The sequence below is a fragment of the Opisthorchis viverrini genome (assembly GCF_000715545.1).
Source record: "Opisthorchis viverrini unplaced genomic scaffold opera_v5_505, whole genome shotgun sequence".
Classification (NCBI taxonomy): Eukaryota; Metazoa; Platyhelminthes; class Trematoda; order Opisthorchiida; family Opisthorchiidae; genus Opisthorchis; species Opisthorchis viverrini.
The window spans coordinates 5,792-75,524 of NW_008752156.1; the positions used below are offsets into that span (position 1 = coordinate 5,792).

General features: G+C 46.1%; 1 protein-coding gene across 1 annotated transcript; it reads left to right on the forward strand.

Annotated features, from left to right (window-relative positions):
• Positions 1-22,741: 22,741 nt before the first annotated feature.
• T265_11420 (hypothetical protein) lies at positions 22,742-44,943 on the forward strand (the record flags this gene model as incomplete). The annotated part of the gene is made up of 3 exons (XM_009178071.1): positions 22,742-23,745; positions 41,734-42,386; positions 43,071-44,943. 3 exons carry the CDS (start codon positions 22,889-22,891, stop codon positions 43,460-43,462), a joined length of 1,902 nt encoding a protein of 633 aa, XP_009176335.1.
• Positions 44,944-69,733: the final 24,790 nt, after the last annotated feature.

Consider the following 69,733-nt stretch of genomic DNA (forward strand, 5'->3'; position numbering starts at 1 on the left):
TTGCTTCTCGTGCTTCACCTTCACATGCATCGATCAAGAAGGCTAGGCGATTTGCGGGATCCGTAACCTATTGGGCGACCTCACTGGTGAAACCCCTCGGAAATTTCCAGTAATTCAGAGGGTTACCGTCGAACTTTGGTACCTTTCTCTGAGGCATACCCATACAGAGGTTAAGCAGTTCCGGAAAATGTGGATACGATGTGGTCGTCGGCTGTGGATTCTTTGAAGGCGTCATCTGATAGTTGGGGGTGATGCCCCCCTCCTGGTCAACTGGATAAGATGGAGGTCTAACAAAGTCTTGGAGTCTTCTGTCTGTAGTGGTAACAGAACACTGAAGGCTAGCCATTTCGTGACGGATTTGGCCATCTCCATTTCCAGCCATGCAGCTCTGCCTTTCAGATCGATAGGGGGTTCTCGCTCGGGTGACGGGGGGAGGTATTCGAGTGGAGGAAGTTCGGTGGAATGTTCGTCAGACATGGCAAAAAGTCGGTTGAATTGCGTTACTGATCAACTGCGCAAGTGTTGGTTAACTCTGCGACTGTTGATTAACTTTGGTAATTGTTGATTAACTGCGGTAATGTTGATTAACTGCGGTATTGTTGATTAACTTTGTAAGACCCGGACGGTTATGGATCTCACAGGACGATCGCGACTATTTGATTATACGCAGTTTGTAGCCAGTAGTCATTAGGAGCAGACAGACGTGGAGCAGCAGATGATATATTGAGGACTGACAGGAACTGGTTCTACAGACAAACGGATTAGTTAGCAAACGTACAATCAACAAGGACGCAATCAGTAGGAGCGGGAAGTATTCACTGTCACAGCACGGATTTCTATAGGGTCAACGACAAGTAAGTAGCAAACTATGTACAGACATACATATAGGAGCAGTCTGAGAGTGTGAGTTGGCCGTGACGGTGCAGGAGTCAGTACGTTCGGAATGTGAGGGACTGTCTTTCGGTCGGCGTCGACGCAGCCGCTCGTGTCGCGCGACAGGTCAGATTCCGCGGTTTCGTCCGTTTAAAACAAAGCTCAGTGAAGGCTATCCGGCAGGCGTGATACATGGGTAATACAAAATTATCAGCCGCTCCGGGGGTCATGTCGGTGTAGTTAATAGCGCGTTCGCTTGCCGTCCGGAGGGTCCGGGTTCGACACCCGGTCGGCCCGGTTTTCCATTGGAGTGGACGCTCGAAAATAGGTGCAATCGAGACGAATTTGCAGGCAATGACGGACGGGCAACAAAATATTGACATCAGTTGCTGAGATATAAGCAGACCTTAAGTAGGAACGAAACGGAGATAAACGAGCAGCAAGAAAACGAAACGGTGTCATAATAAACGGGTGCAAGTCATGCTACTCATGAGTAGTCGGAAAACAAGGAAAGTTACCCTTGTTCACCGTTGATGCACAGGGGGAATCAACAGGTGCTTTCATCATATTTGAGGTTGCACCCCACTAATGCCAACTTCCGGAATTTGAAAACCACAGCGAGAAACATACATGCATATGCGGCGAGATTTCTAGCCCTCTTCTACCAGCCTATCTCATAAAAGCCGTGCATCACCAGTTAATTGAAGCTGATAGTAGTGTTCCGGGGACTAGTAACCATTTATCTTACGTTTACTTTCTCCCCTATGTTACCGTACTGCCCAACGTACGTAATATATTCTACATAAATTAGTCCATCGTCCCGAAAGTACAATCCCGTCCGTCCCTCTACGCCTGGTTTCCCTAAATACATCATCCCTCTGCGTGCTCCTACCGGTTTGCTCTAGATCTCTTGTACTTTATTATCATACATTAGCAAACGCTGCCCTGCATGACCCCTAGTCTACCAAGTACAAATCCATCGGCATCCTGTCTCACTTATTGTCACCACAGTAAGTGCGGTAAACTTTAAGTATTTGTTTCTCTATCCACGCACATGATGTTATCTGATGTCTCCAAACTCACCAGATTTAATTGATCTCATAACATTCTCTCATCGTCCCCAGCTTGGCCTTCGACAATACCTGGTTTGGATGCCCTGTTTGGCTGTTATCCACTCCACATGGCTTGCGATCTGCATTTCTGGAGATCTCCAGTTGGTCAGAAAATACCTGCAGTCTTAATAATAATAATATTGTTTATTCCAAACTTGTGGGTGGTGTACCATCTGGCATGATCAGAGGTTTACAGTCAGAACGAAGCAAGACTGAGGGGTTCGTGGGGGTGTCGATTGCGCGAAAAGAGGACAATGTCATGAACATTGGGGAATATCCCATGAAATAATAATATTAGGTTTCTTTCCCGACTTGTAGAGAACGATGCACATTAGGTCCGACTAGTCCAAGGACTCAGCCGGCTGATATGAACATGAAAACCATTGCTGGCCATGAGTGACCTTGGGCAGTTAGGCAAATGGCCGGGGTCACAACGAGAAAAAGTGGAGATGGAGATGGAATAATTAAAATTGGGAGCATATGGCGGATTTTTTCTCAGAAATGCGGTTTAATCTGAAATTAAGCAGACTTACTGGTTGCATTGTCGTGGTTAATTCAGGTGCAGGGGATAAGTTGGATGGAAGCAAGGTGCTGATACATTGGGAGACCCGAATACCGTATACGGATTTGAACTTGTGGAAAAGACAAGCCGAAATTGTATAAAAAACAGGCTATCCAACTTTGAACGAAAGCTCATCGGGTACGAAAGAACGCGTCCCAGAGACGGTTGGGGCTGGATGAAAAATTTCAGACTTGGGTGGGTGAGGAGTTGCGGTCGAGCTTCCGAAGAAAATAGTTGCGAGAGTGTCATCACACAGGGTATGGCAGCGCCATTCCATCACTGGACTGACGTGCTTCGGTTTATGGACAGTCCCGTAACGGTCGTCAAGGGCGCTGCGATCGGAGGAAGGATATACTGTTCCGTGGCACGTGTTTCTAGATGAGACGAAGATTGACACAGAGTCAGGCGGATGCAGGCTCATGGATGATTTCCCTTTCGGTGGAGGACCGTAAGAGTGTAGACCGGGCACAAGCCAGTTTGAATTAATAACTGTTCTAAGGGGTGTTTGGGCAACTGCAGTCGAGGTTTGAAGCTTGGGAATAGGGGCAACGGAAAATAAATAGAATGAAAGCGGTAGCGTGTAGCGAGTGTTGTGAGGCATAAGATACAACGTTTTCAGTTGAAAAACTCTAAAAGGGTATGGAATCAAGCTGAATGGACCCAAGAAAGGTGAATATGTTTGCTGATCTTGAAGTCAGGTACTAGCTGGGTCAGAGTAGCTGTCTAGTTTTAGGGAACTGAGAACTTTGTCGCCAAGGTAACTAGCAGGGAGGCTAGTTGTTGGACTAGTTGAGAACATGTGGTAGTTTTTGGCTCACCAAAGCATCATGACATAAGGTACTTGTTGTTCGGAAAGAGGGGTAAACGTAAGCAGTTACAGTAGACAAGTAAAAATCGGACAAGCAACAGCTTCCCAGATAATTAATAAGAATCGTAGCTTAACTGAGGTCTACTACGCCAACCTAACAGGAGAGTAAGATTGAGGATCACCAGTCGCCGAATCACTGCTGTCAACTCCGGAAAACGAATAATACAGGAAAAACCAGCCAGTAAGTCCAAGCTGTGACTGCTTGTAATCAGGAAATGATAATTTATTGGCATTGTGTGCATATGATCGCTTTAGATGACAAGAGGGGAGAATGTGTGTGCTATGTTTGGACGATGAAGTGGATATAGGGTAGTGTGACCCAACTAAGACGAAAAAGGGCAACTACTTGCACGTCGACGTTAGCCGTGAGCCTCACTCGTTACCCTCAGGCTACCCCATGCATAAGCGTTCTTATTTTTAGGAACAAACGGAAGGACAACTGTCATTCGCTTGAATTTTTTGGTGTCATGGGACAGGTGACAACCGGAAAAAGGCCCATCCAGCTACAGACGAACAGCAACGGTGCTCTTTTTTGGTTTTCCTGAATTATAGGCCAGTCTTAGAGCCACCGGCTATGAGCGATGCACCCATGCGGCGAGTATACGAACGCAACATGGTGCAACATAGCAGGACGACCATCCCTGCAGGGCGTACCCGTCCACTACAAGAGGTTTTCATCCATACTACCAGGTCTGCAGGGTGACAAGCCACTGAGCAGTCATAAGTGCGGTTTGGGCATTAATAAATAACTCTAGCTGCCGGATATTTTATCCAGTCGAGGGGTTAACGAGGCCAGGAAAACAGCCCAGCCATTTCAAACAAGCAAACAACAAACAGCCACTTGAAGACAAAGCATCGGTGTGAACCATTCTGTCAAGTACAGGCGCACCGGTGTTGCGTTTGTATGAATGAGTGGACTGTGGGGCCAAATAAGTATTTCATTCATGGCGCATCTTCAGACTCACCATTTGATATGCGTGCGCTACGCGTGTTCAGGGGATGCAGAATGGTTCAGAACAGCGAGAAAATTAGGCTTCAGCTTGGCTGAGGCACCAAACATTAAATAGAGTTGACAGAGTTACTTAGGATGGGGGCAGGCTTGAAGAACTAAGAATGATTTGGATGGGTACAAAAGCTTAAGGCCGGAGTGAAAAATGCAACCAGGTCTGTGGAGGCGGGCTTGGCGACAATTACGATGGCAGGCGCTAGACACTCTCTGCAATTCAACTACGCTTCGGAGAGTGGAAGATGCAATCGAAGGAAGTGAACGTCCGCTTAAGAGGTGGATAAAGTGGTAAGTAAGTAAGAACATTTAGGAGGGTGTTTGTCTCACTTGCGGACTAATGCTAAGGGTTTCAGGCTGGTAAGTGTAAGTTCTAGGACCTAATAACAGGACAGTCAGGCTGTGTGCGCAAATTAGAAGGGCTTAGGGCCTATTTCAAAACAAGTGTCTAGTGTAAGCAGAGGCGCAAAAAGCCGCTCAGCTCCCTCAATAGAAAGGTAAGAATCGATGGCCTTTCGAAAGCCTACATGAGATGAGATAATACGGATATGGGTGGGGAGCAAAAGAAAAAAGTTTTGTCAAAAGACAGTTCAACATGTCGACAGTGGGAGTAAACATCCAGAGTTACTGATATCATGGGGGTACAGGAGGAAAATTCAGGACAGCAGTCAGCTATGGAAGCCCACCGGTATATCAAGCGATGCAAAAGGCCTAGATTCAACCTCACGCGCCTTAGCCATAATGGATCCAGCCCAAGTGACGGCAGTGTGGATGACACTGTAAACGGGGACTTAGTAAACGAGCACTGCACATTCTCCACAGCAGTTAAGCATGCCTGTGAATACTTCGAGGCAACTTCAAGGCTGAATTCAAGAATGGGTCCTACGAATTGTTTGATAATGGCGAGTAAACATGATTTATTATGGGAGATCTGCGAATGTAAGCGCAGAGCTTGCGAGCTTTAGCAACTCTGTACTTTGCATGCTGGTTGAAGCTAAATACATAGGAATTCCTGAGGCCTGGGTCTCTCACTTCGGGAAGAGTAGGAATCGAGAGTCCATTAGGAGTAAGCGTCCTAGGAGGAATTAGGAATCGGTGTGACAGGGCTTGGCATTTCGGACCAGCGAAAGAAAGAGAGGAGTTGGAGGACCAGATTGATAAAGAATTCAGGTCAGACTGAATGTTAGCAGGAGTAGAAACGTAGCCACTGGCCTTAAACGTGTAGTGTCACCAGCGAACAGAAAAGGGAATCAACGGGTGATCGAAGTGGTGACGTTGTTAACGTATATTAAGAACAGTAGAGGGCCAAGCATGCTACCTCGAATAACTCCGCTGGTAATAGGAAGGGTTGAGGAGGAGAGATCCCCGATTTTGGTGGCCTTGGTCCTCCCAGTGAGGTAAGAAGTGAACCATTGCATTGGTGGGCTACCGATACCCGTAGATCGTAATTTGTTGAGGAGTGCACCGTGGGGAATTCGGCTGAATGACTTACGGATATCAAGATAAATATGAATAAGGCAGAGTCCTGTACCGTAAGCGGACGAAATATGATTGAGGAAATCAACCTGGCATGTGTGAGCTGACCGCCGTGCCATAAACTCATACTGCCGATTGTCAAGGGTTTTGGTGTTGAGCGGGTAGTCCATGACAGGGACTTTGATAAGGCACTCTAGGGTAAGGAGGAGTAGCCGATTGTCGTTTTGGGGGTGAAGCGGTAGTCCATGACAGGGACTTTGATAAGGCACTCTAGGGTAAGGAGGAGTAAGCAGGTATGGTGGATGCCACAATAGCTGGCTAGAGCAGTTTGTGGACCTGAATTATAGTGTGGGACAATCGTAGAGCGCTTCCACTGACCAGGGACTGTGCCAGTGATAGGGGAGATATTGAAGGGATTAAGGACGAGGGTGAGGACGTCCGGGCAACCAGCTTTTAAGATAAGCGAAGGGATGCGGTCAGTGCCTGAGAGACTGGAGTCCCTAAGGCAGGCGAGAGACGAAGTTACGTCGGAAAAAGTAACAGAGAGTGTCCAGAGGTTGAGGCTTGTTTCGCTAGCAGATGTGGTCACTTCATAACCAGGTGGGGACCAATAAGCAGATAGAGTCGATGGGGGACAGATCAGCTAGCGAAGTAAGCGTTTAGGCATTCCACAATGTCGGCGGGGTCAGAGAGGGGCTTTCCGTCAGCGGCCACAATATTTGAAACTGCAGATGAATTTGAGAAGCGACGCCGGCGAAAGAGGCGCCCCAGCATCTTAGGTTGTAGAAAATGGACTATGATGGTTGATTCCTCGCGCCTTTCAAGGGCTAGTTTGGCCGTGGTACTATCAGTCATAAGTTTGTTGATTACAATAAGGAGGGAGAGATCATGGAATTCAAGGAAGAGCCTACGATACTTCCTAAGTTTAGGGCGTATAGTTGGTAATCGTGTGGCCGGATGGCAATCAGAAGCATAGGAAGCTTGTTTGGGAGCAACTAGATATAATGATGATAGTAGGTTGCCGCAAAAGATGTAAGCCACGCTTTGCGTGTCACCAGAGAAAGAACTCGTCCCAGGCCTAATGGCGCAATGAGATTGTAAAGGCTTCAAGAATGCCCCGGGAATGGATGAAAGAGGTTAAGGGAGGAAGAGTAGCAGAAGATAGAGTACTCGTCCAGCTGCAAGTAGCTGTCAGTCGGGCCAACTGCAGCGGTGAGACACAGATAACCGTTGACAAGGGCAATGTCCAGGGTGTGGGCACCGCGTGTTGGTTAACTTACAAGCCGGGACCAGCCTTCGACATTAAGTTGGGCGAGCACAGGCGAAAGGCGCAAAGAAGAGTTTTGTTGGGACCAGGTAACCTCAAAGAGGTTGAGATTCTCGACAATTGGTTTGTTTGGGTGAGGTAGAGCCTGAGCGTGAGAAAGAAGCGTGGATAGGCGATTAATCGAACTAACGGAGTGTGGGGGCGTGTACAAACTCCCGAGGATGAACGGCGGATTAGCTCGACAGGCAGAAAGCCAGAGTCTGGAGTGTCCGCCAGTAGTGGATCGTCAATGGTGGAGACTTCCGCATCAGTTCTGACGTGTAAAATGCAGCCACCTACACAGTGGGAGGAATGTTTGGAACGGAAGATAGTGTATCCCGGAAGGGAGATAAGGGCATCAGGCGTGCTAGGAAAGCCACGTCTCAGTGATGCAAATGGAGGTTTGACGAGCTATAGCTGAGATAGCTTGGATGTAGTGCAAATTAGGTAAGAGAGCGGGTGTCGCTTAGAACGACAGAAGTATTGCCAGCGGGACCAGGGGAGGTGGGTAGCTAGCGATAAGTTGACAAGCCCAGGGAAGTCAGTATGGAATGCAGTACAGACAGGGGGATCGGGAGTTTTTGAATTCGTTGGCGAGGTAAGGTCAGGTAAAGATACGTGATGATAAGATGCTGGGATGTACCGCGATGGGTACGGAGGTAGCGTTTGGGTGGCAGCGCAGGCAGTGAAACTCCACGGACGAAGAGTAACAGTCTTGGTCGGGCAATCGTTTGTAATAATTTAATCTACACAATCAGGATATGGTACCGTGTGTGGTATCCCAACAGAAACAGCGGGATTTAGGTCACGCGGGATGGAAGGCCAGGTGAAATGTTTAAGAAACAGTGAGTTAGAGGGTATGGCAGGGGAACTGAGGGGGTGGGTGGATCTGTTTTGTAGAACCTTGGGCATCGAACCGTAAGGGTGGAGGGAACGCGTAGCCAAACTGGGTTGATTGGAGGAGATGGAATAAGAGATTTATGGTTAGAGATGCGAGACAAGTGGGAGGACCGGGTGCAGTGAGGAAGTTAGTGATACAGTGAAACTCTCTGAGAGGAGTGGGCTCGATCGGGGGTGAGCAGGAATACTCCCCGTTTGTTCTAGTTGAAGGGGTTTGGAACAGGAAGTCGGGATACAGTTGAAGGTCGTAGAGGTGGAGCTGCACGTGGCTTCGGAGGGGACGGAGGCTGCGGTGGGGTAGGCGGTCGCTGAAGAGGGATCCAAAGCATATAGTGCGCGGGTTTTCATGGAAACGGAACTTGATAGGGGCTAGGATTAAGTAACGGTAGTTGTGGTTTGGAGATCCTGTCCGGGAACAGGGTTGCCCATCCAGAAAGGCTACAGATGCACAGATATGAGGAATTACGGGTTTAATCACGTTTGTAGAAGAAAGGCAAAGAGCAGGAGCTCGGAGGGTTGGTAGAGGAGAAGAGGTTACGGTGCGAGGCTTGGACTGCAGGTGCTTGAGTCCAAGGAAGCGCCTTGGTGGGGTGACACGAAGCGTCTAGAAAGAGAACCCACTCTATCATCCTCGACTACAGCCTGATGTGTAGGCTTAGTTACTGTATCCCTCAAATAAGCAGTCGATCTTGTTGGCGTGGTGGAGGCCAGAGATAACATTTGTGGGTGCTCATTGGTAGACGTGGAGGGCTCATTGTCATGAGCGTGATGTACAGGGCCGGGATCCAACAAGCAGCTTCATGTGGCATTGTGGTACTCGTCAGCGCAAGTACCGGTGTTTGACGGGGCAGCAGGTTCAGGTAACTTTTTGGTACGCCGTCTTTGCATTGTAGTACGGGTAGCTTTAATTTTAAAAGTGTGGAATTTTCGATAGAAGAGAGAAGAGCCTGAGCTGTTAGCAGACGCGCGGCATTCTTTTTATCCCAGAATCGCATTATCATCTGGCAGCACATAGACGCTTTTGACTTCCGGGGCCGCCGAGCTGTGCATATGGTGTCCCGCATGTCACATGCAGTCAGGATGGTAGTTTTGGCATGCTCAAGTGTGATTCGATCAGGTGCATTGAATATTAGGACTTGATGCCGGCATTCGATGCGTTGACAATTCACGGAAGTAATTGTGTGAATAAGAAGTGACGCTTTTTTTAGATTGGTTGGATCGCATGTTACTTCAGGATCCATAAAGCATGCAATCGGTTATATGGTCCGGAGGGAGGACATTTCGTTCTCCATCTGGCGCGCACGTGTTTTGAGATTTTCCAGGTTTTTCAGGACCTCGGAACCTGCCGGTTGCGGTGGAAGAGTGTTGCCGGGTTGAGGAGGTAAAGGTATGTCAGTTAGAACAACTGGACAATCTGAGGTTGATCGGAATAATCTCTTTGGCGGCCTCGAAAGGTGGGCGGTTGGGAGCTGGATCTTCTGGATCTAGGCCGCTTCTTTGAACATACTGGGAGAATAACTGATGAGGATTCGGTGTCTTGCGACCGCTCTGAGGAGGAAGACGGAAGCGGCGTCATAGTAAGATACTCCGGCGCGAATTGAGGAATGACTGATTTGGTTGAATACCGTCGAGAGAGTTCTAAGGTAGTCGCAGAACTATGGATCGTGTAGAGGGTCACAGTCAGCCTTAGATACCTATGTGGGCTAGTAGTTCAGATAGGACTGTGGAAGCGTGGAACAATGGCGGCACGTTGAAAGGAACGGTTATGTAGATCGGGACTAAACACGCTGTACGAACTGGGGCTAGCAATGATTAGGTCTACTGGAGAAAGGAAGCCTCGTTGGCCTTTGTGATCGCAGATAACTGGATGATCAACGTGAAAAATAGCCACCCAATATGAAAAAACTGGCTGATGACCTATGGATGGGCTAGAAGCCAAAAACATCCTACAACACCTGAATTTAAAATTTTGGTTTCGCGGTTTCGGCTTCGTTCTACATCCGCGGGTTTCCTTGGCCAACCTGAAAAGTGCTGTTTAAAGGATGGCACATCCAAGCACAATGACTCTCAATATGGCGTCTTAGACGGGGTTGTCAAAAAACCGAAGTATGCAAACCCAGTTACGGCACGGCAGTGTCATACCCAGTTTGATGGCACACACGCAACTATTCCCTCCCTACTCTTGACCGTACCATCTCGTCCACCCCTTATATTAACTGCAGATGCGAACAAACTCTTCACCTGGACCCAACTGTCTACATGGCGTGTTCACGCTTGTCTGTTTAATCTTTCGTTCTGATCTAACCATTTTGGTGGACTTCCAGACTTTGTTTCCTACAAAGTCAACCATGTGCTGTACAGTTCGCGTTCCGGCTTATGTGTTGTCACCAGCTCACTCTTCCAAAGTGCTTTTAAGCCCGGCTCCACAAGAACAGCTACACCAGAGAGCCTCTAAAATTTTACTGTACACCGCGATTCTGGGATCCCAGCTACCATTTATCCGCATAGCTAACCTCTCCACTTCCTCATACGCACTTGCGCTTTTTGTGATCCTGGCCATAAGCCCAGCAGACCAGGGCCACGTCGATTCAGCGATGCTTTTATGCTCCAGTTCAAATCGACCGTCTGTATTACGCTAACTTTACTGATTCATCAAAGAGATTGATTTGATTCCTCATTTTTCGAAATTTGCAATGTTATTGTCATGTGTCAGGCGGGATGCTTTTTAGTTTATTCTTCCTCGTTTTGTTTTTGCCTGTTTCCTTCAAATTCTACTTATCTGATCTTACTTCATCTTGATAACTTCCCCAAAGAGAAAAGACATTAGTAACTGTGATTCCCTACCCGTGCATGTTTAGAGGCAGCCTTCTACATCTGATGATGCTCACTGTTTTTTCCGCGCGATCCCCTGCGCCCACAAATCCTGCTAATCCTGCTTCTTTTCCCACTAAAACGTCAGCATCATACCTGACGGTATGCTGCTCACCAGCTGGGGATACACGTTATTATTATTAGGTATGGGGGCCGTGAACTCCAATTTCGGCTTGTGCGTAGCCATGTACATCATCTTCTTGGTTGACATGTTTATGATAATAAATGCACTCAAGAACATGACGGTCAGTCAGGCATTTGTAATGGAACGGGGTCATTATGGTGCGATAATATTTTAGAGTTCATCAAAGACAGGACGTGACATGTCAAGGCAACTAAACCTTAAGTGGGGATCTAGCAGACAAAGGGACAGTAAAAAAAATTCACAGAAAGAGCCAAGGTAAAGGGGCAGTCCGCGACCCAAGGTAGTGGCTAGAGGTGGTTACTATTTCTGACCAGTGCGGCTGAGGTGTAACCAGGTTTTTGAAAATAGTATTGATTATCCGGGGTGAGACAATGAGGAATGACAATAAACTAACGGAGTGAGCGAGTGTGAGCATACCCGAACATGAAGAACATGCATCGGTCAGGATGTGTAGCGCTTGGATTCTGCCTAATAATGTCATCGTTCATGAGGCTGAGTGCGGAGAAAGGACAAGTAAATTTAATTAAACAGGCAGAACCTAGTGTTTCCAATGCAAGCACCTCTGCAGCTAGCTAGGGAAAACTGGTGATTAGTCTGCAGGCGACTGAAGTGGTTGGTTGTTTGCGTATCGGGGCGTGCAAGCACCAGATGTTTGGTAAATCAAGTACCTTCGGAACAGGTGCTGGGGGAGGAAAAGCGGTCCTCGAAGAGCTGCAGGAGCCTCATAGTGCTTTTCGGTGCTATGGATGTGTGGGGCAGCTGTGATTGGGAAGCGTATACAGGGAAGAAATTCAGCCAAAATTCTTGGCCCGGACCAATGACAAACTTCCATCAAAGGAAATATTCATCCATTGGGTGCTTACTTGACACAGGAGGTAGACACTTACGGCAGTGAAAATATATAACAAAGAGTTAGAGATCTCGGGTATCCCGGATACAGGTGCTACTCTCCAGATAGTGGCTTTCCTTATTCCAGCGAAATGCTACAGATGCTCAACCGCTTGTCGGTTTCGGGTCGGCTTCTATCAGTCAGGAATGTTGAAATAGTTGAGTGTAATCAAGATCACCAAAACAGGGTCGGTGTCCGCACTGGAAAAACCTGCAGCTTGTCGCTACAGAGTTTGTGCATTTTGTAGTACTGATAACAACAATGTTTATTCCCAACTGGTGGGTGGCATACCATCGGGTATGATCATACGGTAAGGTCAAAAGAGAGAACGGCTGGGGGGTTTGCGGGGATTGCGCAATAAGGGGGCAATTTCGTGAACAGTGGGCAATAGTCAATGTAGGCATGACCGCGCATAAACCGATATGGGGTAGGGACATAGCTAGCGGGGGGTTATCCTACCTTGAAGGGATATCAAGCTGAGCCAAGATCAGATCGTCAATGTTTGAAGTTGGCGGGCAAAAACAGAACAAGAGCTGGCGAAAAAGAGGCAACCTGTTTGGTGCATGAATAGAAAAAAATCCAGCTGCAAACAATGGTAAACCAGAACAGCGAAACTAGTATAGCAGCTGGATTATCACGATATGACCGGTCAATGTGAAATAAACTCTAAAACCACCGACGAGACCTATTCGGCCTTGAACTGCTGGGCTTATGGCCGGGGTCATAAAAAGCGGAAGTGAGGATGCTGAAGTAGAAGGATCCCGACGAGACTCGGCCTTGAACTGCTGGGCTTATGGCCGGGGTCATAAAAAGCGGAAGTGAGGATGCTGAAGTAGAAGGATCAGTGATACGGACAAATGGTGTCGGGAATTGCGTTTTACATTGAAGCTGTGGAGACTCACCAGTGTCACTGCTGTAGTGATGTCTGGAGTACAAGTCTCTTGAGGGATTTTGTCCCCAACGCACAAAAGGAACGCGAACTGCACAGAAAGTGGTTGACTTTGTGAAGAGCATAAAATGAAAGTCAACGAGATGTTTACATCCGAAACGGCAGGTTCAGTGGCTTAAAATGAATGGGTCCCATAAGCGGCTGGGGCCGGCTGAAGAGCTTGTTCGCAGTTGGAGGTGAGGAAACGAGTGGGCGGGGGTATCGTCTAAAGTATGAAGTGAATAGTTGCAGGTATACTATCAAACTGGGTGTGGCAGTGCCCTGCCGTCATTTAACTGACATATTCCAGTTTCTGGGCAATTCTACGCCGCACCTCATTTTTGAGGTCTTTGAGCTAGAATGTGTAATTCTGTGGGCAGCGAAATTTTTTGGGGCGGTTGTCCCAGGGAATCTGCTGATGTAAAACAATGCCATTGTGAGGTCACAAGTATTTTCACGTCTGGATGAGCGATGTAAAGCACAGATCAGAGGGAGTAAATAACAGCCAAAAAGGACGCCCGAATCAGGTTTGGCCGAAAGTCGAATCTTGGGTGGCCTGATGAGTCCCAAAATAGAGAAAAAACTGAACTTTTACCACAATTAGTGTTGTGGCAGTAAGTGATTAAAGGGGACAGGATGGAGGTAGACATGTACTTGATAGCCTGACATTAGCCCGCCGATATCAGCTGCTATAATACCAAAGACGGAAAACCACTATAAGTACGCACAAACGTGATGTGGTAAGAGGGAACGAGCACAAGAATTGACGGGAGTAAATCTTCAGGAACGATTGACTAGATTTTGTTGGGGATATTTCATACGGTGGACAATACCATAATCTGGGAGGAAAAGTGAATGTAAGAGTAATGACCATCTATTCCTGAGGCACTGCTATTAGCTCCGACTAATGAGTGGAACCTGGAAAAAAAGGCTTTTGGTCCTAGTCTTGTATTCTGGGTTTCCAATGCGTAAGTATCATTCTTTTTTGTATATATCTATTCCTGGGAGCTGTAAGTAGGAATGTGTTTTGTTCGGTTGACGACGTGGGACTTGTTGCGATGCCACCCCAATTATAACGAAGGCAGCTAGAGCTTTGCATGTCAATGTAAGCAATGGGCATCCCAGAGTATCTTGAGGCCACCTTAAGTTTTTGAGCTTTTTTGACAGGTGAAAGGGCCGTTTTTTGCCACCTATTTTTTTGTGAAATGCCAGATAAGTAACATCCGAGACGAGCCCATTACCAGAAGCGACAAACAGAAAACAACAGTACAGTTTTATGGAGTTCATGAATCAAAAGCTAGTCTTACCTGATTTCTCGTCCACTGTTTGATTGTAGGGGCAACCCGCCGCATTGGCAGTACCGCCATTTTTAAAGGTTCACGGAGTTGTTCTTGTCACCTAGGCACGCAACTCTGGTAACTTCAAGCAACCTACCGCTATTTTGAAGGCCGCGACCGATGAAAACCATGCAGCAATCGATTTTTTTGAAAAAAGCCGCTAGATTTGGGCCGCTAGCCCTTAGATCCTGACGGAGCGGAAGCTAACGTGAATTTAATTTGAAACAACAATAAGTCAAGTATGTTTTCACGCCAGTGGAAAACCTTTTCCTGAGGGATTCACTATAATCTAGATTAGGGGGGATGGACAAGTAGTACGGCACATGCGGAGGCTTGGAAAATAGGTCATGGGAGAACGCGGTCAGCTCCACGCTAAAAGGCTATATGGAAGATGGATATGCTGTTTGGAGAGGGACTAAAATGTCGGTCATGGTCCCAGGCAACATAACTTTTTGTTTGCATATGAGGCATTTTCGAATCCTTCGATATTGCACCGGTGACAGCTGTGGCCGCAAGAGTGGTTGGATTGGGAACTTTCAAAGCACTGGTCAAAGCGGTACACTTTTGAGTGGCTAAACGCAATATTTCAGCCACGGCAGCCATAAAACGCTGCGGCATTCTATCAAGTGTTGGACAGTGACGGAATTCAGTGCACTGCATTTGAGCTGGACAAGGTTGAAAAGGGGTCCAGGAGGCCTGAGGACCAACGCACTGACACCCATGAATTAGTGGAGAAGCAGGGGTAAGATCGGAGACAGTCCTTTTGCTAAATGAGGGTGGTAGGCGTGGGCGTGTTTTCCACTGTCAGAGTGAGAGGAGGGCTGTCTCCAATGCACCAATGGCGTTTACGTGTGTTTACGGGAGAAATCCAGTTTTGGTTTAAACATTACAGACATCGATGGTCCACTGTAAGGGGCCAGAATTGGCACGCCATACCCCTAGATCGCCAGTGTCAATGACCATCTTACAGTCAGGGAGAAATCGGGGAAACCGAGCCCCACTGAGCGAGTGAGAATATTCATATATGAGTACCTAAGCGTGGATGTGTTTGCGACTTCTTCATTACTTTACCGTCAATTCACGTGATTCTTGTGAGACGATAGAAGTTAAGTCACAGATGGTCGCATTTTTTGCGAGAAAAATGGATGACTACACAACACTGGAAGGAGAGTACACCAAAAAGACAGTGAAAACGGAACATGATGTTAAGTATTGATATGTAAACATATTCTTTAAGAATTTCTGAGCAGAAGGTGTCCTGACCAGGTGAATCACCTGGAGCTCAGTGGGAGGGCTTTGTTCGTTTAAAGGTTTGAGTGTTTCATTGCCATCCAGTGCGTGAGAGATGCTGTCTAAGACAGCTAGTTGGTGATAACAGTAGGGTTCAGTACAGCTGCATGGGTATTGGCAAGAAATTCAGACGTGACGTTCTATGGTGCTTATGAGGGAGGTGCACGAGGTCTGTGTGGACAGTGAATTCGGCTTTGTTTCCCTTTTGGATTGGAAATGGCGGAGAAGCCGATTTGGAGAAACTTGTGCATGAGATAGCGGTCGAGCTTTGCTTAGTCTTCTGTTGTTTTTTACCGTGAATTTATTTTCGGCAGAGGATTGGTTGGACTTCAACTCTCACGTTGTTCTGAACTAATGCGCCTAATCAGTTTTTGTCACACTGAGTTCTGAACTCTCTACTTTAGGGGGAAGTTCAGGGTTAAGCCTCAACATCTCCCCGAAACAATGTGATATTTACTTCTCCAGGTCTCTCTTGGACAGACAATTCAAAGCGGACATGCTTACCGATTCCTGGCGATCCTATATAATGGTCTAATCGCCACCGCGGCATGCAAAGAACGGGCTGTAGCAAGTTGGAGCGCCGCTCATCCTGGAAGCTATTTCATGTAGGGCGTGTTTTTGCCATTCTCTCGGAATCGGGTTTGGGGGCTATGAACGTGCTCCGGTTAAATTTTGGAAAGTTGGAGTCCCATAGTGTCAGGGGCCAGGAGGAGTTCCAGGTCGGACGCCGATCACCGTCCCGCGGCCATGGGGAGCGCTAGACAGTGTCAGTGGGACAGCTCACCCTTTTCCTGAGATGTAGGCCAAAAACGTGCGAAAATGTCTTCAGTTATCTTGAAAGCCATAGAAAGATGCAGGACGCCAGCGGAAACGAAGCAAATGCAGCTGCTTTTCCTGCGAAAGACGCCCAATAGATGAATTGTTTATCCTGACAGGTCATCTTCATTCTGGACTTCAGAAGCGCGCCAATTAGCTTTCAAGAACATGAGGTGCTTTGGGTGTTTTTTAGATTCTAGCGCACTTGGTGTAGGTAGGCCTAAGACGTTTTTCACGGGTGGATTCAGTGGAATTCCAGGGTAGCTTAGGTTAAAAAATGCAGCTCAAACGGATGCCTAGTAAATTGTATAGGTTTTTTGGATTTGGCAGGTTACGCACGGGAGTGAAAACCTTGAAACTGAATACAGGAATTCAAGAGAGGGCATGGGATGCAAGCTAACGGGCTTCAGGTGGTCGGCTTTTAGGTAGATGTATCTGCAGCAATAAGCGGTAGGTCAGGGAATGGATATTGTGAGGAATTAGAATGTCCGGTGACTGACACTATTAGGGGTTGGTTTGAGGCACCAACAATGGCTTCTGGTGAATTCGTTCCAGGCCAATCAGATTGCATCTCCATTGTAGTTCTAAATCACGAGACCTTCACCGGGGACCAGAAAGCTATCGGGCATTTCTCAAAATCGCGGTGCTAATCGGTTGTGTTTGGGAAGGTAGGGAACCACGGAACCACCGCTTGAGCTATATTACAAGCAATGGCGACTGAATCACGCACAGCGACCAAAATTGCAGCGGAAAACCAGGCACATTGAATCCAACCGCGAGGTTTGGTGGGTTGGAACAAACTTTCTCCAGAAGCCGTTGGAGCCGAGTGGGAATTTTTTTCGTAGTTGAAGGTTTCATTGGGAGACAGATGACTGTCGAGGGTAGGAAGAAAATAATAGCGGAGTGGCGTCAAACTGGCTATGGAAGTGCCGTGCAATCATTGCACTGACGTACTTCAGTTTCTGAACATCCCCGTAACGGTCGTCGAGGTTGCTGCAACTGATCAGGGGCTACGCACCTCCGTGGCAGCCGGATTTGTTTTGAAAGATGAGGTAGAGTCAGGCCAATCTGGAGCCATGGCTAATTTCTCTTCAGTCGGGGGATCATGCGTGTGTAGATCCGGGAACAATCAGCTTGGACGAATGACGGCTATACCGGGCGTTTGAAGAAGGTACAGCCATGGTTTGGGACTTGGTAAGCGAATGTGTTGGGGAGGGTGAAGGAACAGGAAGGCAACGATGGGATTCCATGAGGTATCATATAAAACTTTGTCAAACAGAAAAACTCTAAAAGGGGACGACAGCAGGTCAGCCTGGCAACTAAGGACTAGACGAGGATGACAGTGGATTATGGGGATATAAAAATCATTGTTAGTTAGATCCTGCTTGGCATCTATGCAGGACCTTCGGATAGCGATGCAAGATACTATCATTGGCTGCAAGAGTTGCGTCTCATTTAGATAATCTGAGAAAAATTTCATTTTTCCACCAACAGATCTACGCACCGTTTTTGGAAGCCGCCCATCGATGTCCTTACCACGGAATGCATGTGAGTGTTAACTCTAATCAAAATAAAACCAGGTTCCCTGTGTTATCCTCGGGACTTTCAGAGGGATTAATTATGTATTCATAGCGCGTTTTCCTTCTTCATAGATCCAACAACCACTCCGGATCCCGTGTTGGAATGAATAACCTACAGGAACTTCGGTTGCCCTCCTGGTCACCCAGTGAAAAGTGAAAAGTACGTCCCTGCTGGGCAGTTTGTCGAAGCAGTCCAAAATACACAATGTATGTCCCTGCTGGGCATCCAGTTTGTCGAAGCAGTCCAAAATACACAATTTTCTTAACCGCATGGGTTGCATCTGCGTTGCTCGGCGACGTTTTTGAGGTTTGCTTCGCACACTGCGTACTTTATAGAAGGGGTTCCAGCTAATTCAAGACCAACAAACTAAAGCAGCCCATTGTCGATTATCTTCCCACTGAACTCATTCATACCTGCTCAACTATGTTTTGGAGGGAAATCAGTCGCTGTTGTCAAAACACCACAAAAAGTCGGTCCATTTAATCAATATTAGATTAAAGGCAAACAACGAACCTTTCTTTCCCTAGTCATCGCCGGATGAAATTGGTAGATTTAGGGAAGTCCCAAAGGATAAAACCCAGAAATACACGCTAATAATAATAATAGTATGGTTGTTCCAAACTTTTGGGTGGCATAACGTCTGAAATGATCATACGTTTACAGACTGAAGCATGACTGGGAGATCCGCGCGTAGCACGGGTGGGAAAAGAAAGGACAATGTTTCTCTCCCAACTTGTAGGATGCAAAGGGCATGAAGTCCGACTAGCTCAAATACAGCCGGCTGACATGAACTGAAACTGAAAAACCATCGCTGGCCATTGCTGACCTTGGGCGGTTGGGTAAATGGCTGGAGTCACAAAGCAAAAGTTGAAATAGGGGTGGTGTAGCGTGGGACGTCAGGAAGTCAGTGGTATTCGGCGTTCGAGAGGATGTAGCGACGGCACATGTCGGTTCTGAAATGTGCGGATATAGAGTTTGGTATTACTGAATCCACACGGCACACACAGCACACATTCGCACAGGTCGTGTGGCACAAGAAGGAAGACCGGAACGTCGCAACAACACACGTGTATTTAACCGAAACCAAAACCGGAAGTCAGGGGTACAAACTTAGCTCAAGGTCAGTCGGGGCTGTGTACAAGCGGCTACTCTATCCTGTCCAGGGCTCCTGGTGACTCGGCCATGGTACCTGCAACAGGGGGAGAGAGAAAGGTAGAGGCAAGCATAAGCTCGTGTGATAGGCGTGCATGCAGATACAGTCGAGTTTCAACTGCGTTACAATAGAATAATTTGGATTGGGAGCACATGGCGAGTTTTGTCTCGAAAATGTGGTTTAATCTGAAACTAAGCAGATTCATTGGTTGCGCTGTTGTGGGGAAGCCAGGTGCAGGGGATAGGCTGGATGGGGACATGATGCCAAAGTATAGGGCCAACGGAACACCGTATATGGATTTGAACTTGCGAAAGATGGGAACTGAAATTGCAGCGAAAAGCCAGGCTAGCTAAATTTGAGCGAAAATTTATCGAGTACGAAAGATCTCGTCCCAGAGACGGTTGTGGCCGGATGAAAAATTTGCTCGTAGTTTCGACCACAGGCTCGGGTGTGCGGGGAGTCTGCGGTCGACATTCTGAAGAAAGTGGTTGTGGGGGTGCCATCACACTGGGTATGACAAAGCCATGCCATCATTGCACTGACATGATTCGGTTTGAGGACAGCCCCGTAACGGTCGTCAAGCGTACCGTGATCGGAGAATGGATACGCAGTTCCGTTGCAGCTGGATCTGGGTTAAACAAGGAGATTGACCAGAGGGTCAGGCGGATGCGGGGTCACGGATACTTTCTCTTTCGTTGGAGGACAGTGTGAGTGTGGACCGGGGACCAGCCAGTGTTACGGCTATCTGCTTTCTGAGTTTGAGTCACGCGTGCCAATCCAGGAAAACGACCAAGAAATCCGAATTCTGGAATCACGGTACTATTGCAAATATAATAATATACATATTCAACAAACCTCAACGGATTCTCCTCTGCAGATACCGTAAGGTTACAAAATAAGGCGGTGCAATTACCAGCCTGAGGCTAAAGCGCAGATCACTTCGCCTCAAAATCGATATCGCCACAACCAAACAGATATCGACGGCGAGCAACCGCAAAAATCAAAATGTCCGATCAAAGTCCGTAAGAGTTATGAAAATAGTTCAGTAAAACAAGGAGGTTTCAGTTCATCTGGTCAAGGGGAATAAATATGGGGATTGGCTGTCACTTGGGGTTGGAGGAAACGGGAGCACACTGTTGGCAAGCTGTCTTCTACAGCCAGTTTGAATGAATAATAACGAAGTGGGCGTTGCCAGATTCTCAATAGCCGATTTCGCTGAGGGACAAATTTGGCTCACGGTGAAGAACACGGATGTCCAGCGGCATATAACGGGCATTCGCACGATGGCCTTGAGGCTCGAAGCATTTACGAATTGGCGGGTAAACGGGATGCTTTGGTTCACCCAGACTAAAACAACGTGTTGTCTCTAAATTTGACAACTCTTATTCACCGCAACTGATACACACCAGTGTGCAGCCCCCTCGGAACACTCGCCGTACCCTCTTCTAACTGTGTTTACATTTCCCAATACACTTCAAAAAGCGTTTCCTCAATGGAAGCTCTGACCAGCTGGAGGGCACATACATGGACTTTTCACGGAGACGATTCAATCCAAGCATCACATGGCTGCCCATAAGTGTCATCTCCGTCAGTATACTATCAGTGTTGAGGGCAGCAACTTTACTGTTGACACAATTGGAAGCACTGGTAACACGCAAAAACAATGCATAAGTTTAATCAGACCCAGATCTCCTAAATAATGCACCAAAAATCTCATCCTGGTAGTCGCGCTGATGTCTTTATTTTCACAGTGGTTACTTGGTGAGCTGTGTCCCTTGATGAATGCTGGCTTACATTTTTGTTTCCTAAACAGGGCCTAATTCGAAATCGCTTGGGAGTAAAGTCTCTGGTCCTATATTGGATGCGGAGTGTGTGCCGTAAATCTGTGTAATTTTCTTCCTCACTACCCGACTGCATTCTTAGAAGAAAGCAGGACGATTCGCCCAGTTCACATGGCTGCTTTTTTTGGTCACACAATGTCGTACGGTGTGCTTACAACAGTCAGCGAAACCCTCACGCGATGGGCAACTCAGCCGCACAATGCTGCAAAGCCTTCGCATATGGAACAAAACTTTTGCGCCAAAATGTTGCATTTCACCACGTGTGTGCTCAAATCTACGTTCTTACTTTCGCAGCTCATCAAATTTTAGTGTCCACTGAGGAAGTCATACTTCTGGTGGATAAAACGTGGTGGGACGTTTTCCTACCATCATCAGGATCACAGGATTTCTAGATGGTGCTCAAAAGATTGGACTCGTACTCTGAACTTAATTTCTTATCTCCTTTAGTCCATCAGGGACACATCGTAGCTCTCCAATTCCCTATTGCATTGTGCGAATAATTGTTGGCACTTATCAGGTAGTACACGCTTCTCAGTGGAGCTGCTTCACGCTATCTTTGAGACACCTGAAATGGAGCGGTTTTTCCTTTGGGTATGGGGCGGCTGGTCGGCAGTTACAAACAGTTTAAGTTGAAAAAGAGTTCAACTGGAGGAGTGTATGGACCTTTTGTTTTGAGTACATAATTACTTTTCTACGTTAGATTTCCCTTCCACTGTAGAACAAAACTAATTTAGCCGGATAAGCTACGGTCGATGAAATCGGCAGCATTTCTCAAAATCAACTCATGCGCCAGGAACTTTCGGTACTCATATAATTGAATTTTCCAGTATCCTCAAGAACCCATCGATCTACTTCAGTTGCCAAGACTATGCGGAGTGTGTGCCGTAAATCTGTGTAATTTTCTTCCTCACTACCCGACTGCATTCTTAGAAGAAAGCAGGACGATTCGCCCAGTTCACATGGCTGCTTTTTTTGGTCACACAATGTCGTACGGTGTACTTACAACAGTCAGCGAAACCCTCACGCGATGGGCAACTCAGCCGCACAATGCTGCAAAGCCTTCGCATATGGAACAAAACTTTTGCGCCAAAATGTTGCATTTCACCACGTGTGTGCTCAAATCTACGTTCTTACTTTCGCAGCTCATCAAATTTTAGTGTCCACTGAGGAAGTCATACTTCTGGTGGATAAAACGTGGTGGGACGTTTTCCTACCATCATCAGGATCACGGGATTTCTAGATGGTGCTCAAAAGATTGGACTCGTACTCTGAACTTAATTGCTTATCTCCTTTAGTCCATCAGGGACACATCGTAGCTCTCCAATTCCCTATTGCATTGTGCGAATAATTGTTGGCACTTATCAGGTAGTACACGCTTCTCAGTGGAGCTGCTTCACACTATCTTTGAGACACCTGAAATGGAGCGGTTTTTCCTTTGGGTATGGGGCGGCTGGTCGGCAGTTACAAACAGTTTAAGTTGAAAAAGAGTTCAACTGGAGGAGTGTATGGACCTTTTGTTTTGAGTACATAATTACTTTTCTACGTTAGATTTCCCTTCCACTGTAGAACAAAACTAATTTAGCCGGATAAGCTACGGTCGATGAAATCGGCAGCATTTCTCAAAATCAACTCATGCGCCAGGAACTTTCGGTACTCATATAATTGAATTTTCCAGTATCCTCAAGAACCCATCGATCTACTTCAGTTGCCAAGACTGCGTGGAGCCCAGGAGACACTTTTGTTTTTCTACGCTGATAGCAATATATGGCTGAGCGGCATATTTGGCTGTTGAATTCTGGACAGTTTTCGCGGATTTTTTAGTTCTCCGCTCCCACAATTTTTAACGGAGTTTTTCAATACTAAGCTCGCCATTCCGTCCGAGTTAATTGATTGGATCTGCATCCTCCTGTGGATTTTTACTTTTCTTCTGGATTCATATGATGAGTTTAGCCTCCAGACATGCTCCAGCTCCCTCCGGTACTACACATGCTATTCTACCTCCGGCTGCTGTTGTGACTGGACAAGCAGCAGCCCTTCCAGGCGCACACGGTTTATTGAATCAAGTGAACAACACACGTGGTGGAAACAACTCGTTAATGAGTCTTATCAGCAGTGGCCTCTCCATCCCTCGTCGTATGATGGTTCAAGCACGCGGCGCACAGGACAATCTGTATGTCCCAATCCACCTGAGTTTCATTGGGACAATAGGGCAAGGAACCTTTGGTCAAATCGAACAAGCTACACTCACTGTTCACAACGAACCATCAGCTGAACAAGGTTCAGGTTTGAAGCTCCAAAGACCTGGGGAACAATCCCCGTTGAAAGTCGCGGTCAAACGCGTTCTGCAGGATCCGCGCTATAAAAACCGAGAGTTGAGCATTATGCAACGATTAAACAACCATCCTAACGTTGTGAAGTTTTATTACTATTATTATTCCACCAGCTCCTCGAGCAGTAGGACTCACCGAAGCTCGAGTGGGCGTAGCGGCTCCAGTTCGTCGGGCGTGGATGTTTACCTTCACCTGGTACTTGAGTGCTTTCCAGAAAGTTTGTGCGAACTTATTTACCGACATCTCCAACGCAATGTGAAGATCCCTTCGCATGTGGTAAAGGTGTTCACATATCAAATGCTTAAAGCCCTCGCCTATCTTCATAGTCACCAAATATGCCATCGGGATATCAAATCCTCCAACCTACTGGTTGATGAGTCTACACTTGTTCTAAAAGTCTGTGACTTCGGTAGTGCCAAAGAGATGGTTCCTGGGACAGCAAATGTTTCTTACATATCCTCCAGGTGAGTCGACCAGGCGTTAATGTCTTGATCGTGGATTTGAATAACCTATGTTTGGGTCTGTGTGCGTCAGATGTTTCCTGTACACAGGTTAGTTCGGAACCCCGGAGACAAAGACCAGGTGAAACTCACATTCGTAAGCTCGTGTAGACAATGTCCAAAAGTCATCTTACTTTTCTGCGCAGCACTCAGAATTTTCTCATTTGCTGGCTGGATTTCTCATCATGTCCAATCTAATCCTATTCCATCGTTAACTAAAAAAATGAGTCATTTTGGAGACTGACAAAACGTGCAAATGAATATGAGAAACTAACTTTTCTTGGCTAGATCTGTCTCTTTAGACCGAGGCGAGATACTGCTCACCCACTAGGAAGTTTCGCACATTTATTCCGACTGCCTAATGACTCGAATTCCCTCAGTTTTACTCAACCAGACGTTTGTGGTTAGCTGTGTCACGCCTTCCGTAAACCTGGTCGTCCTACCAAATCATACTTAAATATTCCAATAACAGGTGGGAGTGGCACACTACTCCTCTTACTGTCTTGCGCCAAATGAGTTGCCACTGGTGATGACAGCGATTGGTTTGCTTGACGTGTTGAAGTTGTTTTATTCGCTTAGGAAATCATAAAGTTTATACAACGTGGTATGTGGAAACCTTGAAAAGGGGGGGGGGTAGATAGCTCAGTGGTTGGACCGCGAATTTACCGACCGGAAGTTCCGTGGTTCGAACCTAACCTCTGCATCTCGAGTTTCCCCGTCTAGGCTCGTGCAAATGGGCAGTATCCCAGCCCTCGTGCTTCCTTCGGGTGGCATAGCACTGGAAATGTTTTACAGCTGAACATGGCTATGTTACAGGATGTGATCTTTTTTACAGTCTGAGTAAGCTCTTTAATCAATTGATGGCCATGACGTACTTTACTTATCGATAGGTGCATTGCCTGCGATTGTAATATGGTATTAGGTCTCCACATGGATCTCAAAGGCCAGGGCTGCAGGTTTACGCTCGGTGGTGGGGTTGAGGAGGGTCATCGGTAGTATCATACAAGACTGTCCTCGTCCACTTTTTCTCTCCAACTTCGTTCTTGATCTGATCATGGATGACTCACTCCTAAATATTTAAGTATCATCATCATCATTGTCAGCTGTAATAACCGGTTACTCGTTGTACATTGGTTGCAGCTGCCGCAGTTTCGTTCACCGATGATTTGGGGGAGGGGGTAGGTAGCTGCGCATTGCAGGCGCGAGCTGGTAAGTTGGTGCATAAACCCAGCACTGTCAGTGGGCTGTCAAGTGGGGGTGGAAAAGGAGCTATGCATTGAAGGCAATAGCTTTGATGCACTAGCGCCATTGAGGGCGCGACTGGGTTATGTCGGACTGTCTCCAGCCATTGATGTGGCCCGTCTCGAGGTCCCCAACGTGCAATGAATATGAGAAACTAACTTTTCTTGGCTAGATCTGTCTCTTTAGACCGAGGCGAGATACTGCTCACCCACTAGGAAGTTTCGCACATTTATTCCGACTGCCTAATGACTCGAATTCCCTCAGTTTTACTCAACCAGACGTTTGTGGTTAGCTGTGTCACGCCTTCCGTAAACCTGGTCGTCCTACCAAATCATACTTAAATATTCCAATAACAGGTGGGAGTGGCACACTACTCCTCTTACTGTCTTGCGCCAAATGAGTTGCCACTGGTGATGACAGCGATTGGTTTGCTTGACGTGTTGAAGTTGTTTTATTCGCTTAGGAAATCATAAAGTTTATACAACGTGGTATGTGGAAACCTTGAAAAGGGGGGTGGCGAGATAGCTCAGTGGTTGGACCGCGAATTTACCGACCGGAAGTTCCGTGGTTCGAACCTAACCTCTGCATCTCGAGTTTCCCCGTCTAGGCTCGTGCAAATGGGCAGTATCCCAGCCCTCGTGCTTCCTTCGGGTGGCATAGCACTGGAAATGTTTTACAGCTGAACATGGCTATGTTACAGGATGTGATCTTTTTTACAGTCTGAGTAAGCTCTTTAATCAATTGATGGCCATGACGTACTTTACTTATCGATAGGTGCATTGCCTGCGATTGTAATATGGTATTAGGTCTCCACATGGATCTCAAAGGCCAGGGCTGCAGGTTTACGCTCGGTGGTGGGGTTGAGGAGGGTCATCGGTAGTATCATACAAGACTGTCCTCGTCCACTTTTTCTCTCCAACTTCGTTCTTGATCTGATCATGGATGACTCACTCCTAAATATTTAAGTATCATCATCATCATTGTCAGCTGTAATAACCGGTTACTCGTTGTACATTGGTTGCAGCTGCCGCAGTTTCGTTCACCGATGATTTGGGGGAGGGGGTAGGTAGCTGCGCATTGCAGGCGCGAGCTGGTAAGTTGGTGCATAAACCCAGCACTGTCAGTGGGCTGTCAAGTGGGGGTGGAAAAGGAGCTATGCATTGAAGGCAATAGCTTTGATGCACTAGCGCCATTGAGGGCGCGACTGGGTTATGTCGGACTGTCTCCAGCCATTGATGTGGCCCGTCTCGAGGTCCCCACCCAGGAAGACGGCAATTACCAGCGCAGCTCAGTTTGCTGATAACGGCTTTCACACTTCGCTGCCAAGTCATCGTTTGACCGCCTCTGGCGGTGGAGAAAACGATGGCCACCGCAACTGAGTTTGCTGGTAATGGCTTTAAAAATTCGCTAAGTCATTACTTGACTTCTCTTGGCTCGTTTTCACCCTTCGCGTAGTTGTGCGGGAATGCCTCTTCGAGGGACCCTTTCGATTGGCATACGGGGCACGCGACCAAAACAGCACAAACTATGAAGTGCGATCATTTCATGTATCGTGAGCGAGTTAGTTCTTCAGAATACCATTCGATGTACTTTAGTGTTATTTGTCCAGTGTTCCCAACAGTCGGACAATACTCCAAAAGAATCGATAGTCGAACTTTGAAAGTTTTTTTAACGTCTTTCACATGAAGCGGCAAGAACCGCACCACAGCATTGTGAACTCGACAGGTAAGCTGATGACACGTCTGCACCACGAGCGACGCAGGTTCATGAAAACCGGCATAGCCTTCCTAACCCGGATGGAAATATCGTCTTTCGCTAGGACACCAAGACTGATACAGCTGCCCAGGTATGTTAAATTGTTCACCACCTCAATCGGCTAAGCATGAAGTTCGAGATGAAGCCCACGCGCAGCAGCACTCTACACCCTGCAGATGTAAAGCGTGTCCCAAACCCTGGGGCAGAGTCATTTAGCTTATTTGATATCAGCTGCATTAAGATGGCGTCGTATCCAATAACAGCTATATAGCCTGAGTACTAGATATTTGTGAGCGAATGCTCTGGGATCATTTTGATCCCGCAGGTATTAGAGGTTGTCTCAAGCGTCATGGAGCTTCCGGTCAGGATGAGCTCCCACCCGCACTGTTAAAAATGGTGTAAATTCCTCAATTAGCGCTTGACTGATCTGTTAGCATGCATTCGAGAAAAGGAGACTGTCCCAGACAAGTCGGGACAGTCAATGATAGTGCCCACTTTCAAAAACGGGGCTCGTAGTGAGTGCGGTAATCACAGAGGGATCAGCTTGATCTCCGTCGTAACGAGACTGCTGGCGTCACCCGTATTGACCGAATTTTCACAATCTGTCAGTTGCTAGGACACCGCTATATGGACAAACGAGCTAAAAATTTGGTATTCCTTAGTTTCCAAGTCGCATTCGACTCGGTTGAACGCTCCATTCTCTTTGTCACGCGTGCCCATCAATGAATGCCCCGGAAGTTTTTGAACACAATATATTCTTTATATTCTCAGACTTCCGGACATGATAGTAAACGGAAAGCTCTCCAAAAGCTTCCGTACACAAAGCAGCGTTTGTCAATGATGCCCGCTCTCTCCATTTTCATTTAATTTCGTGATCAATGAAATAATGAGACGAAATCCGGGAGGTCTCCGAAACCCTGGTGTTCAGAAAGCCGATGACGATCGATCTAGAATACGCAGAAGACATCGTCCTCGTCCTCGAAGTGGAGACTCAAGTGTTTTTGGACGAACTGGCCGAAGTCATCCCGTCCTTTGGTATGCACTTTGCACCCACAAAATGTAAGGTCATACTCATGGACATGCAGTTACTGAGCACGCCGCTTACAATTCAAAGATAGGCGCTCGAAGTTGTGGAGTGTTTTACGTATCTTGGAAGTTGTATTAGTTCTCTCTGGTGGAAGCGGAGAGGTGGCCAGCCCTTGCCCTGGCAGAAAGGTATGAAGGATATTACGAAACGTTTGGGTGCTACTCGCCTTCCAGGATGGGGACCGCGTGCTCCTCACTGCAATGGTCGTAGACGCTGCAATATATGGCTGACAATCGATGTTAATGCCGTTTTTATTGTCAGTTTCTATCCAGGTTGCCTGGCTGCCTGGAGGTGTATTTATTTCGGAATGATCATGGTAAGCTAGCACTAAGTCCTTTTCCAACCCATCGCTATCCTTTTCTACACAATAAGCCCTGTAAATAAACGACGGTTGTATGGCAGCAAAGCATCACTGTTGCGCACTGAGGCGGTTTCCTCTTTGCCGAGGAAACCAAGAGTATCATGAGTTGCTGATTGTGGGTCGTTTCAAACACTTCCTGTTTAGGCACTGGTTACATGTGAACAGCCCCGTAAATCGGTGACCAGTCAAATCTTTCACTAGAGATGGATGCGTCTTGAGATGGATACTGTCAACACCAGTAGAAATCCATGGATGTAGAATTAAGTTTTGCATTAGTACGCTTGCAAACGAAGGTACCTGAATGAGACCCGGCTATGAATGAACGGTCAAGTGTTACATTACTGGGTAGAAACGGAAGCGCAGCTGTTCAAGAGGATGACTGCGAGTTCTCATGGATTGTAGGTCGCTAGCTAGATAAGTGGTTAATTCGTTGACAAATATGTAAGGAAACGTATACTTACTCGTAAATCAAGCAAACAAGCCAAGAACGTTTTCTCAACAGTTGTGTATTTGCAACAAGTGCCTTTCAAAAGGTTGGTTCGGTCGGATATCCACTCATACTAAATTCGCTTTGATGCGCCTACCCATTGTGGGGGACATAATCGACTTTGGTGATGCTGGGGACTTCCCTTTTTCCTAAACGTTGATCCCAAACGAGGTACACGCACATCTTGACAATAACATACTGACCAAAGCGTCTCACATCCACTTTAATAACGGTCCATGCTTCTAAGACGATGGTGCTGACATTGTTGGCTTTGTTACATCTGCATCTTGTCGGCACAAGTCTGAACCATGAATTCGATGTTGCTGTGTGGAGTAAAGGTATTTTAGGCAGCAAGCACCGTGAGTTCTGTGTTCACCATTCTGTCTTCTAACCCCATTCCAATGGTATACGCCTCTCAAACCTCGGGGCTCTGAATGCTTCCGGGACGTTCGCTCACAGACATTGAGCATGCGGAGTTTAGTGAAACGCTGCACTGCAGATACCTACAGCATGTTTGCTTCAAGCAGGTGAAAATTTCGGAATCTGTCCAGAGTTTCAAATCCCGAGTCCCGATTTTCAAATCCAATGGATATAATTCAATTCCAAAGGCATTAAATCGCAAGGTCCGTGGTTCGAGCCTGACCTCTGCCTTTCGACTTTCCCTGTCCAGGCTTGGGCAACCGGGTAGTATCCCAGCCCTCGTGCTTCCTTCGGATAGCATGGCAGCTAGGCACCCGAAGGGTGTTACAGCTGGGCGGGCTTTCCAGACCCTTTAAATAACTTAATTGTTTCTGCTGCATGTTTCGGCTTGCGCGTCACACCCGAAAACTTCAGTTGCTACTGCTATGTTGGTTAGGCTCTAATTCCAATTTCTGGTGTGCAGATGGATCGATAGATGTAGTAAGTAAACTCATTTATCTGGGCAGCTGCATTCGCCTAGGAGGACTGCCGAAACACAGAATCACTTTCCAGCTGAGGAAGGCCAGGTGTGCTCCTCCCTGTGCGTAATTGGAGATGCTTTCTAATCGATGTCAATGGCGTTCTTGTTGTCAGTTTCCAGATTGAATAACTGAAGATGTAGACACCTCACAATGGTTATGGGAGGCTAACAGTATGTCTCTTCCCTTATCCCCTTCTAATAAGGGTTTCAAATAAACTACGGTTTTACGGCAACGAACCATCAGTGTTGGACAGATGTGTTGTCGATGATGATGAGCCTCCAGCATCCTTGGTGCCGACGTGCCATCAGTTTGGCTGCGAAGGTAGAGTATACACTGCTTGGTTGCAATCTACCCTACTTTACACATTCAAGACGGTCACTGCATGCAGATCTTCGAAGACTGTGTTTGAATCTCGGTGTCTCCAAAGCCTCGTGCTGACCTGACGAAACCATGCGATCACTAATGCTGAGTTTCACGGATAATAGCTAGCTCAGTGGGTCACGCTTCGCTGGTTACGCTAGTTAGGTCATGTACTTCGTGGGCGAGATGGCCCAAGTGGTTAGAGCGCGAATTTACTGACCGAAAGGTTCGTGGTTCGAATCCGACCTCCGCCACTCGACTTCCCCTGTCTAGGCTTGGGCAACCTGGCAGTATCCTAGCCCTCGTGCTTCCTTCGGGTGGCATGGCAGCTAGGCACCAGAAGGGTGCTACAGCTGAGCGCTTTCTTTTCTCTCTTTCCATGTACTTCGTATGCCAGGACACTGGTCTCTCAGAGCCCTCTTCGCCCAATCATGTGTCGAGTGGAGACAACCCAGCTCCAATCAGTCCATCGGCAACGAAGCTTGGAGTATACTACCTGCCAACTCAATCGCATTAATATGACCCTGTTATGCAGCCAAGTACTATCTTGCCTTATCGGATGAACAGAACAGTTTGACTTGAGTGAACTGCTTTGGCCATGGTCGTTAGTGTGCACTTGTCATCCCCCCAGTTGCTTCTGGAACCTTGGCACACGATTTATAGGTATGTAACTGAATTGAAATGATCCTTGCTCCAGTGAATGTCACACAAAGACCACGTTTTTTCGTGCTTCGGCATCCTCGGAGAAGCGAGCCACATGCAATTTCAGCCACTTCAGCAAATACTCCGCCACTCGCAGCTGAGACTGCATTATCTTTGAGCTTCACTGTAATAAGGGCTTTGTTCCCTGCACACTCACATCTCTGAGGATATGGTCAGCTCACATGAAAAGCCACCCACCGAAGCTCGTTGTCACCTTGAGCTGTACTTTAATGCTACCACTCGGCCATTCAGTCGCAGGTGAATTCCACTTGAATACTATCGTAAATCAGGTGCTGAAACGATGTCTTTGTGGCAGCTGCCATAGCCCCTGGTAATCTAGCTGGCGACACTGCGTTTCACACTCTGAGCGCTTTGGCTTCAATAGATAATGTGAAAACGGCAGACATTTGGTGGTTTATTGACCTAAACTGTTTGTGTCCCCAGTACCCGAAAACACAATCGCCCTATCCCACTTCACTTTGGCTACCCGCATGGAACTGAGCCATCGTTTCTTGTCCCGAATGGCAGATGTCCAAGCATGGTGGTCAATGGTGCGGCTGTCGCAGATACCGACTCACTGCTGGTTGTGTTCCGCAGACATCCTGCAGGCCCACACATTTAACATGGCACCTAACAGTGCCGATCTAGGCTTCCGCAGATCATCCTGAGGACAGCGATACCATTGGTGTGGTTCGGGACTAAGAACAGTTCTGTTTATGCTTACGTGAGATGGCTCAGTGGTTAGAGCGCGAATATACTGACCAAAAGGTTCATGGTTCGAACTCCCACATCTGCACCTCGACTTCCCCTGTCTAGGCTTAAGCAACCTGATAGTACCCTAGTCTTCATACTTCCTTCGGGTGGCGTGATAGCTAGGCACCAAAAAGGGTGCAACAGCTGAACGATTATCTTTTATTATCTTGTCTCCATCCACCGACCAGCTTGGTGAGAAAATCTTGAGTCAAGTAGACCCCCTTGGTAGAGTTCGGTTTGCCATACAGGCACAGTGTGACAAGGTTCATTTGCTTCTGAGCGAGTCCATTTTCTTCGCTCTCTTTGATACTGAGATATGGGACGAACTGCATCCCCGGTTGATCCCAACCACCACCGGGTGGCGATGACAGAGGGCATGGAAATACTTTGACAAAAGATGCAGCCGGTGCCGCATAATCCGCAGTGCTTCTAAAAACCTCAAAAGACGAAATTACCGTAGATCTTAATGAAAAAGTCGGTAGATGGGTGAAGCAGCCCAGTAACCGCCCACATACTATCACCCCTTAAAATTATTGAAGACAGTCGTACCTGTTACCATAGAAGTCCGGAGGAGAAAACAGAATGCCCAGTCATGATGAAGTATGGAGTTGTTTCGTCTGACTGCTGTCCATTGTGAAATTTTTAAACTGCTCTCTACGTTACGGCTCACAACGAAAAGATCACTGCACCCACTTGATTCGGCTTCAGACCATGTCTTTTAATGTATCTGACCGGGATCGAACCCGAAACCATCAGAGTTTCCTTGAATTTCTTTGTTCCGATTGTTTGTTGGACTTACTGGTTGTTCCACTTAGAAGTGGCCCGTGCGATCGGGTACGAGATGGGAACTGTTAGAAAAGTGTTCGGACGGCATACCCGAGACATCCGATTCGATGTCGTGAAACAAAACCTGATGACACACCACCATACGCCAGTGCTTTTGCGCAAAAACAGCGGTTCTTAAAAGAGATAAGCTTACAAACGTCCTCGAGGTACAGAGATCGGATTGTGCAGCCATGTGGGCCATGTATGCTTAGGCTTTGAGGGAGCTGACTTTCGTATCAACAGTTGGTTGACAGTTGGTTAGCACATGCCATAATGTGTTCGGGCCTGCGTCAGGTGGTGCCTTTTGTATTATGTGTGAGCAGCGCACCATTTACATATTCTAATTCTGTTTTACCGCCCGATGAGAATTCAACATCGTCATCGTAGCCTGTTGGAATTTTTTGAAAGAAGTCCTCCACGGTGAAATGACAGTTGATTCAACTTTTCGGATGTGCCACCGTCGTAGAACTGTCAGTTTTGTTGGTGTTGTGTTAGTTCTCGTGGGCTGTTGACCTGATCTGTGCATCCGCATGTCGGACGACATGAAGGCTACTGTTGGGGCGAGATGGCCCAAGTGGTTAGAGCGCGAATTTACTGACTGGAAGGTCCGTGGTTCGAACCCGACCTGTGCCTCTCGACTTCCCCTGTCTAGACTTGGGCAACCTGGCAGTATCCCAGCCCTCGTGCTTCCTTCGGGTGGCATGGCAGTTAAGCACCGAAAGGGTGCCACAGCTGAACGGTTTGTCCTTTTCGTAAATCACGCTCGACCATCTGAACCGAATGACGGAGGAAATGATTTCCACTACAAGTGTAAGCGCAGTAATTCCTGGTTGCTACAGATGCCGCGAAAAGCTTTCCCAGAATGAGGATCACAGTGCATTTATCTCATAGAAGAGGGGCTGTTTTCTCTTTCCGAGTTGTTAGAAGACAGCTTAGCGGTTTTACCAGTACCTCTCCTAGAGCTCTTGATTTTTTGTCCGGTGCTCTGTGGCACGCTACGCTTCGTAGCACACAAAGATTTTTTCCGTGAGTGGCCGAGAAGATACCCACGGCCCGTTTCGGCACCCAGAGCCATTTAAGCTGCGACTGGAAGTGCGTTGTCCTAGTAGTTTATGTGGGTTTTGGATTTCCGTTCTATTCGTTTAGTAGATGGTGTCATCGGTACAATCGCTTTTCAGGATTGAGGTTAGTGCAAGATGCAGCCTTAGTTGCTATTTACGTTTGACTGAACTGAACTATCTTTAGTTTAACCAGTGATAAGGGCCCATTATAAAAAGCCATGTGGTCAGCGAAAACAATGAGGAACAGCTTTTTAAATCTTCGAGCACTGTCGGAGTGTACTCTTCTAAGCACCATGTCAGGGTGGAGCGCCATCAGGGTGGATAAACCCTTTGTGCACATAACCCAAAATAAGCACAGTGTACAATGACGAGCGAAGTTCAGCCAGATATCTTGGCCAAGAGGAGACAGCATGCTCCACACTGAGATCAGCCATCTATGTCCTCTATGGTTTCCGATCGCGTTTCTAGACTTGGGCAACCTGGCAGTATCCCAGCCCGCATGCTTCTTTCTGGTAGCATGGCAGTTTGGCACTGAAAGAAGTGTTACAGTGAACGAATTTTTTAAGGGCAATCACACAAACCTCAGCCCAAATACTTAGGTCGAATGCAGCCACTGTCATTTCACGTTGTCGCTACTTTTCGCTAAGGATGATTTGGATCGAAAAAGGACGCTCTTTTGGGCTTGAATAATACATGTCCCATCATCGTCTGTATCGGCGTAGCAGACACTACTGCGTAGGACTTATCCTTCTCACCAAACTCTTGCGGCGAAAAATGTGCTTACTCACCATAATATGCTTGATCACTTTCCGATTGGTCAGATGTTCATGTTACGGTGGGTACTAGAACATCTCCAAGTTCCACTGACCAACTACAGCTTGTTTTTTTGTCTTAACTGCGCTATGGAGATTAATATCGAACTCAAACTGGAACGTACCACTAGACTACCAAAGACTTACTCCTGAGGTGTAGTGGATAATCCAGCGGTGATAAAACAGGATTTTGGGGATTATCACGGAGTTCAGCAAAAACGACCACCTGTGACCATCCTACCTAGACTACATTTACAATATTGTCCTAGGTCACGGCCCTGATAGCCTCGAGCCTGCACTCGATCGTATCACTACACGGCTGCCATCATTCAAGAGATAAACATTGCGAAAACGAAGACCATTTCGCCGGACAACTTGTACAAAACCAACATACTAGAAGACCTTGTAGTCGGAGCGGTTTGTGCTTTCCGTTTCCTAACCGATGGCCGGATCGCGCACGAAATGAACAGTTGGATCAACATTCCCTTCAAAGCCTTCCGTCGAATGAGGGACGCTTTGCCCCATCGAACGGTTATCAGTCCGATCAGCCGGATCCGGGTTTCCTGATGCTACTCGCCGTGTCCTACTTTAGGGATGCGGGACTTGGCCCGTACGCATGTGAACACCGGTACCACTTGACTAAGCCGAATTAGGTCACTGCGGGTGGTAAGCAGTGGATTTCTAGAGAGATTCGTCTTCGAATGCATGATGATGAATGCATGGGTTCACCCAGCAATGGATAGTAGAAGAAGGTGGAAGTTAGAACAGGACTCCGGCGTTGACGCTATATATTTGAGGAATGGCATTGTCTAGGTTGACCTATGGAGGTAGATTTGTTGAGGCTTTTCCACCCCGACTGGCAGGAAGGCTTTCACATCACACCTTGGAAACGCTCGGAAAAACTAGTTCGGCCTCATCAAAGAAGTTTAGGGCAGATGACCAAATGTGCGAAACTTACACTACAGGTCACTGGTAGAGCTGCTTTATCTAAATACATGTTGGTGACCTCTCAAAAGGGCATTTCGCTCATGATTACCTACTGGTTGTTTGGTTAGAATGGTGCGATAGTTTTTTTGGTCGGAAAGAAGTTACACAGCATACGAGTCCCAAGAAGAAAACACAACAGTAGTGGATGAGGCGACCTGGAACTTTTTGCGTATCAGGAGAAGGGGGAGATTATCAAAAATCCTTGGTTGAGGTAGCGGGTAGATATAAATGATAGCTGACCGTAAAGTGACATCTCTTTGGAGGATATGATTGGATTGCAGGAAAAAAAACAGCGAAAACTTCAGTTTTTCCGTATGACGTAGATTCAGCGTTTCCCTAAGGAATAAGAGAGGTGAGTGGAGTGAATTTTTGGCCGATGACTTCCACAAGACTTCACAAGTCAACTCCTTCGTAAAAAGCTGTCACCGTAAACTGTTGGGCTGGCTTGAGTGCTGTGATTGCTTGCAGGCTACACTGGTTTCAAGTTCGCCAAGTTAGGCTGTAACGTACCTGAAGGTCAAGTAAATTAGTCACACGAAGCAACGAGCCCCCATGCTAAAAGTAGTCGCCATCTGGGGTGATCTAGGGGAGAAATTCGTAGTGTTTCGTGCGACAGGAGTGTGAACGCAGCAAGATATTACCAGTAGGTGACAAGCGTGCCCATGCGTACAGCGGTAGCGGTACAACTGAGCCTGATGAGGCTCCAAACACCTCTGTTGTTCGCAGTAACGCCATAATTGATATATCGATACCGTATTCCCTGCGTTCTCCAACTAGGCCAGTTCCCTACACGCAAACCGGTCATGCCCTTGAGGTATTGGCTCCGGATCGGGTCACTCACCCAGGTCAATACCCGCTACCTTGTTAGTCGTTTCTCGAATCGGGAAAATCCGGTTCTTTTACCAACATTCAACACCTATGCCGCCTCCGTGATGTTATTTTGTCTGTCGGCGAGATGGCCCAAGTGGTTAGAGCGAGAATTTACTGATCAGAAGGTCCGCGGTTCGAATCCGACCTCCGCCACTCGACTTCCCCTGTCTAGGCTTGGGCAACCTGGCAGTATCCTAGCCCTCGTGCTTCCTTCGGGTGGCATGGTAGCTAGGCACCGAAAGGGGTGCTACAGCTGAACGCCTTTTGTCTGTCGAGGGTAGTGTATGCACTGCAGTAGTGCAACCCATACTGTTTTCTGGATCAAAAGCGTGGTCTTTAGGCGCAGGTATACGAAGACTCGCTGTATGACTATGGGTTTCTCCGAAGCGTTTGTCATACCTGGTGGGAACGTCGGATTAGCAATTCTGAGATACACCAGATGGTTTTACGGAGGAAGTCCCCAACGATGGTTGCGCTAATCATGATTCATAGGTTGTGCTGGCTAGGATATGTGGTTCGTGTGTCGGGAGACGGTCTATCTCGTGGAACTCTTTCTGCCCAGCCGTAGAAGCAAACAGTCCATGACTTGGCAACGAAGTAAGCACTAACCAGTAAACTTGTTTTGTTAACAAATTCCGTCTCCATAAGTGGCCAGTTCGGGAACTGGACCTGTCAGTGGTTAAGTACACTGACAAGCGTGGCTCAATCGCTCAATCAGTGACTCTCCTTCATCAATAGGTATTTGTCCATTCTCATATTTATCCAGACAACTAGAATGATTTAGATGTGCCAGTATGTTTTATCCCTTGGAACCGAGCCAGACAGGCTCCCTTAATGAATGCTAGTGGTTGTGATTTATGCGATTCCCTGATCAGGTTATTTGAACTCACCTGCTTGCAGTAGAGCACCCTTGCCAACTGGAGTGGAGCTGTTGTGCTCTTTCTCGGAAAAACTTTCGAACTAATTACATCGCCGTAGGGGCCTGCGGAACATTTTGGTTTCTGGCTTCGTCCGTGAAACGTGTATCCGAAAGCATGAACTGGGGTTTCGCCCGATTAACCTTCGTAATTTGTACCACGTATTTGAGCAGCGCCATATGTCATGACGATTCTAAGTGTCCCTCGATTTCCAAAGTACATTTGTTTCTGGTAGCGTGTTCTGGGTTACTGCAGACATTCCACTTCATCGACGAAAGTTTCGTAATTACACCGTACATTGTTTCTCACTAGGGTAAAATCCAAGGGCGGTGCGTGAATTTGGAATTGACGTGCCAAAAGTTGCAACGTACATGCTGGAGACAAAATTGAAGTACTTCTCAGTGTTTGACTGGTGTACAGTGTGAGTTTGGGGCCAGCCAAACAGCACTGCACGGTATAAGTCAGTCGCTCTACCTCTGGTTTATTTATCTCTGGGTTATAAGAGATTATGCATACTATTCCTTCGGACTATTCCTTCGTTAAAAGCTTTAAAATGCCAGGATATTCCCAATGGCTTGGTAGCCGCCAGTCGACGCAGCCGGAACTTTCGGTCTTTTTCATCAATACGACCTTGGCCAGATGAAATTCAAGAGTTGTGTAGCATTGTTCAGGAATTCGCCAGTCACTTTCGTAATCTCTGGACGTAGTGGAATTCTTATTGAAGATACGTGTCCGGTGGCTTCAGCAGCGTGGTCTTTCGTAAAGGTTTGTCTGTTTACGTGAACACACATGGGCGTTTTTGGGTTGTAAACTTCATTCCCTGGTACAGCCGTCTCAGGTTGGAACACTTTTCAATTGAGTTCTCACATCACTCTGTGACACTCGTGGTGGTAGTGGCACTCTGTGCATTTTTGTTCTTGATATTTATGTTGGCTGTCAAATAACCTGTTCATGAAAGAGCTCTTTGAACTAAGAAACCAAAACCCGTCGCACATTTTATGGCATTAAAACTGTACTCAAGAAATCTATCTTGAACCGTCCGCGACAACTGTGCTAGCCAACCACATTCATTCCGAAGTACCAGCACCTCCAGACATAAACTGGATAGAAAGTAGCAACAAGAACGCTATTGGTATTGATTAGCAGTCATTTCTTGCAGTGTCTCGAGCTGTTCATTGTGAGGCTGGGAGGCTAATCAAACCGACGGTACTCAGAATTTCGGTAATCGCCTTCATAGCCCTCTGCTCCTGTCTAGGCTTGGGCAGCCTGGCACTATCTCAGCTGGTGCGCCTCTGGATGGCATGGCACCTATGCAGCGAGTAGGTGCTACAGTTGAATAACTACGGTTTCCGAGGACCGTTCGCAAGGATCAACCGAAATAATCTTCGGATATCCACGGCATTCTTTACCTCTTCCATCTTCCTAGAATTGTGTTTCCGCCACGTCTTGCTGTCGGCGCGAATGCTGATTCTCATATCACCTAATTTCGCTGGATCGAATTATGCTTTGGACTGGCGGAAGGATTTCTCCAAGATTCAGGAGAATTACACTGATACCTTGGGTGAAGTTGGCTATGTCGTACCGCAGACAGGGTGTAAAAGGTGATTCTGACAAACTCCTCTGACTTTTTAGTCTGTGAGTCGCACAATTGCTCTGTGTGTTGTCCACCGCTTGCGCGGCAATATGAAGCCAAGAGAGAAGCGGACCGGTGCAATATCACCATCTATGCAAATATTCCATGAGAAATGACATTCAGTTACTGGTCCACGCCATCAGTAACTGATGGTGATGTGTTGAATTCGGGTACGTGGCTGGGATAGTGTTGAAGGAAACAATGTGACTACACTGCAGTAGGCCACTCAGCTTCGGAAAATGTTATTCGATAGCATTAGACCTACAGCCTTTTGAGGTGTAAGCATACAGCGAGTAAAACGACGCTGATGTCACAACAACTCCTGGATTGTTATAAGTATGCAGCCGGAAGCGTGAGGGGCGTGATAGGATGGTTAACGTTTGAACGATCCTTCTCTTGTCGTCGTGGAATTTTTCTGGTGAATCCACCCCAAAGAGTAGCATTGAACTCGAATTCCATCCATATTAGAGCTTTCCAGTAATGTCATTCAGACGTTCACCTGTTCCTATATGTCCGGCTTACACTGGTAGAGTAGTGGTAACGCGCTCACCTCGCATGTCAGGTGTCCGGGGTTTAAATCCCGGCACTGTTGCTGGGGTTTTAGTAAGAGCAAGACTTGAGTCCAATGCTTCCCTTTGGTGTGACCTCATCAGATTAACTGTACCAGATGATCATGTGGGTTTGGAAAGTCAAGTATTTTTGCCTTTGAAATGGGGTGGTGTTCGAGAAGTTATGAGCTGAAGATGTAGTTAGTGCATCCATGACCCGGACGGAATCCAGTTTTCAAACTGTCTCTCGCAAGTGCGACATAAAAGTGATGGTGACTAAACTGCTATCCCGATTATTCGCAGTCTAACATCTCATTGAGGACGGCAGTGAAGCATCAATGTTGGACACTGACGTCATGCTGTCATTGATGATGATGATGCATTGAGGACAGAGATGAATCCGTTTCCCTGGCACTTTATTCGGCTTCCAAACGCTCTTCATGGGTTTTTCAGACTGTTAAGGAGTGCTTTCGCAAATAGGACAAGGGTAAGATGGTCAGCAGTGGGCAATTTGTTACGACGGTATTCTGTCTCTTGGCTATCACCATACCTATGTGTGTCCGGATTTAACCTGCTGTAATGCTCCTTCCTGGAATATTGACCACCGGGTTTTTTACGATCCATTGTGATGGAAGTTTTGCAAGACGGGGTACAAAAGAGTAAAACGTACCATAAGAAACCCAATGATAGCTTTTACTCTTATAGCGTGACTTACCTTTTCTGTTTTTGCCAACCTGTTCATCTCTAGCGTGGCAGTGTGGTTGGGGCATCACCAGCTATCCCTTTCCAGCTTTCTAGCACCCCGTGATGAATATGAATTCTGTATATCTCACAGGATATATGTGTATTTCTATTAAGTGTGTAGGATGGGAACGTTGATCGCGCTGCATGAGTGTCGACTGTTAATCAATAATTAGTTCAACCAATTTGCACATCAATTCGGTTTTCACGGGAGACTGACTCAGCTGCATCTCTCGTTTATGGTGCATGATAGTTCACTTGTAAAAACCACAAAACTCTAATGGGTTAATGGGGATAGGTGCGATTAATGTTTCCGCTCAACGTTTCCGCTGACGTTCCGTGGCTTGGGTGTGTAGGGCGTAAGAGGTGCGTAGTGTTAGAATGAATATATAACGATACTTGAAAAAAAACGTTCAGCTGTAACACCTTTCCGGTGCCTACCTGCCATGCCACCCGAAGGAAGCATGAGGACTGGGATACTGCCAGGTTGCCAAAGCCTAGACAGGGGAAGTCGAGAGGCAAAGGTCAGGTTCGAACCACAGACCTTCCGGTCAGTAAATTCGCGCTCTAACCACCTGAGCCATCTCGCTGACTTTCACTCTGATACTAGTGAACTGCCACGTATATATTTAGAGGATTTCGGGTAAGCATACGATTGTCAGGTCACCGAAACAAGTGGTTCTTCGAAACTGCTTCATAAACAGCTCCGCTGATAAACACACGCCGCTCCATGTATGTTCTAAGGTTTCCCATGTCCCCAACATTTGAAACGATTCGTCAACACTCCAGACCTTCCTAAAGCACTCAAGGACAGTCGTGGCTTCATTTTCGCAATTTAGGCATGTGTTGATAGGCAACGGATGGTTAAAACCCTCCATCAATCTATCTGGTATTAGCGGAGAGTAGCAACATGAACCACAAAGGCCTGTCAGAAGTCAACAAAATCCAGTATACATAAAAATCAATCGGCACAATTGCCGTAGTTTGGTCTGAGAAGTAAACTCGTCGAGAAGCCCAACGTGGCAGCTCGCTCATATGAGAAGATCTACGAAAGCACATAATAAGGATCAGTCGTTCAAGCTCTCAGGACAGAGCATTTGGCAGCTATTCAAACAAAGGTCGTGTTTGGACTCTAAACGTTGATTCATACTGTTGATTCATACAAATCTGTAAGATTGTGAAGTTAGCTCAGTGCATGGAAAACGTGAAGGAGGATCCCGGCCAAGCAGCTTACAAGCAGCGAGCAATACTTGTCGCACAATTGAATGAATGATCCTAAGGTTCTGGGATTCCACCACAGAAGGATCCTGTCGGAGAGGAGTAACTCACCTGAGGACCTCACCACCGAGCTACACTTCAGTCGCAACCTACTATTAGATTCTTTTGATATGAATCGTTTCGTCATGGTCCCCGTTCGTTTTATAGCTGTCGTGCAATCCTAAAGGCGCACGTTATCTGGCATAGTACCGGGTTTGCCATGTAGAAAACCTGAACCCTAATGTGTGCACTATTTTCCTCAAACCGCTGAATTATCTCAAGCTCCAGACCTGTCCCGACCTATCTCGGAGAGAGATTAGTAGAATAGATTACGTGGATTATATGTTTTCCTTAGCCATCGTCATCATCATTTACAGCAACACAACGAGAAAACACTGATGCTCAATGTTACGCACCCATGTCAGTTTGGTTGAATAAAGCCTTATGGTGGGAAGGAGAAAAAATGGGATAGGGGACCTTCCCCGGTGATGTAAACTACACTAAGGTGTTTGGTACTGTTTTGTGTTTGAATGTCTCCATGTTTTTTTCTAAATTTTTGAAGAGATTACTTCATTTTCCAAATAACACTTTTCCCTTGTTTAATCAATGTTAGATACTACCGCGCTCCGGAACTCTTATTTGGGGCGCAGCTGTACACCTGTGCGATTGACACTTGGAGTGGCGGTTGCGTCCTTGCCGAAATGCTCCGTCAACACTGTCTATTTATGGGTGTGGATTCTGTGGATCAGTTGGTCAAAGTGATTCGAGTTTTGGGCACCCCTTCCGTAGAAGATATAGCAAGTATGAACCCCATGTACGGCTCATACAACTTCCCGGATGTCCAGTCTTGTCCTGTCAAGCTATTCTTTCCTCAACACACTCCATCCGATCTACTCGCTTTGATGAGTAAGATGCTGGTCTACAACCCCACTCGACGTATCTCCCCTGCCAATGCTTTGGCTGAATCCTGTTTTGATGAACTGCGTGAAATTGGGCCAAACGGTCTTCTCCCTGGTCGTGTACGCATCCCCCCTCACCTATTCGACCCAGATCCACCTCCCATCCCAGTGGCGGCCAACAACAGCACTGAAATTGCTGCAACGTCTCATGCCCCAAATCAACCGAACAATTGGTCGCACACAGACGTGCGGGCTTGGCAGACTTCGAACAAAAAATCCGGAGATATTCCATCAATCGATAGGAAAAATAGCAATGGAGGTAGCAAGCATCCTTCCCGGGAACTCACTGCAGAGATGAATAAAAAGGGTGAGTTATCCGCTGTTGAATTCTTAAATCATGCTATTGATACCCGAACGGAAACTGTTGAATTTTTCAATGAAGAAGCAGTCACGTGGCGTGGTGACATCAGCCTAGGTAGAACAATCGCTTAAAGACTGGAGTATCCTGTAGCAAGCATCTGACTTGACAAGATAGCAATGGTAGTGCAGTATGGACAGCCCATTCTTTAGTCAAAACACCCACGTAAACTTCCAACCAATGCCTTACGACCGATGTATATCTTTGACAAACAATCCAGCGCGATTTACTGTACCCGGTTGTTCAGATGATGGTCAATCACGTGACTAGTGCGTACCGACTAGAGTGAACACCAAAGTTGTCGGTATCGCACTGGAAAGTCAGAAGTAGCGTTAGCAATGCAACACACCTGAGAGATTAGAGTGCACATTCGTTAGAATTAGGGTTCATCTTATATGTACGTATTCGAGTGTGCGATAAAAACCTACCACAATCCTTTTCAAGGTTTTGCAACCTGGACTCCTGTCTGAACTACTCAGCACAGAAGTTACTCGTCACTCAGTCAGCCATTAGTAGACTTGGAAGAGGCTAAAAGTCCATACGGATAAGACAGAGAGTTTTGGATCACTTTAGTATCTCGAGCCATTCTTTGTAGCTGCTCATAACCTTTCCATTGAACCCTCTCGCTCACAGGCCGACAGTCTACAGAAAAGATAGCAGGCAGTGCTACACTCTCCAACAACCTTGGACCAGGCTGTGAACAGAGTGAGACGGATGTATTGTGCAACAACCCCGTTGTGAGAACCAGTGGGAGCAACAGCAGTAATCCGGGTGCCGCTAACAGGACCACAAGTGCGAAGCGAACCAGTAACAACTGCTCCAAGAAGTCTGACAGTCCCGCTAGCCAGCCAGACTATGCTGCCCTGAGCAACGGGAGTAGCGAAAGGCGTGGTTCCAACACTACCACTGCTACCGCCGCCACCACCACCAACCCCCATCAGGCATTTAAGTCAAATCCCACCTCCGACAGTTTACCGGTACCTCACACGAGTGAATCCGAAGTCCTTAATGACGTTTCCAGTTAGTCTAGTTTTTCACTCCTCTCTGGACTACCCTCTCTACGGGTTCACTCGTTCCCATCCCTTTCCCAAGCTTGACGACTAATCTCCCACGCGGGCGCAAATCCCTCTAGAGGTCCTTCGTTTTGTTGCGGTTCCTATCCTGTTCTCCCTCCCGTCTCTACCACTCCTTAACTGTCTGCTGATAACGACACAGCGGGCTCTTTCTGGCTCTAGGCGGGCGCTGCACCGGACACCGACATCCTCAATACTGATGACGCTTCATTACGTAGTTATTTTCCGTCTATACATGCTAATCATTCATTCATACTGATCATTTGGCGCCCTAATGGTTGCTTGTTGTACATAGTCGTTTTTGGTTTTTACGTACATGCCTGCGCACACACAGCATGCTATTGTTCATCCTCAACGTCATTCGTCTCTTTTGGGCCTTCCTACCAATTCATTCACCGCCGTTCGAGGTCCAGCCATCCGCGCATCTGTTGGATACGACCCGCTGTGGTTCTCTCGACTATATCTCATATATCCACTCTCAGATGTCAGTCAGTCATATCACCTGATTCCGCTTGTAGCCTTTGCAATCAGTCAGTAACGTGTGCGCGCTGTTTTCATCCTTTCCGAACACACTCACTGGGACTCAAGAATTGTTCTAGCGGTGATGACATCGTGCTTGTTGAAGTCCAAATCAGCTGGCCAGTCTATGATGACGGCTCTGCGCGCTCAATATAGTCAAATCCACCTCTTTCAGCCCTGTTCATCCGATTTTTCGGACAGGCATTATGTACTTAGGGTTTTTTGATCTCCTAGACTTTTCCGCTTTCCCACTTCTACTCAGCTCACACGTGCTTACGTTCTCATACGCTGCGCACCGGCCCTCGGCTGTTCTCTGTTGCCCAACCTTGGGTGATCTCAGTCAATCTGCATTATGTCTGTTCCGTATTTTGTCTGTGTGTGTTTTACCTCTTTCCGTTGTTTGTCACTCCTTTTTTATTTCAAGGACGTGTGGTGCTTGGCCACCAAATTTACTGCGGGATGTGCTTATGTCACCACGTTGTCCATATCAGTCGATCGCTCCCTTTCTCGTTGCTCTCCCGTTCCTTATGTGATGTATTTCTTGTCCTACCAATCCTCTCCTCATTGATCCCTGAACTCGGGAAGATCGACATTCCGTTCGTCGTTTTACTCCACAACGTCTAGCCCTATCTCTCATGCTGTGCTGTTGTTGTTGTTCCCGTTCTTGTCGTTGATTGTGTCAAGAAGTCCCAAAACGCGCAAGCTGCACCACGCTTCAGTCGACCATTGTGCTGCACTCGCATCGTGGTTATTTGCAACAATCATCCAGTTTGCTACATCCCCGTCAAGAGACACTTGCGTTCGTAGCGCTTGTATATTAGTTATACCCGACCACCACGAGTACGGTTATTTACGCACCACCAACTCAGGCACCATCCATTTAGCTTACTCCTGCTCCGCCCCCACTCCCCCCCTTCCCCCGCTTTTTTTTCTGTCGAGCGTTGTCCCCCCCCCCCCCCTTCCCCCGCTTTTTTTTCTTTCGAGCGTTGTTTTGTTTTGGAACGAGACATATTACCAGCAAACAATGCATTGATAAACTCATAACGTGTGTCTGAGTTCCGTACGAACCCCATCGCTCCTATCAGCAATGGAAGCTTTGCAGAATACACACACTTCCACCGTTAGGACCATGTGCGTGCACGTCGGCAACACCGTATTCGTCACTGTTTCCGTTCTCATTGTCGTCCAGCCTGTCTCCCTTTATCTCCCCGTCCTGACTATCTAAGCCGGCGTCCGTATCCATTTACTTTTTCATCACAAAGCGATTTGGAACTTTTTTTCTAAAGAAATTTAGTCTGCACCAATCATTTGACCCAGTCTACTACTTTTATTCTCTCGTTACAACCGGGGTCAAGCTGATCCCCCTGTGGTTACCACACTCACTACGCGCCCCTTTTTTGAAAGCATTCATTCTGAACCTGGTTATTGTGCTAAATTTGCCTTCCACCGCTGCAAGGACGAGATGCCCGAAAGCGTTTAGCCAACAAGCATTACAGAGAAGCGTGTGTGTTTGCAAGTTATTAGTGCACAAGCTATGATAGCCGTAATATAACTCATAAGGTATATGCACCAATAACAGCTTTTACTCTGGTTGACAGTAGTGAGTTGCACCATGTATAAAATAAATGCAGTGCGAAAAGTGGAGCAAGTCAAAAGCGGAATTCATCGTGTGTGAGAGTTCCTTGGTGAAAGTCCGGACGGCGGCGACGTGTATCCTCCGCAGTGTAGCTGCTACGCGTGTTCCTTAATTGTCCATGAACTTGAATTGTTTGATGGGGCGAGATGGACCAGGTAGTTAGAGCGCGAATTTACTCACCGGAAGGTCTGTGGTTCGAACCCGACCTGTGCCTCCCGACTTCCCCTATCTAGACTTGGGCAACCTGGTAGTATCCCAGCCGTCGGGCCTCCCTCGTGTGGCACGGCAGCTAGGCAGCGAAAGCGTGCTTCAGCTGAACGATGAATAGTTTGGTTGACCCTATGTGCGCGCGCGAGTATGCGTGTGGTGACTGTGTCGCGTCCTTCTATAGATAGAATTGTTCGGACTTGTTATCGGTCTACGTTCCAAGCGGGACAGGGTTTTGACACGTGATTTGAGTGTTTGTGGAATAAAGCAGTTGCGTAATCTAGCGAGCACGGGTGTACTAGACAAATCAAGCGAAGTAGGTTGATGGGAACACGGAAATGTTCGCTACAAATTGCAACGTCCATGTCTGAAAAGCAATGGATTTACTGGGTTTTCTCTCAGCTACTGCGGAATCGTTCGTACTAATACTATGTGCACTTCAAGAAGCGAATAACTCTCTTCGGCGGTGAGGGTATCCGACTCTCGTGTGTTCATCAGTATTATCAGTTGTAAGAACCGCGTACTTGTCTATAGTGGCTAATGCCATCACGATAATTAATAATTTAATAATCACCGATAATTTGGGAGGCGGCGTAGGTAGCTGCGCATTGAAGGCGGGAGCTGATAAATTGGTGCGTAAATATAGGACTGTTAAGTGGGGGTTGGGAAGGGAGCTATGCACTGAAGGCAATAACTTGTATTCACGGGCGCCATTGAGGGTGCGGCCGGGCCATAACCATTGATGTAGCCCATCTCGGGGTCCCCATCTAGGAAGACGGCGGTGACCAGCGCAGCTGAGTTTGTTGGTAATAGCTTTCATACTTCGCCGCCAACTCACTGTTTGACCTCCTCTGACCCGTTTCCACCCTTCACGTGGTTGTGCGAAAAGAACCCTACGAGGAAGTCGGTCGACTGGCATAGGCAGCACGCGGCCAAGCCAGCGCACCCTGTGGACACTTGCAGACATTCTGTCACCAACAATCCAACTTCGAAGTTAATGGAAGTGTGAGGAAAGTTGTACATCAAGTGGCTTGCACTAAGCAAGACGAAAAATTCCGAATGGATAACAGTAGTGACTGTGCCGAACGAAGACAGCAAACGACTTCATCCTGAATATGCCGCAATACATCGACGTGTCAAATATGATCATTATAGAAAAGACTGCCCCTTCGGAGTAAGAGTAATCATCGAAAAGCCTGTATGGTTGAAATACACTCAATTTCAGAGAGACTTAGCTGAATCTAGTTTGTGATGTTTCCAGGCAACTGAATGTGCTGCACCAGGCCACCTCATGTTCCAGTTGCTACGATATTCGAGATAACACGACACATGTATAATTGTAATGCACTACTCATAAGGTGTCTGAAAATTCTTCGACAGCCCACAACCGGTTTCGCCCTTTTTGGGGCTCGTCAGGTAGGAGCAGTCCCCGAGTTTCCGTCAACCTTATGTTGTACTTGAAACCCAATTGCACAGAACTAGCGAAGTGGAATAATCGGAGTTTCGGTTGCTGTGAGCAACCTTCATCAAGGATTTCCACAATCAAGTGCTCCTGAAATCAGACGGATGCAACTGGCATGTGTGTTTTAGATCTGCGTGCACGTGGCCGGGATTTCCCCCCGTTTGTTGTTGTGCTAACTCAGATGCGTCACTGTTGAGAAATTCCTGCTTGACATCTGGTCACTATATCTACTAAGGTGTTCAGCAAGTCCAAGCCAGATGGATGGGATTCCCGCTCCATCGCTACGATTGACGCATATCGGTTGTGTTCAACGGTACTCCTGTAGCGCACGTCCGTTCCACATGTGGCTCGATTCCTGACGGGTAAATGTGTGCCCTTGAAGTTGATTTGACAGCTTGACTCCATTGCTCGTTTTTTATTGGCAGTAGGAAAGAGATGCACCTTTGACCCCTTGATATCTTTGTGTAAAACATGCTCTGAAGTGTCGGGAACGTTTCTCGGTTGGATCTACGTTGTAGATCAGTGTTTAACTCCAGCAATGGTACTTTTGCGTTTACGTTGGATGTCATGAGGTCCAGTTTGCTGTAAAAATCTTGGCAAACCAATTGCGTGCCATAACAGTTTCTTCTATTTGAAGCTAGAGATTTCTAGTTGCGCTCGGTTTCATTCAAAGATCGATCTGTTCTGGAAAGGGGCACTTCCGCATTACCACGTATCCAATTATCCGAATGTAAGTGGATGTGGTGACAGACATATCAATGTTAGGGCTAGGATGTGCGTGAGACGGACCAAGTGGTTAGAGCGCGAATTTACTCACCGGAAGGTCCGTGGTTCGAGCCCGACCTCTGCCTCTCGACTTCCTCTGCCCAGGCTTGGGCAACCTGGTAGTATCCCAGCCGTCGTGCCTCCTTCATGGGGCGTGGCAGCTAGGCACCGAAAGGGTGCTACAGCTGAACGATTTTAGGATACGTGCACCTGAAAGGTGTGAGCTTGCGGGCATCCCAACGCTCCCCGTGGAACGGCAGTAGAACCAAATTGACAACCACTAAACTGTGTGCAAATCGTATAGACCTACTGCATCATTCATAGGGTTGCTGAAAACTCTTCGACCACTCACGACCGGTTTCGCACTTCTCGAAGCTCATCAGGTAGTTACAGTCCTCGAGTTTCCGTCAACCCTGAGAGCATCATAAGCGAGAGGTTCAGCTGAGTCTCCAGTCGAAACCAAATTGGTATGCAAATGAGTCTATTTCGCCAAAGTGTGCAAAATCATTGCGGTGGGCGGATGCATGCGTCTCAGAAAGCAAAGACCTATCCCGAATGGTTTTCCAAGACTTAGTTTTTTTCATTACTGTCTGCGATTGCTGACAGCTCTAGTCTAGACTGATGTGACATTGTTCAGTCCAGCTGCGACTGGGAATTTCATATCAGTCTGACCACATATTGGCTGGAAAGATATGCTAGCGTCACCCTTTCCTTACTGCTGTCTATGTTCTCTGCTTTATGCGAAAGTCTGTCATTTGCTGATCGATACACACTTACCAATTCACACGATATGCAATATGGGACGTACTTTTGACGTGTAGCATCCGTTGTTTGCTGATGAGTTTGGTCATCAGTAACTAACTTTTTGTCAGTGATCATAAATAATCTGACTGCTTTTTTGCTCATGGAGCAGAGGATCTTTTGGGTTCGCACTTCTGTTCTAGCTGGGTGATTTGGGAGATTGATGGAACTTATTCCCTAGCGTTTGATAGTACTTGGGTGGGAAATCCTGAGGAAGGAGACCGGATACAGATCGGCTATATTCAGGCTGAACCAAGGGAAGAAAGAGCGCCTCGGCTCAGTTGGCTACAACAGAGAGGAAATGAAATCTCAGTGTAGTACTACAACAGGTCAGATTATTCGTTATTATCTGACAGTCCTAACAACTTCTTTCCTGACTTCCCCATTTCAGTGCTCCGAACCTGTTGGAGGCCATTCGTCGGAAGTTGGCTACTGAGAAGAGTAATCTATTTTGGCTCCTACCAAAACGTATATTGTTCTTACTGAAATGGCTTGTCCGTTAATTATAGTTCTTATACGTCTGCTGGTTAAACACCATTCAAGACTAATGCCGAGGCCTCTCGACTTCCCCTGTCTAGGCTTGGGCGGTATCCCAGCCCTCGTGCTTCCTTCGGGTAGCATGGCAGCTAGGCACCGGAAGGGTGTTACAGCTGAGCGATTTTTTTATTGTGAAGCCTTGCCATGGGACGCGTGTCTGTGGGGATATCTTAGAATGACAGATATCAGAAGGATCAACACAGCTAGTCACGACAGGGAAGGTACATTCGTCGCAACTCTGGTAGTTCATAGGTGGAACCAGACGGGATCGACCAACTGCGATCACTGTGGGTTAGCTTTCCGAAACGGACCCCGAATATAATATTGCTCTGTGAGCTTGCAAAAGTTGTCTGGATCCACGCGGTTTTGTGTATTCAGGAGGACAGGAAGAGGTCCAAATTCGCGCCGCATGGCAGTTTAAGTCGGAGCCAGTTCTGTTTGTATAACTAGCAAATTGCTGCGTGTAAAGAATGAATCAAATCAGATGACATTATATTAACCACAGTATTTGTGGTTCAGACTCTTCTGATCGAAACAGAAGCGATTCCACCGAATCTTGGATGATGTCTCGAGGTGTGGCAGTTTCAGTTGAAACCCCTGGAATTGCCTGAAACGCGCTCAAATAGATGAGACGTCACTGAGTAGGGTAGGCATGTGTAGTCATAGGATGATTAAACAAGAATTTCTCACAAAACCACTTGACTTTTCGTAAATACCCGTTGTTCCTCAGCCTTGACAGTTCCGAGTTGAAAAAAGCACAACTGACCTATCGAAGAATAACAAACTACAATTGCAGGTGGACATGTCTGGGGTTGTGAAATCCCCATAATGCCAGTGTGAGTCGTTATGGCAAACCAATGATAGACACTGAGTACTACTCATTATTCAAACACAACTTTCGGACAAGCTCCTGAAAAAAACTACTTGAGACAAAAACGTTGAGGTTTTGTCAGTCACATAACCCCTCTCTGAAAAAGAGACTTCTTTGAGCAGATAAAAGCACGAACCGTAGAAATACGCAGCCTCGACCCACGTCTGGCCGAGTACTCATTGATGATGGTCAGATAGAAAAAATGAATTGCGTTACGAGAGCTTCGATAGATGATTGCTTTACTGTGACAAATGAATAGTTAGCCTAAGTACAAGTACCGCCTGGATTCAGCATGCAACACGGCTGTGGGGTTTGCGGGATATGCATTTTGTCCATATTCACCTTACTCTCGTTTGAACAGTCGCCCTCCTGTCCTGGCGTAATTATTCTGGTGAGTCCACACCAAAGAGGGGGGAAGCATTGGACTCGAGTTTCGCTCTTATTACAGCGAACCAACAGTGCATATCCAATGGCCGTGCAGGGGTTTGAACTCTGGTAACATGCTCGCCTCGCGTTTCAGAGCTCTAGTAAGAGCGAAACTCGAGCCCGGTGCTTCCCTTTGGTGTGGACTCACCAGAACAACTACGTCAGGACAGGAGGGTGACTGTTCAAACGAGAGTGATGTGAATATGAACAGTGGAATCGGTTGTGGACAGAGCACAGATCTATCATTCTTCATTTTAACCCGTAGGGGATGTTCAAATATAGACGTTAGAGTAGTCCGAACCAAGTCTACACGTCTCACCTCATATATTTGTTATTACTGATGGACACTCCTGTGGTATATAATTTATAAATTATCGGACGGTTAGTTTGACCTTCAGCTTTGTTTTTCATTTGCGATCAAAATGTTTTTTTTTCGTTGCTCAAGTCTACTAAAAGTGCCCTGCTGGAATGCAGAAAAATCATATCCGGTTCTCCCACCCACTCCGTGGTGTTTTATGGGACTCAAGGAAATCTTGCTGACCTTGGGATTATGACTTACCTTCAGCGATTCTCCTCGTTCAGTCGCTATTCGCTACTAACAGGACAGAGAGTATTAATATGCGTTCAGAAGGTCTTGGTTCACGATCGATTTTCGACATGTCAGGTTGAGATGAATACTTAGAATACGTGAGCTCAAATTCTACCGAATGTGCCTCATTGCTCAACCCTATACGCGATAGAACATACAACCCCCCCCCCTCCGCGTGATACGTATTGGTGTTCACAGTATCCAAATTATGGTTCTCTTGTATGTAATAGAAAGGAGATACCGTTGGCTGTGCTTGCTTTGGATAAGTTTAGTCAGCTAGCGTTCTATTGTCGTTAATCACATAACAGGTATTTGTAGCCGAGTTTGAAGTTACGTTGTAAAAATTCAGCTGTATCACTTTTTCGGTGCCTGGCTGTCATGCCATCCAAACTAATGTTCTGCCAGGTCCCTAGACAGAATCAGGCGAGAGGCAGAGCTTGGGTTCGAACTACGGACCTTCCGATCAATAAGTTCACGCCTTAGCTACTAGGCTATCTCGAACTTTAATTGTGGCATTGTGTACAGAAGTTCAGTCTTCAGCTTGGTGCTAACAGTAAATATTGAGGAAAGCCTTTGCCACAAAGTGGTTTTTTCCATGAACGAACTAACTTTCGGGAGTGTTATTCATTCGGTACGGTAAGTTGCGTGTGAACAACACAGGATACGTGCATTTTGGTCATCGCTGTGTCACCAACCATGAATACTTATTTTCCAGCAGAATCGCAATGAATGCCTGTTCTACGTCATTCCCTTACGTGAATTCTTGTGCACGACTGGTTATCCTCTGCTTTGCTTTTGTCTCGGGTTCGATCTTGTCAACCTTCAGCTTATCAACAAAATTTAAATTGAAGTTACAGGGGAGAAAGTGGATTCTGCAAACACCAGAGGTGCAGCCCTGTGGTTATAGGTCGATAGATCGATTTTGGACAGTTGCCACCAATCACTTGTATACGTTTCAATTGCCGATCAATTGTTTTACTCTGGAAGTTTGGGAGGATGAACAGAGACCTTTTAGGTTAGTCTTGCTACTTCTTGAAGAAAAAGGAGCAGCTGTGACGGTAGTTTATTCCAAAGGATTGCGGCATCATATCAAATGCAATGGCACTTGACCGAACATTGCACAAATCTACTCACTCTTCTTGATTGATCGACTGATTGATTGATCGATTGATTGGTTGATTGATTGATTGATTGATTGATTGATTGATTGATTGATTGATTGATTGATTGATTGATTGATTGATTGATTGATTGATTGATTGATTGATTGATTGATTGATTGATTGATTGATTGATTGATTGATTGATTGATTGATTGATTGATTGATTGATTGATTGATTGATTGATTGATTGATTGATTGATTGATTGATTGATTGATTGATTGATTGATTGATTGATTGATTGATTGATTGATTGATTGATTGATTGATTGATTGATTGATTGATTGATTGATTGATTGATTGATTGATTGATTGATTGATTGATTGATTGATTGATTGATTGATTGATTGATTGATTGATTGATTGATTGATTGATTGATTGATTGATTGATTGATTGATTGATTGATTGATTGATTGATTGATTGATTGATTGATTGATTGATTGATTGATTGATTGATTGATTGATTGATTGATTGATTGATTGATTGATTGATTGATTGATTGATTGATTGATTGATTGATTGATTGATTGATTGATTGATTGATTGATTGATTGATTGATTGATTGATTGATTGATTGATTGATTGAGTCTTGAAAAAATTCGACCTGTCCTGTCCCATTCACATAATATGTGAAAGGTATGGGGTGACAGTTGTTTTGCCATTCAACTGTCAGGAGCAACCTTTACCGCATAGTTCAATGTAATTGTGTCCAACGAAGCAGACACGAGTTCCAAGCCCAGGTGAGAGAAGATTAATAGAACTGGTTGAAGAAGGAGGCCTAGTTAAATTTAGGTTGCATACGTGCTATTCATTCGACTGTACATGACTTCAGGGTTGAGTGTTGCGGCTTGATCACCAAGATGCGCACCTTGAAAGTGTGACAGAACAACGGATAGAAACAGTTGAAAACGGCTGAAAAATAGTGACAGATCAGAACTTAGAGGTGCTTCGTCCACACGACTGATCATCGTCTCGCTGGATGCTCACATTCGAAATGTTCGAGATTATAACATTGAATGGGACTAACCAGTTAGCAAGGTGGCACTTCCACACTCCACTTCTGATTGATACCATCGGAACTTGCGTATTCCAGTGAACTGAGGACCTTGGTTTAGAGGACATTTGTTGTTCGAACATCATCAGTCTGCACAGATTGGTGTAAACGGGTTTGCAGAGCTGCATTTTACACCCGAACCAAGGCTAGAAGTTTCTCGCATTTCTTTTGAAACTCCGGGAGTGGAATGTTAATTTTTTCGTCCGTGCTGCGACTACAGAAGCCGTGCGGCTGTAGTATGACCTCGGCGATGTGAGAAACATTTGTGAATTTTTCACCTACAGCATGGGTAGAAAATCGGTCGGCTGTAGCACCCTTTCGATGCCTAGCTGCCATGCCACATGAAGGAGGCACGAGTGGTGGGATACTGCCAGGTCGCCCAAGCCTAGACAGGAGACGTCGAGTGGCAGAGGTTAGGTTCGAACCACGGACCTTCCGGTCAGTAAATGCGCGCTCTTACCACTTGATCCATCTCGCATTAGTAAACAAGTTCATTGAAGACGATGGGCCATGAAAAAGATAACTTTAACAGCAAATTTATGCTACAGCTGTGAAAATTTATCCCCCTCAAATTCGACGGACCTTAACGCCCTTAAACACTTGATCATCAATGCCTTCGTTTTCAGCGCGTTCACATCGAACTGATGTATCGGCCAGTAATTGGTGACGAAACAGGATCACTGGAGAGGCACAACTCATCAGATTAATGTGATTAGAACATGTACTCTGCAAACCGACAAAACTACTGTTTTCTACTCTAAACTACGGTTGGTCAGACGAATCTGGGGGGAAATGCCAAAACGAAATCAAGTCAGCTACGATCAAGTTGAGTACCGTGGGATTTTTCAGTTTTCTTGTTCATGTGATTCCCCTACACAGGACAAGACACCTAACCGGATTCAGTGGTGAGCATGCTGTCACTCCCTGTCTAACTAAAGTTTATCGCTGTACACCGTTTTTATATTGGATGTTCTCTGCGAGGGACGTCGGGTCAATACAACTGCTAGAGTCCAGGTACCCAGATATATTCACTTCGTTGCCATTCCCTGGTGTAGGCGCATTGTTGTTGGTCTTACGGCCATTCACCTCACCTTTCTTCCCACTCCTATCTGAGGTATACTAACTCATGATTCTACCGAATATTAATACGTTTCATGAAGAAAACTACTCACAAGGTCGCTGAAAACTCTTCGACACTCATTTGCAAATCAATCTGGTTTTCACGAGAGACTCAACTGATTCTCTTGTTTGTGATATCCTACAACTGAATGTGCTGCACACAGGCCGCCTCATGTTGCAGTTGGCACGATATTCGAGATATCGCAGCATAGTTTCATGAAGGAAACTACTCAAAAGGTTGCTGAAAACAGCCCACTACCGGTTTCGCCCTTCTTGGGGCTCATCAAGTAGGAGCAGTCCCCGAGTTTGCATCAACCTTATGTTCTCGAATATCGTGCCATCTGAAACACGAGGTGGCCTGTGGGCAGCAAATTCAGTTGTAGAATATCACAAACGAGAGATTCAGTTTAGTCTCCCGTGAAAACCAAATTGATTTGCAAATGAATGGATATCAATACTTGTTAGTGGTGTACCGCGACCAGTGCTAACGGTGTTGATTGTGGTTAGCATAACTCCAATCAGCTGTTCGGCAATCAGCAATGCCAGATTCCAGAATCTTTTTATTTCGGACTTGTGTTCGAATACGAATGAATTCACTACGAAAGAGACACCAGGCTGTTCCGCAGATGTACGTGTGAACGAAATTGCTAATGATCGCCTGGGGTATAGGAGTAGCAAACTAATCAGATGCGCGTGTTTGGCTGAATTGCAATATCAGTGATAGGTGAAACGGATCGATATTGGATTTCTGGTACAAAATGCTTGCCCTAAAGCTGTTGTTAATGTTTTCAACATGTGTATTAATTTGGGCAAACCACCGTGGGTGACAATTCGCCTTCAGGACTCGCTTTAGGGGCCTTTTCGCTAACCAGTGACTTGCAAATGACATGATATTTGGACAGATAGGCGGTCGTTCAGCTGTAGCACCCTTTCGGTGCCTAGCTGCCATGCCACATAAAGGAGGTACGAGGGCTGGGATACTACAAGGTTGCCCAAGCCTAGACAGAAGAAGTCGAGAGGCAGAACCACGGACCTTCCGGTCGGTAAATTCGCGCTCTAACCACTTGGGCCATCTCACCCAACAGACAGGCGATTTGTTCGACAAAATGTTTCTGCAGTACAGCTGTGCCTTCTTGCGGGGAAAAGTGACAGGACTATCCGTAGTTTTTTCGCTCTTGTAAGGGAATTAACAGTTGTAGCGTAAGGTCAAATCGTCTGAAGGTCTGGACTTATTGAAGTTGGCTCTCACCTGGTAAACAAGGATTTGTACATGCTTTCGGCGGGCATCAACAAAGAGATAGCTCCAGGTTATCCGGAAGGGTTATCCAGAAAGGGTCAGAACGCCTGAGTTGACTTTGATCCGTGTGGGCTTGAGTCGTATCTTGTTAGTGATCTCGTTGTAACCTAGTTAGGTTGATTAGCAGAATTTGAAAAGCACCGACAAATGTCTGTTTTACCAGAATGATGATGAATACAATAGTTAGGTGCAGTTGATCAAAATAAATACAATGCAAGAAGGGAATAAGCCGAAAAGTGACTTGTCGTTGAGGGCAAATGTTGAGAGTTTCTGAGTGAAGTTCCGGATGCGGGACGTGTCTTCTCTACAGTATAGCTGCTACACCTGTTCCGTGGTTGCCCGTGGAGACTTGTGGACCTCCTGTCTTATGCGCGCGAGTGTGCGCTTGGGCCGAGTTGCATGCCTGTTTATTGTGTGCAGTGTGAAGAGAGGGGTGTCCACTAGTGTCTGATGATTGCACGAAAATGAACACAACGTGACGGGGACCATTGGCCGCACAACGCTCCTAGATGCAAAACCCTTGCGAGCGGAATGAAAATTGTTGGAGCCAAAATGTTGCATTTTGTTGCGTACGTGCTCAAACCAAAAACCATCCTAATCTGCATCCATATATTGGCAGCCCACCTAAGCAATCATACCTCTGGCGGAAAAGTCTGGTGGACTACTTTCTCTGCATCTCTGAGACCCGGGATGCCTAGATAAGGCTTAAAATTCTGGACTTGTACTCTGAGCCCAATTACCGCTCTCTTTTAGTTCATCAGGGACACGTCGTAGCTCTCGAAAACTCAATTCCATTGTGCGAGTACTTGACCTGACGTGGTTGAAGTAACCCTGACGCGTGACGCAAGTGGTAGCCGATTAACAAAAATAGTTTGGAAATTGTAGTGTACCTGTTGTTGGTTGAGGTTGAAACAGGGGACAGGAGTTATTACGTGATTTAAGTGTTGGTGTTTCACCGAGTGCTAAACACCGCAACAAAAATCGTTTGGTCAACCCAAACTGCCCCTTGAATTTCTCAAATTCTCCGAAATGGAAGCGATGCATATAACCGTGATCACTGAAGCAGAAGGGTAGTAAACAAAGTTTGGCTTCTGTTGTTTCTCTCATCAGGCAAAAAACACCACAAGTTAGCGTGAAAATAACCGATAGTCACAGTATATTCGGTTTCAACGGGAAAGGGGTTAGAAGTAGGTCATTGGAGTTAAACGCGGTCACTCGGTGCAAGCGGATGACGTCACGGCCGAATTCGTGTGTGTGTGCGTGTGTGTGTGTGTATGAACTGATTGCAGACGAACACAAGTACTTTTTTTCAAACGCATTCCCGGAGTATGTTATAGTCGATCACACTCAATTTCTCGACCTTATAGATATCCAATAGTTTAGTCAGAAGGCCTACCTGATGAGCCTCGAGAAGGACGAAACCGGTCGTGGGCTGTCGGAGAGTTTTCAGCAACCTTGTGAGTAGTTTCCTTTATGAAAATAGTCAGAAGGCTGTTTGTTTCTTCTCAGATTCTCGAGTTCTTTGAATTTGAAATAGGATTCCTTGTTCAAGTGCGATAGGGCGTAGTTTTTCACGTATTTCTTTTGACAAAAGATTCGGCGTGCGACCGAAATGATTACAACCTGTTTTACGTAAATTATACATCAAACTCCCGTCTTCTCAGGGAGTTGACCAAGTAGGTTGGAAAACTGTGTTCTATATATCCCGGATATAAAGATTCAGGAACGTCGTGCGTGATAAGCATTCGGTCACACAAACGGATCAAAATCTCCTGTAATGATCTGGTGGTTTACACATAAGTAGTCGAGTAGATCTGCTTAATTTTCCGATAAACGTTTGCTACAGAATTTCGAGTTTCTTAAATAAAGGACGGTGTTTTCATAAAGGAAACTACTCACAAGATTGCTGAAAACTCTTCGACAGCCCACGACCGGTTTCGCCCTCATCAGGTAGGCGCAGTCCCCGCGTTTCTGTCAACCTTATGTTCTAGTTGACGGCCCTGTTCAGCAGTACTGCATATGCTTGACAAATTAAAGGTTCACTTGTATTTGACAAGGCGGCCTACTCCATAAGAATGAGGCCCAACGAACACAGTTGTTTTGTGCTTTCCATGGGTAACCTCGCTTTCAAGTGAAGCTAGTATTTTTTTGCCGGGGATGAATATTTACTTCGGTTCGTTTTGACAGAAATTACACATTGTGACTTTCGGCACGGCGCTCACAGCCCCAAAACGACCGTGAAAGACCGAGCAAAGTAAATCCACGCAGTTCACTAAATCATACATCTCTAATTTGTTGTTGGTTGTCCTCTAAATGACACTGAAACCAGCCTTCGGCACATGGAAAAGAAACAGAAAGAATGCATCTTGAGTGTTCATCTGAATGCGTGCGCAGTAAGTGAATTTACAATCACGTTTTGTAGCCTCTTCGGCGCCAGTAGACCTCAAACGACGTACAGCGGGGAAAAATTGTATTTTCACCTGAAGTTGTAGACAAGTGCATCCACAAAAGGTCTTGATGGTAGACCTTAACCGGGTCTTAGCAATGTTGTGGAATGTAGGTAGCTCGGATGCGCTGTTTGGTTGTTGGTCTGTTCGCCGAGTTTGGCACTCGGCGATGTCATCCCGATTGGTGATGAAATGTTGGCAATCCAACTGACAAGCTCGGCGAACAGACCGACAACCTTAACCAGGTCTATCTGATTGGTCCTCTCGAATTCCATTGGTGACATTGATCGTGTTACAACACAGTAAATAAAATGCATAGTTTAACGGCTTTTTCAGCCTCCTGTCCCATGAGGTTGGGGATCATCAACCTCTTCCAAGCTGCTCTGTGGATAAACCACTATAAGGGTGGTAATTTTGTTCAGTTCAATTTCGTTATTGCGCACAGTTTAGCTGGAGGAGAATTGAGAACTCTTGGGAGACAAACGAGAAAAAATATAGCACATTCAATTTGGGGTGATTGTCATGTAGGGTTCTGTAATCCCGAAAAACATGATGGGAAATTAGAGACAGCAGGAGAGGAGAGTAGTTCTGGCAGTGAAGTTAGAACTCCGCACGGATGACGAGGCAGGAATAAGGACCGGGAAGATGCTCATTCACGTCGTGAACTGGACACAAGAAACCACCAAGCCAGTCGGTAGCCCACATGTGACTGGGTTGAGGTTTAAGTTTGGCAGGATTTGTTTGTCTGCGTCCACCAGACAAACAAATCCTGGAAAAGCACAGTTGCCAATAGATTTATGCTTACTGACATGGTTGTCGAAATAACATCTGAGTTCGAAGAAATTGGGTTCACCTACGGAAGAACTGTACAAATCTGAGGCGTTTTGTAGAAAACTGGGCACGAAAGACGCGTCAGTTTGCCAAGTCAAAGGAACCGGAACGCGAATACATCAGACTACGTGTTTCGAAGCACTCACAGAAAACAATGCTTGTAAAAAGCGCGGACGGATCCTTGCCAAGTAGCTTGCATGAAGTAAAGCATTTCTTCAACTACTGAAGCCGCCCGAATTTATCCCAAGTAAATGCGTCATTAGGCTGAAGACAGTCTCTAGCTACACAAATCGATCTTTCACGCTAAAAACACGTTTAGTACACCAAATTAAGATGTTCTCATTGTACTGTCGTGATATGCGCACACTTTCCGTGAAGTGGAGAGTTGAAGCGTGTTTTCTGAATTCGAATCAACTACTCAAAGCGTGTCCCTTTTCCCTCGACTTCATTCGCAGCTGTACAACAAGCATTGTTTCGTCGCTGGACGTACTTTGTGCAAACGAATGCGGCCACTTTCTGTTTCGGTCGACAACCCTCCTAAATTATTCTAAGTAGTTTGGGTTTTTTTTAATCGATGCTTAAAAGGACCCTCTTTCGGTTAGAGAATTATTTCGCCGAATATGGACCAGTAATTTGAGTAGTGTTTACTTTTCGTTTCAAACTATTTCCTGGATTGACGGTCTCACTGCAATCGTGCAATACGTGAAAAGTTCAGCTTTACAAAAAATCCAAAAACTGTTCGTATCTTGAAACCGTCTTGAAAATGTCCAACATCGAAGGTCGTTGTTTGATTAGGGTATAAAACAGTTTGGTTGCGATACGTCACGTAAAATCAGCGAGAAAAGTTGGGTAAACATCACGGTAAAATTCTTTTGCCTAGTGGGAGTTGACTCGAAAGAAATTTGTGGATAATGGCTCTCGTTACAGCAGTTCCGGAACAGTGATTGCTGCATTAGTTTGAGAGCTTGTGGGTAATACAAATAGTTTGGATCGGTTGAACCGCTAGGGGACGGATATGAGTAGCACTCGTTACTGAAGATCTCTGTAGAGTATGTAAAAATGAACAGAGAACTTAAAACCTGGAAATCCTGGACGAAAGTTCCTTTGTACTTAAAATGACTAAGTTCACATTGGTTAGCATCGGTGCCTGTTCAGCGATAAACCGCTTGCTAGTTTCGATCTGAACGGTATGCTACACTAACCTGTCTACTTCGAAGCACATGAGTATGCTGAACCTCAGTGGTATGCCACCAGAGAGCTCTAGTTGGCGCTGTATCGATCATGCAAACACCGTTTGAGACTGCAATGCTTAGGCTATCAGATTAACCTCTAGCGTGGTGCCTCCACGATGTCATCGCCAGCACAGATTGGCATTTGTGCCATCATAAACCCCGTTTCATATAATAATTAGTCTTTTGCTTTGTAATGGAAAAACTGAACATGAATGGGCGATTCAATTACAAAGAGAACTCCTTCAAAGCAAGATTCCCACACTAAGAAATAAACTCCAGTTTTGTTGAAAGCGTTGAACGAAAAGTCACTCTATGCAAGAGGTATCTACCGTGGATCGTTTCACTCAAGCGTGGTCAGGGTGATCTGAATGAGCCAAGACAACAACATGATCAAAGCCGGCGCCGGACTACGAGTTTCTATCATATATCACTTCACTCTTTCGTCCGACGAGTTAACTGGCAGTTCGACTTGGAAGTACACCAAACCATGCTGTCCAACTGAACTCTGGCACAGAAACATGTAGACACCCGGATGATCAGATCAGAAAGCCGTCTTACTAAGCTCTGTGTACGGGCGTCGGAATTGCTGCTATGACGAAACGAGGACTGTTGATTGCACCAGCCAGCACAACCTCATGGCTACACGTGGTCCTGTGAGCGAGTGCTCACGAATGATATACTGACCGTAGAAGATTGTGGGAGGGGAACTCTGGGTGTGTTATTACGATCTGGCTTCAAGAACAAGACTTCCATGAATTGGCAACAGACAGAGTTGCATACACAACCTGGTTTGATCTAATCGACCGATGCTTTAAGGTCCTTAGTCAGACTTGTGGATGTGTCTGGCATGAGATAGCATGGTTTTCAGTGAAGTACTCAGATAATGAGTTGAAATTCCCGTAAGAACTTCCAAACCATACCAAATCTAGAAGTCCTACGTGACAAAAAGTACTTCAACGTTTGTAAGTGAGTTTCCCCAGAAACTGCACTCCTCTGTTGACACCAACAGTAGCGGAGATGACCAGGTAATAGAGAAAATGATCTCGATTAACCGGAAACTAGCGCCAAGAAATAATAACTTTGAGAGGACTGTTGGGGTTCATGTAGTTTTGTGAAATCTTGTTCCACTGTTAACTATCATCACACTAAACAATGAAAACGCGCACAGAACAGTAGGGAACCGGGATGGACAGGTGTGAAAAATCCATATTGGAAATCTGATGCGATCGGGTCAGACTGGGAGTTGTAGAGGGGCTGTACTGAGGTCGCGATGTTGGGTGTGAAAACAGAACGCTGGTTAAGCGAAATACACTCATTCGCAAACTAATGTGGTTTTGCGGGAGACTCACCTGGAACCCAGCTGAATCTCTCGGTTTTGATGTTTCCAGGCAACTGAATGTGCTGCACTAGGCCGCCTCATGTTTCAGTTGCTGCGATATTCGAGGTATCGCGATACATATATGTTTGTAATGCACTACTCATAAGGTTGCTGAAAACTCCTCGACAGCCTACGACCGGAACCAGAACATTGTAAAGCCCCTTTATTTACTCTGAGGGCGTGTTTAACGAGAGAACAGACAGACAGACAATAAACAACTAGGATGTGTCTGGATAGACACGCTGGAACTGTGTTGCTCCAAAGGGGGGACCGTTTTGCTGAAACGAAAGTGACTGTTGATAACTCAGAATCTTCTCTGGAAAGGTTGGGTCCTGTATATGAAATTAAAGGACTCGGAGATCGAAGCATCACTACCCATAACAGTTTGAAGCCTGGAGTGCGTGATCTCATAGCTCTGTCTAAGTTCAGAAGCAAGACATTCTCTTGCGGTGGCTGATGCGCTCCAAGTGGATCGTAGAACTCCAGAAATCTATCAGGCAACACTTGTGTCATGATAGCCTGAGGGAATTCGTCGAACAGCTAAATGACAGGAATATCGCTGGCAAGCACCAACTCTATTTTTATCTGGAATCTCGTTTTACCTCCGTATTCCTTAACGAAACATTTGATTTGACACACTGTCGTTCTTACTCACTGTCATCCAAAAGGTGAATTGAGAATTTTGTTAAAAGTGTGCATGTATTATGTATGCTTAATGATATCCTACACAAATGCTAAACTAAGTCACAATAGGTGAACTTATGGGCCCGATATTTGCAGACAACTTTATGGCTACAATGAAGCACGGATCGAACTAGTAACCTAGTAATATGGATCGGTGAATTCACCATATACAGTGATGCTAGGCAAGCAGAACAATTTCTCCAAAACTTGAAAACGTCACAAATGTTACTGCTGAGGAAGATCTGACTGTAAGCTTTCATTGGTTAACGTGCTGACTAAGGGAGACCGATTTCGGCCAACTGTGTATCCCCATCTGCTTATAAGTGCACATTTTAGCCTGACCTTCTCAGTTTCAACTTGTTTCTGTGTCCAAGTGAAAAGTACACGTTTGACTGGATTTCAGAAGGGCTAGGCTGTTGCCCCAGGGAGCAATCCAGCGCACATTTCAGCTGCTGACCTCATGTATCTACATAAACGGATGCGACTGCCGCAAAATTGGAGTGATCATGATTGTGCGTGCGGCAACACGTATGCAGGCAGAGACTAGACAGGCATATAATCGTTCAGATAACTGAACGTATGCCCAGATGGTTACATTCCCGTTAAAGGACAAGGCACTTCGGTTAGCAATCCTATTCTGGGTGTAACTAAATGGTAGACTCATTTCGGATAGTTTGTCGTCAAAGTAGGATAGGGCAGAGTCTGCTTCCAATAGACGCTTCAAGCCGAATAAATACGTTCCTATTTGCATAAAGGAAACTACTCACAAGGTTGTTGAAAATACGTCGACACCCGACGACCGGTTTCGCCCTTCTTGGCGTTCATCAGGTAGGCACAGTCCCCGAGTTTCCGTCAACCTTATGTTCTACTTGAACCCAAATTTCCCTGTTTTCGAGAAACACACTCATTTGCAAATCAATTTGGTTTTCACGGGAGACTCAACTGAATCGCATGCTTATGATATTCCACGACTGAATGTGCTGCACACAGGCCACATCATGGTTCAGCTGGCACGATATTCGAGATATCGCAGTATATTTTCATAAAGGAAACTACTCATAAGTTGTTTCATCCTGTTAAGGATGAATATATAATAGCCCAAACGCGTCAACCCTGTGCTCAAGCTCCGATCCCATCCTTGCTCTCAGGGCGTTTATCAAACGTACCATTCTGCATTCCTTCCATTTTCACACCCAACGTCCTGACCTCACTATATCCCCATCTTACCGCATCACACCATTTCTTCAGTATCGATTTTTCACACCTATCCACTCGGATTCCGTGTTGTTTGGTCTGTCACCCTGTACGCGCTTTCAGTCTTTCTTCCATGATCAATACGATAGATAACAATGGCAGTCGAACTGCGCATCACTGCGTTAACAATCCTGTCAAACAGCTGTTTGTTTTTAGTGCTTGTTTTATGCGGAAAGACGAAAAATTCTGGATCACATTTCTCGAAGGAACCCCGTTAACACTTCCCGTTGGTATTATTGAAGAATTTTCCAATTCAATCAGCCAATTGGTTGTTCGGTCAAAAGGTCTTCAGTCGAAAAGCTGTTGAGCATGTTTCAGTCAGATGTAACACACTACTCAAGAGGTTGCTGAGGACTCTTGGACAAAGCACGATCGGTTTTGTCTTTCTTTGGACCCATCAGGTAGGCTCAGTCTCCGAGTTTCAGTCGACCTTTCTACTCGAACTCACATTGGACAGATTTTGACAGTCAGGTGACTTAAGTGAATCTCGCTGAATCTCTCATTTACGATGTTACACTTCAACTGAATGTGCTACACAAGACGGCCTCCAGTTTGTTTACTCACTGTCACAAGACAGTGATATGTGGTGAAACGGTTTCTTGTTTGACTGAAGCCAAACATTTGTCCTCAAACGGAATTCGACGAAGTACTCATCCAGGCGAGTTTGGTGACCTGAAGTCGAACCAGAAACATGAAAGAACAAAGCTACCGGAAATGAAGGTGACGGGGGCTTGGTTAAACTTCAAGATCTGCCAGACAACATCCATAAACCATTTCTGACAGCAACTGGGATGCTAGATTTCGCTTACTCCATCATTTCAGTGTACCGAAACTTCTGCACTGCAAGACTTCCGTTTGATGAGGAACCTTGAAACAGATTTTGCGAGCGAAATCTTACAAAGTTTGACTACCCTGAATATCGTCTGGAAGCTATGAGGCTGTATGTTCTAAAATCCGAAATATTAAGCAATTGGGTTGAATGCTCATCAAATCTTGTGGCAAAGCTTGGCTAATCCATTGGTGAACTTCTACTGACTGCGTACCTGAGAAGTTGAGATGTCATCAAGTCCTTTGGGTGTGCGAAGAGTCAGTCAATACAGTTGGAACAACTAATACTAACGATAGGAATTCGTTTATCCTGAGTGGCCTTGGGAGAAACGTTCACTTTCACATTGGAATGGGAAGGAATTCGAGGCTAGAGTTTCAGTATTAGTGGCTTCAGCCGGTTTGACTGTCCGTTTGGAGCGGAGAGCACTTATCATAGTTACTTCGCAGATCCGAGCGACTAGACGCAACGCAGTATTCCTAGAATTGCTCGAAAACGTCGAAATCCCGTGAGCGATTTCACCCTCATTTGGGTTGTTCGGGTGAGCGTGCTTTTGTTGGTGTTACGCTGTACGGAAGCCAGCTGAATCACTCGTTTATGACGGCCTTGTTCAACCAAATGCGCTGGATAAAGCTACCTCATATTCCACTTCATAAGACATTTGATAATTCGCCGAATGAGTAGTGTGTTACATCTAGACAATGTATTGCGATATCTCGCGACATCCTACTAACCGAAACATGGAGCGGCCTTGCACAACACATTCAGTTGATGAGGTAATCCTAAACGAGATACTGAGCTGTATTCATTTGAGTCAATGAGTAGTTGTTACATCTAGACAATGTATTGCGATATCTCGCGACATCCTACTAACCGAAACATGGAGCGGCCTTGCACAACACATTCAGTTGATGAGGTAATCCTAAACGAGATACTGAGCTGTATTCATTTGAGTCTCCCGTCCAAATCAAATACGTGTAACAATAAGATTAATTGGCAAAGGATTTGTTGAAATAGACTTGCTGTGTATAAAACCTAGCCCACAAGCTGTAGGGAATTTTGAGATACGAGTACAGACTATCCCGCTTCATCCAGGAAGATTGATTTCTTCGGTATTCCGGATGACTGAGTGTATAAAACACTAGCAGGCGGATGCATATGGACCTTTAAGGAGACACGAGTTCACAATTCACTTTAAGAAAACAAACATCAGAAACTAGTCGAGGCAACTACCCAGGCACCGCAACCGTACGAGTGAACGCCAAGCTTCATGTGGGGAAATCGCGCGTCGTATTTCAGCTCAGCTCGTCAAAAAAATTAAAAGTTTAAAAGTTTAGGGGCACCATCTCGAAGTGAGTTTGCTGTGTAGCGGATAATGAGCGCTCAGTATTCGCACGATGGAATTGAATTCCCGAAAGCTATGACGTGCCCTGTTGGACTAAAAGAGACAGGCAATTGAGTTCAGAGTACAAGCTCAAACTTTTGAGCCCCATCTAGGCATCCCGGGGTATCAGCAATGCTAGGAAGGTATTCCACCAGACTTCCGCAAGAGGTATGATTATTGGTTGTTGATCAGGTGGCTGTTGATCTGTTCGCCGAGCTTGGCAATTGGTTTGCACACCTTTCGTCACCAGTTGGATGGGTACTCCTTCCCTACCTGCGTGCGTTCATATAGCATTCTAAAGCTACCAGTTATCTTCTGACGTGATTGGCTACTTGAAGTGTAACGAATTTAGTGAACCCATTGGTCCGTTTGTGATCTTTGTTGCGGATCAATAGATTGACTAAATTCGTTACACTTCAAGTAGCCAATCACATCAGAAGATAACAGATAGTCTTCGAATGCTATATAAACGCACGCATGCAAGGAAGGAGTACCCACCCAACTGTGCACTAATGATGTCTCCTTGTATGGTGACGAAATGTTTGCAAGCTAATTGCCAGATCAACAGCCACCTGATCAACAACCAATAAACTCGCCCGAGCTACCAATATTTCAACACATTACCAAGAGGTATGATTGCTTCAACGAACAGTGAAATTCGGTGAGCTGCAAAGATATGAATGTAGCTCAGGATGGATTTTGGTCTGAGCACATACATAACAAAATGCAATATTTTGGCGTAGAAAGTTTTATTCCATTCACAAGAGTTTTGCAGCTAAGAGCATTGGGCGGCTAATGGGCGCCTGGATAATGTTTTCACAATTAGGTGTAACTTCTACATTAGGAGACGTCAAAATTACGGATAGTTCATACAGATGTTTCCGCTCTTGCCGTAAGTAATCGCGGACGAAAATGGTGTGTTTGGTGGCTGGTCAGATGGCCTTGCTCTGTTCGTCGCTTGACCTGACGTTTGGCTCGCAACCGCCAGTGCACGGTTAGACAGTTCCTTGCTATTTCTCTCCTGCGATTTTTGTAGAATATCTCTACTCGCTAACACGAGTATTTGGTTGGAAATCATTTAGTTCGTGGTTTGATTCATCTGCTCGCGATAGGTGATGTGGTTTTATCTTTCCTAAATTTACCAGACCACAACGCAACACACATTGAGAACGGACCGACAAAACTACGAGTAAGATGACTTTCAAAGAGCCTCAGATGTTCGAGATCACCCAACCACATATCAAGGTTTCCTAGAACGTTCGCAAATTAACCGTCAAGCTCGGCGAACAGATCAACAACCAATGAACGCGTACGACATACTTATATTCGGGTGCATGGTCAAACATTGCGTGTATTCATAGGAAGTAGTATGCCGACGATGTTCCAGCACAAACTATTAGCCACATATGCATGCAAACTTGGTGGGACGTGGAATGAAGGTGGATGTTTACCATGCCCACACTTAAAGTTATCTCCAGATTGACAGCTCCTGCAAATGAATTCAAAACGATTACCACAAAGATCCCGTTTAGCAGACGCATGCAAAATCATAGTAATAAATCTAAAGACTATTAAAGTCTTTAAAACCCAAGCGTGTATAGAGCAATGAAATCCAACCAGCTCAAGCCCTGCTAAACAATGCGCATTGGGTTCTTTCGACAAATGCGGAAATCCGCGCCGTAATTGCTTGTCGTTCGAAAGCAGATCCCTAGTCAAATCTTTTGTTTGCCTAGTGACCACAGTTCGAAATAAAATGTAAGCTCGTTGCGTCGCTTATCTTTACTTGGTTGCACATCAACTGTCTGATTCCAGTGAGAATCAAGTAACGTATCTTACGGTGAATGGGTGAATGATATTTTCCACGAATGAACCAACATCGCGCGTCTTACTTGCTTTTTTCGGGAGCCACAGACCCAACCCGGGAGCAAAGCAAAAGGAAACCTGAATTTCACGGAATGTTAATGGCTTCCCTACGTCAATCCAAAGGAAGTTGTCAAGCCATCTGTTTCGTACTACCGTGCACTGCTTGGTTGTCACGGGCAACATCCAGTTGGGTTTGTTTCCCATCAACCTCTTCCCTGGTCACAATGCACCCTCATTTGTCCTGTAACGAGCGCTGCTTCAACTGCATCCGCCATCTTATTGATCACCGCCTCGCTCCAGATGAGACGGTGAGCTATCTTTCCACTCCACTTGCCTGCCCATATCGATCGAAACCATACGTACCATAGTTCATGAGTTGCCGATCGATAGACGTCAGGTTCGAAGATAAGAGATTTGTCTAGAGTTTACCAGCTGTGTGCAGGGTGCACCTATCATACACTGGTCATGGCCACGTAAAAAAGGAAAACCCAACAACCTTGACAAATAAATCTTGTAATATGTTTTATTTCGGCAGCAAATACCGAATAATCATTGCTTTCTTCAATCATTTCAGCTACGAAAAAGGTGGATTGGGATGGTGCCTGAAACGTTTTTTGTGATCATACTTCGGCGTGATCGTGTACCTAATTACGTCGATGGTAGTTTTAGTTCAACTGGCCATTGGGTCCTCAGGGATTAAATCAACATTCCAGAAATGATCACGTTAGAAGTCATCAAGTGGAGGACTAGTCACGTGACTTTTCGATTAACAGTACCGTTTGTCCGACGCGAACGTAGATAAGGCGAGAGGTAGGAAATAGCTCTCCTTAAACTGAGCGGTCTAATGTTTGGGGATGGAGCGTAACTCCCCATCACATTTTCTGGCAGCTAGCTAACATTGGCTGTTGAGTTTGTTGAACACGTGCAAGGCCTGTGCTTTTCCCTCTCTGCGCTTACTGATAACAGTTTGTCACAGTGAGTCTATCAGTCACGTGACTACTGGTCGATAATCAGGCCTTCCATGAGACAGGATGACTAATCGGACAAAACTCTGCCTGTTCTCCAGTACTCAGATTGTCCCAATAAGGGCGCAAGAGTGTGATACCGGGCCAAACGTGAAATATTACTGTTATTAGTCCCGGTCACAGTTGACGTTACTTCTTCCGCTAGTCAAGTTTGGTCAGCAGGGAATCGCCTACCAGGCAAGGCCAGTAGCACTTATATTCCAATAGAAGCGCAGCACTCATCAGCCGTCTTATACCGTGTTTTCGTCCCACTAAAGCAGAAACGGAACCTGATTCATAGCCTAACTAACAGAGCGAAGAAGATGCGCTGGAACGAGAATTCTGTACTCTCACCAACGTCCTGAGAGACAATGGATTCCTCGACAAGTTTATTACAGAGCATTTGAAAAAGGAGGAAGCAAACACCGTCAACGCCACAGCTGGAAGGAAACCAGTTTACATTAGCCTCCCGTTTAAGGAAGATATACCGGCCGATCTACTGAACAGAAGACTTTGCACCCGTGTGAACAAAGTTTTCCCGGCCGCAAAACTCCGAACCTGGTTCACCAGCTATCGTTTGTGCCCCTTTAATCTCAAGGATAGAGTGCCTTTCCACGCCCAAAATATGTTAGTATACTCATTCTCTTGCTGTTGTGCAGCGGAATACATCGGCAACTCGGCCAAAGAATGAAGGATCACAACCCGCCCTGGCTAGTTTCTGGAACCATCAGGACGATAACCAGGTCTGTATTACAACATTTAGCTGACACTGCACACAACGTGATACCTAGCCAAAGTTTCCGCTTTGTTTACAAGACGCCGGCTAATCAGTTCAGATCAGTACAGCAGCGCACAATTGCACTGGTTG